Source organism: Schistocerca piceifrons, chromosome 4 (assembly GCF_021461385.2).
Source record: "Schistocerca piceifrons isolate TAMUIC-IGC-003096 chromosome 4, iqSchPice1.1, whole genome shotgun sequence".
In the NCBI taxonomy this organism is placed as follows: Eukaryota; Metazoa; Arthropoda; class Insecta; order Orthoptera; family Acrididae; genus Schistocerca; species Schistocerca piceifrons.
In genome coordinates, this window is record NC_060141.1 from 557,693,723 (window position 1) to 557,765,811 (window position 72,089).

Genomic DNA, 72,089 nt, shown 5'->3' on the forward strand with positions numbered 1-72,089 from the left:
CTCCCTGCTTAAACTTGATTGTCCCGAACGAAAAATATATCGATGCCGACCCAGTGGTCGTATATCACTATCCCTACTCCAAACAACTTATAACATGGGGGGTTCCATTGCCTCTCAGCCACAAAATCTCTCGAGGTCACTGATGTATGTGCCCCTTTACCAGACTAAAAGCTATGCTACCTATCACCTATTACACCCATTGCGGCACATTCTGCATCAGCATTTCTTATAACTGCATTTATTTTTACTATGAATGGCTTTCAGCGGGTCTTGTGTCAACTCTTTAAGTTTAATGGTTGCTTATTACCACCCAGATCATGCCTAACATTACTCCTATACCGCTGCTACTGACCCATACTATCACTATTACAGTAGAACCTCTCTAATCCGACCTTGGATGGTCCGTCACTCCGGTTAGTCCGACCACGTTCAGGCTCGCGACCCTGTGCCGACTTGTCACTGACTGGATGCCTGTCGGGCCATTGTTGCGGTATCTATCGCTGTGCATATTGTTATACTATACGTTATTGTGCTGTGTGTACAGTTGTCTGTTTTTCGACATGTCTGGATTCAAACGTAAACACTTAACTCTTTCATTACATGAAAAATTAGCAGTGCTGCAAAGACTGGACGAAGCAGAATCGCTCCAAAAAATTGCAAAGGGACTGAATGTAGGTGCTACGACAATTAACGATTGGAGGAAGAATCGGAAAGACATTGAATTCTATACAGTTACGACTGATGGTGAAAACACTCTGAAGAATCGCAAAACATTAAAAAAGCCTAAACTTGAACTGTTTGATAACGCATTGTGGATGTGGTTTTGTCAAGAAAGAAGGAAATGAGCTCCAATATCCGGGCCAATTCTCAAAGAAAAGGTGATAGTTTTGCACAAAAAACTGGAAGCCGAAAGTAAATTTGCTGCCAGTAAAGGCTGGATTGATCGTTGGAAAACTCGTCACGGTGTCTGATTTGTTTCTATTTCCGGTGAAAAACAATCTGCCGATGCCGCAGGTGCTAAGGAGTTTTCTGTTAAGTTTCAAGAAATTGTAGAAGAAAATGAACTGTTACCCTGCCAAGTGAATAGCATCGACGAAACAGGGCTGAACTTTAAAATGTTGCCAACAAAAACTCTCGCAGCTTCAAATAAATCCGTGGTAGGAACGAAACTTATAAAAGACAGAATAACAGTCATCCCTTGTAGCAACGCCGATGGTACCCACAAGCTCCCCTTGTTCGTCATTGGCAAATCTAAGAAGCCAAGGGCATTCAAAAATAAAACTTATCTTCCTTGCCGGTTTATTACCGCAATCAAAAATCTGCTTGGACGGACTGCAATCTTTTTAAATCCTGATTTTTCGACGAGTTTGCGCCATCGGTCGAAAAAGACTTGAAGCAAAAAAAATCAGCCTGTTCGTGCTCTACTGCTGTTGGATAACGTACCATCACATCCATCTGAGGAATATTTGGTGAAATGGGACATAAAAGCTCTCTTTCTACCTCCTAATGTGACCTCACTCATCAAACCAATGGATCAGGGCGTTATCCGATGGTTAAAAAGGCTATATCGCAGAAAGTCTGAAAGAGGTCATAACTTATTTGAGGCAATGAAATACCTGAACATCAAAGATGCTATCTACACAATCGCTGCAGCATGGGATGAACTGAAACCTGACACACTGCGGAAATCGTGGAGTAAGTTTTGGCCACAAGTTATGGCTGAAAATGAGCATACCAAAGATGAGAAAAACAACGACGCACTGGAAATCGTTAAAGATCTACAAACTCTGGAGCCGAACGTTCCTGCCAATGAAGTTGAAGAGTGGATCAACAAATGTGACAAAGACTGTGACACTTTTGAAGAGCTCAATGACGACCTGTTTGTTGCCACTGTTAGCCAGGAAAGTGTGAATGAGGACTCGGACGCCGAAGATGAACCCCCCACGCGGATTTCACACAACGATGCAAAAAACCGTTTTGACATCGAGCAGAATCCAACTTCAACTCCAATTGACGTTTTGTGGATTAAAAAAATGAAGGGACACTGCAGGTAAATCTAGAATAACATCTGCTAAACAAAAATGTATCACTGACTTTTTTTCATGTAATTTGTTTTCGTTTTTACTGTAAAAACAATGCATACAGTATAATCATTTCTTAGTTTATACGTACAGTAGTTTATTTCTTTGTAAAAAAAATTTTTGTTATATACAGTGCTATAAACATTTTTTAGTTTACAGTATATATCGTTTATACGTTATGAAGTACAGCACAATACTGTAATTTGTTTGTCGTTTTTCCTTATAAAACCAATACATATTATAGTGTGTGTAGACGTTTTTTCGTTAGTATATTGTTTAACACTGTGTAAAAAACATCTTTTTATATTACCATAGACGTCTTTTAGTTCTTAAATCGTTTAATTTTTTGTACTAAATGTCTTTTTATATTTTTTGCAATAAATATTAGATTTTTCGGATAATCCGACCTTTTTTTCGTTCCAACCATGGTCCCGGTCCCGAAGGTGACGAATTAGAGGGGCTCTACTGTACTATTTCCACTAACTGCTGGTAGTTCATACGATCCCTATTACTCCACGACTGATGGCATTGCCTCTGCACATGCCCTATATGCCCACAATTAAAACATCTTACACTTGATGCAAACAAATTTCTCTGATCCCATACTTCAATGCCAACCTAACTGCTGCATGCAGGATCCTCCTGGACGTCTCTGGTGCTAAATCCTTGAGGAGAGCATCAGGTGCCCATTGCTTCACTTCCTGTAGCAACACTTTATTCACCTCATCATTACTGTTAACTCATACATATGCACATCAAGTTTCCTAATCTTATCAATGAATTTCTCCGTAGCTTCATTATGCCCTTTCAAAATTATGCTTAACTGGTCACGGAAAAACCATGCACTGTTTTGCTTCCTATATGTCTTTTCTAACCCTTTCCCAAGTTGTTCAAAAATCTCCACCTTCTGTAGTGCTTCTGTGTACTGTACAAATGACTACCTCTTCTAATAGACTCAACCTTGCTATATGTAATAACTGTTTATCTGACCAACCCTCTATGTCAGCCAATGACAAGAATTCTCTATAAATGCCAATACATCCTCAAACGATCTACCAGAAAACGTAGAAACAAGGTTTCCAGGCGGTGGATCCACTCCTGGAATCTGCAACTTCAGTAATTCTATTTCCTCATCCTTCTCTGCTGGCTCATTATTCACCAACGTATTCTCTGTCCTCAACAGAGCTACCTGATTAACCAATGATTGGGCAGCTTGTCTCTGATTTTGGTATTGCATCGCCCTTGCTCATTTTCATTAACCTAGAACTAACAGTTCAACAATCGCACAGATAGAACACTCCATAGGTACTTCTGCTACCACATTCACTTCTTCTGTCCATTGGTGAGTCACCTCGACTCGCTACATTGCCTCGCCATGCGGCCAAAACGATTGCATTTAAAACAAGCCGGCCGTAGTAGCCGAGAGGTTCTAGGCGCTTCAGTTCTGAACCGCGTGGCTGTTACGGTCGCAGGTTCGAATTCTGCCTCAGGCATGGATGTGTGTGATGTCCTTAGGTTAGTTAGGTTTAAGTAGTTCTAAGTTTAGGGGACTGATGACCTCAACTGTTAAGTCCCATAGTGCTTAGAGCCATTTGAACCATTTTTTTTAAACAAACAACAGCCATAGATTTGACAAAAGGAGCAAAATGCCCAAGTAAATTGTACAGTGTACATCGTGCAGGCTCTAGCCATTCATCCCTAGAATTACCTTCAAACTTAGAGATATCCACCAGCTCTTCTGATCTCTCAAATGTATCTCTACATTTATTATTAATGGTGGTGACAATAGGCTGGAAGGCCAGTGGAAACACTGCTGACCAAAAGAAAGGCGTTTATTCGCCTTTAATTACACATTGCATCATTAGCTCAGTGAGGTAAACACAGCTCATTCTGTTTACCTTGGCCAGTGCTGGTTCATGCCTGGCTGCTTCCACTCAGTGCTGATGACAGGCCAGAGGATGGCTAGCAGCTTCAGTAGGCCATGATCATGGCATTAGCAGCACTGCATGTTGTGCTATGATGGCATTCCATCAGGGAACAGCCTCTTCTTGTGACTCGGCATTGCATATGCTCACCATGGCAGTGCATGATGACTGCCGAGGGCAGAACATGACCTGCTGTTCTTCGACAGGAGTCATATGGTGGCTGGTGTTGAGGCATAAAATTCTGCAAGGAACTCAGTGCTGGTGTTGGCTGGTGTGGGCATGCGTCAACAGTGCTGTGGTACCAGGTCCCAGAAGGAACTCATTGCTGGCAGTGACTGACCCAACCTGGACTCAAATTCATGACTGTTATTGATGATGTCCAGTCGTCCCTTTGTCTAGGGTGGTCCTGGTGTCATGGCAGTGCTGCTGGACTCTAAAGAGGTAGTTCTGCATCAAAACTCCGAGCAATGTATAAGGGGCTTTCAAATGGAACCCAGTCACTAGTGTAAAGTAACGGTAACGATTTCGTTAACTGAAAAATGAAATTATACACAATACACATACTCACCACATAGTCTCAAAACGGTTGGCACATTTATCCCATTGCGAGACTTGCTGGTCGATTCCACCCTTGCAGAAGCTAGCAGGCTGCTGTCGGACCCAGACCTGGATCCAGTCATACACTTCATCATTCGTTGCAAATCGATATCCATGAATAGTTTGTTTTAGATGTCCAAACACTGATGGATCTCGTCCACATTGATTCTGCAGTTGTCCATGACTAAAGCATTCACTTCCACAACCATTTCTGGTGTGATGACACGATGAGCCTATTCAGGACAAGCATCATCTTCCAGTGACTTGCGCCCCTCAAGGAATCGTTTGCGCCTTTCCACAACACTTGAGCTACTCTGACTGTACTCACCACATGCAGCCTTCATCCATCGATACATTTCACGGCCTCCGACTCCCTCTGTCACCAAAAATCGATTAACTCCTCGTTGTTCCCGCTTACTCGCCTGCTTGTTCAGTAGTGGATGATAACTTGTGTGACCTCCTTCTCTTCGCCGTGAAACCACACTGGCGCTATAGAACATCAAACGGTGTGCACACTTCAGTCTCTCTACCAATAGATGAAGCCACCATACCTGCAGTTACGTGGTGCTACCTTAAATGCAAGGCAAAGGTAGATGCACTGACCAGGTTTCATTTGAATGATATACGGCTCTGGCATGCATTTGTTACACCAAAACCTAGCACTTAGTCACTTAGCCCACAATAAGAGTCTTGCCCTGGTGTGGTGACATCAGCCTACCTATCATGGCTATTACCTCTGTGCTTTGGAGTTTTCTTCTGAGTGCAGCTACCCCTTCTTGTAATCTGTCTGCATACATGTTATTCTGACCCACATTCACCACACTGCGTTGTCAGCCCACACCCACTACTGCAATACTCTAAAGTGGCTTTCTTACCACTTCTTATTAATTATACTAAAACTGGTTAGTGGCACTACATGTTGAAAATTTTCTACATCTGCTTCTGATATGTGATAGGGAGTTGGTGTCTAGTGGTAGAACACTTGGTCATAATTTTTTTAAGAAATTTAGTAAAAACAAAAGATCTATAATTCTCAGAAACTACGACCAGAATTTAATTTACTTGTGACGTTTTTCTTTTGGAAGCAAGGCAACTTGTGGTAGAACTTATAAAACCTCTAAAATAACATTTCAGTAAAAATTTTAATAAAAGGATCTTACTTGACATTAACTCCAAGCCTTAACACAGATGTTTAATAACATCAATAATGTGACATTTAACGAGACATTCTAAATTTAAGCTTTAGAAACCTACAGAAATGATCCAAATCCACTGGAAAGTAAAATGGATCACATGTAATTAGCAAAAACGAGCAACCCAAGTAAATAGGCTGATGACAAGTTCTCATAAAATACAATAAGCTGGCCATGCAGGCAAGGTGCCCATGAAGGGCCAAAACAACTTCTTCCTTTTGTTTATGAAAACTCTACACCTAGTTGGCCAGCTGAGATTTTAGACTCTCGCTTTATTACAGTTAGCAGAGAGAGCAACCACTTAAGGATTAACCATTTCTTTTACCCAAGACCCTTTTAGCGGAAATCACAATAATACCACATGTACACTAAAGCTATCCTGTAACACATAAATTATTAGATAACAATTTTAGAAAAAATTATGACGTCAAAAGACACTGGAGAAAATTTGGAAAAAGTGAGCCATGCACTGAAATCACATTATCTACTGTTTAATTTAGATAAGGGCAGTTAGCACAGCCAAACCCAGACAAGACTCTTCCACACTGTCCTTTTAATAGTCCAAAATACACAGTAAAGTGACTTGAATGTGATTACTTCAAATGTTCACAAGAACTGCTTTACAGACGACGATTGATAACCACAATGGCAAGTAAGAGAGTAGCCTTTTCACACATAAACTACAATGGTAGTGACCGTAATTGAATACTCACCATAAATTCCAGGAAGTATGAATATAAGTCAACAGTCAACAACTGCCCGATCAATGGCTGCAATCAATTGACCATATCCACCAGCCGCACTCGCATTTAAAAAAAAAAAAAAAAAAAGAAAAGATTGGAACTGGCTGAGAGGAAACCAAACCAGCTCCACAGTGCACACAGGTTTCTTCTAAGTGATCCAAATCCAAGTACAGATAAGTGCATGAGCAACACACCGACACAACTTCTACATATGGCAGTCTCCACTGATACGGTCAACACAGGACATCACGTAACCCACTCTGACTGACATCCCAAATGCAGCAGCAAGTCAATGGTCTTCTCACCCGTGACGTCACGGCGCTTACTACCCACCATCGCCACAAAACAGCTAGAAACCTGATCACTGAGAGAGCAACCGTCCTCGCTGTTGCGCTTAAATCGACCTCGTCTCCACTTCCCTCTGGCGGCGGAAAATCGCTCCAACTCTGCCACCGCCAGTGATGCTGCAAACCAGATGGCTCTAGCTATATTTAACTACGCCACGATGTACCCGCACGAAACAGCTTTGTATTCTGTGAATGACTGAAATATTTCGTTCCTGACTTTTTGTAAATGTATTATCACATGTCTAGACTAATCATCAATGAGTGTGACAACATATTTCGCTCCACGACGTGATTGTGGGCCAGAGATACGCATTGCATCACTGTGTACCAAACGTAACAGTTCATTTGTTCTGTTTTCAGTCTGTTTGGTGAAAGGACTTGCTTTCATCTTGCCTTCAGTGCACACACTACACAGCTGATTTATCCAGTCATCTAACACTTCGAGAGTTATTTCACTATTGACCTGTTTCTTAGCTTTATTAATGTCAATGTGGCCTAGCCTTTGGAGCTATAAATCCACTTCCCGACTAGTGGTAAGATACATGACAGGGTCACGTACTCGCATTGAAATAGTGGAGTTCTCTTCAATAACATAGTACAAACTGCCTTTCTTTGAAGCTTTCGCTATTATTTCCCCACTTCATTTGATGATTCTAGCTTCAGTTTTTGTTAAAGATAGCATCACTCTTTCGCTGGTAACATGAGAGACTGGTATCAAATTACACATGATGTCTGGAATGTACGACGTGTTGTGCGAGTCGACTGTTTGCCTTCCACAGTCTTCTGTTACGTGTGTGAGCACAGTTCCAAAACCAGTACTTTGCAAATATTCGCCACCAGTTACTTTTGCTGACGCTTCGTGTTCAGTGACGACTTTTCACGCTGGGAAGTCATATAGTCTGATGCTCGACTGCCCTACCCGGAACTCACACGTCTTTCCTTTCGTTTTCTCAGAAAGTAGTGAATGTCACATGTGAATGTGCAACAGTGCCCAAAATGGACTACATTCATTTTCAAGGTGACATTTTATGTCACTGTGTTTGGGGGTGTTAACCGGAATGAGTTCGTTGTCAGAGCAAACTAAGGGTACTGATATGTTCCTTCGACTCTTAGAACAACGTGTCAACAACGATTTAGATCTTGTAAAATTAGCAGGTATTACAGCTGATGAAGCGCCCTCTATTATAGGAATTAATTCTGGACTGGTATCGTTATTCAAACAGCATTGAGGACCGTACAGAGTTGATTTGATACTGTTGTAATGTATAATCCGTCAGGAGATTTCATGCCCAAGGAAACTAAGTTTTGAGTAAATCATTAAAGTTATGATTTCAAGAATCAGTTTCATAAAATTTCACGGCTTGAATCATCGACAATTCAACAACTTTCTTGAAGATATTGACAGCAAATAGGCTGATTTGATTTTTTACACAGAAATAATGTGAGTAAGCCACAGTAAAATGTTAGAGCGCATCAGCAATGCGTAATAATTACATATAGTAGCAACTACATATCACGGTAACTTAAAGAAATATCAACTGAACTGTTGCGGGGATAAAGGCAGCGGACTTGAATATGGAGGCTGGCGACTTAAAATTCTGAATGGTCATCCAGGCTCAGATATCGATAAACCACTTCAAGGAAACTCTGGGGTGGTTGCGTTCAATACGCCACGATCGATTTCCTTTCGGATCGTCCTAGCTGATGACCGTACGTCGACGGAACAAATACTAATACTGAAATGCTTCGCATTGGAACACGAAATAAACAGTCAAACAGGTATACAAGTCGCCGGTTACCAGCCAACGAAATGTTATTGGCACCCTTATCGCTGCAGTTTCCCAAGCATAAAATCAAAAATCTCGCTGTCAGCTCCTGAAATTTGCGTACAAAAAGTCGCCGCCACTTCGAATTTCTCGTACCTCAGTTACTGAGACGCTTTTTCCCCTACTGTCACCTTCGTCCTTCGTGTTTTCTTTTTCTGTCTCCGTTTCTTCGCAATAAACACAGCACAAACTCCCGAGCAAAGGGAGCACACAGCTACTACTTGCCCAATGAGGGTAACGTGTGCTTAGGCTTGTATTCTCGTGCGTCTGCGATTGCACCCGAGGACGGGGGTATCGTATGGAAATACCTTTACGCCATAAAGAAATGAGGAATGTCACTCTAAAGAAAAGAATTTGTTTTTTGAATATCCTTAATATCTGTGTCACCTTTAGTCTAACGATTTCTAAGAAAAAGACAGTAAGGAAAAGAAGGGAGCATCAACAGTGTCGAGTAAAAATTAATTTTCGCCCTCTCATTCAAATGAAATAGATGTTTTAAGAAATGAAAGCGCGATCTGGTTTGGACGACAATAACAAAAAGCAATGCGCTTATATTAATACCGAAAATGTGTTACCCGTTCTCCATTGTTGAAAGTGGTAACAGCGTGAAAATTTGGTTTTAAATTTCGCCTTTTTTTTAAAAAAAATCAAATACTTCTCCACTAATGATACTTCGAAAATGTTTATACAACTCTCGTCCTAATACAGCAAAGTGAATCTGCTAAATTTGGTACCCCCTAGCTGTGATAAAACAATGCGATAAGTAGCGAGTTGCTGGTACAGAGGCACTGACGCGGGTAAGGTGCGTGGGAGGAATGTAAACAGCGGTATAAGTGGAAGGTCAACGCACTCTGATAGGTGATGGCTTTTAACGCAACTGTTGTGATGTGACGAAGAGAGGGCAGACTTCCAAGGAAGTAAGTCTAGGTCGTTTTTACTTTTTTCCAGTTATGATAAACAGATAGGAATTGTTATTGCCGATTTCGTCATAAATGGTGCTGGTTTTTCTGTAGTCGTACAGATTTCCTTTACTTATACTCCAGCCTTTCTCACACTTAAAGATCTTGATTCATTAGCATGTATTCACATATCGCTTTCTTTACACCGTGACATGAGCCGTTAAATGTTCTGTTTAACACGCACACGTCACGCCCACTTCAGTACAGAAAAATTAAACAGCTGGACCTTACTGATAATACGTTTTCATAATATCTTTGTGTACAGATAGCGTGATGTCAACGGCATCTTCGTGGTGTTTGTGGAGAGTAAAGAAGTGGAAGTTTTCCGGCCGGCATGCAGAGATATTTAAGGGTTGCATACCACCTGCGCGCGAATACATTACTACAGTGAGATTACCAAGGCCAAGGATAAGCAGATTTTGCCCCGCACGGAAGATTCACAAAAGAATTATGGGACCACATGATAGTGCAAAGCAAGCGGCAGCCTTTAAAGCAGTGGATGAATACGTGAAAGTAAGTGATACTTTCTCCTGTAAATATTTATCCATGTAAAGCTATATGCTTACAACCCAGACGATAGGTTAAGTTTAAGGTGCTCATGACGACGCATTTCGGCTGTAGCCAAGACAAAGGGTATGTTTCTTTTATGTGTTGTTACTAAATGACATACTAACACAACGTCTGTGCCTTGTACGTGTGGTACCAAATCGCATCTCTAATTTTGAAATTTGCATCACGGGAAATGTTGATATGGTTAACCGTCTTATAATGTAGCAACTTCTTCTCATGTTAAACATCCAAAGTTAAAGTGAGCCATAATGTAATGATATTTAAAACCAGATAGCGCTTTTTTATGTATTCATGTTATTCATGTATACACTAAGAAATTTAGCAAAACGGGTTCCAAATATTAACAGAGAGTCGTTTTTGACGAGCAGCCAAATTGTTTCATCCTCCCAGCACGCAAAATAAATGAAGCAAAAAACCGTACAGATTGGTAGTGTCAAAATATTGAGAAAAATCAGAATGTACTATTTACTTGTGGAATGTAGAATTAGTTTTCTGTGGGTGAAGAGGAGGGGGGTGTTTCCTCGACTGCAATAAAATTACTCCCCCCCCACCAATCCTCCTCATTCTTAATACATATAGGTAGATTGACTTAAATATTTTGTTTGTATTGTGCTTAATGTATCTTAGCATTTTCAACAAATACAACATTTAGATCTTAATGTTAAGTTCAAGAATGTGTAGTATTTGGAAACAGTGCAATTAACAAAATGAAAAAGGTATAATATCAATGAATCACAGTTGGAATTGACAACTCATACAAATACCTGGGAGTAACACTTCGCAAGGATATGAAATTGAATACCAAGTGAGGTGGCACAGGGGTTAGCACACTGGACTTGCATTTTGGAGGGCAACGGTTCAAATCCGCATCCAGCCTTCCTGATTTGGGTTTTCTGTAATTTTCCTAAATCACTTCAGCCAAATGCCAGGATGGTTCCTTTGAAAGGACATAGTTGATATCCTTCCCCGTCCTTCCCTAATCCAAACTCGTGCTCCATCTTTAATGACCTCGTTGTTGACAGGATGTTAAAACACTAATCGTACTAAACTTGCTAATGAAATGGAATGATCACATAGCTCCTGTTGTGGGTAAAGCAGGGGATGGACTTCGGTTTATTGGCAGCATACTATGGAAGTGCAATCAGTCTACAGAGGAGATTGATTACAAATCACTTGTATGACTCATCCTAGAATGTTGCTCAGGTGTGATGGACCCATACCAGATAGCACTAAAGGGGGATGTGGAACGTATACAGAGAAGCATAGCGTGAATGCTCACTGATTTGTTTGACCTATGGGAGAGAGTTACATTGATGCTGGAGAAACTGAACTGGCAGACTGTAAAAGATGGATGTAAACTATCCCAAGAAAGCCTGCTAACAAAGTGTCATGGACTGGTTGTAAATGATGATTCTAGGAATATAATACAACCAGTATGTATCGCACACACAGGGATCACGAGGACAAGATCAGAATAATTACAGCATGCACACAGGCATTCCGTCAATCATTTTATCATGCTCCATAAATAAATGACTGGTACAACAGTTCATACCCCCGTCATGCACTTTGCGGTGGTTTGCAGAGTATGGATGTAGATGTAGGAAAAATACATATATTCATTGCCATTTATATCATTTTCCCTTTGTCATCTTCTTCAATTTTAATATAATTGTCATGAATTATATTATCGTGCTCTTCCACTGAGGTAAACAGAAATTAGCCCAAAGAAATCTTCCAGCACAATTTTGGATCATTTGTAGTTTTCTTAATGACAATTTCAGTGGAATTTGTTTACAGGATGATTCAAGAGGCCACAGACTTTTTATTCGCACCCATATGTAGCCATAAGACTGCAGTAGTTTTGTACAATTGTGATACATTTCTTACGTAAGAGAGTGTGGGCTTCCACAGCTATTGTCATCTTCAGTAGCCTAAAGTATTTCTGTGCAGGTACATACATTGTCATGTTTATAGAACCAATGTTTTTGTTGCTGTTGCAAGTGGCGTTTATCACCTAAAGCTACTCTCTAGTCTGTAGCATAGCCTGAAGTCATAGGTTGGAAAGGGACAATTGGCAAAAGCGGTGAATATAAATTGGAAATAAGAGATTGATTTGCAGTGTAGCCTAATATATATATTTGTACCGTATTTCAGTGGCTTTTCTTATATAAAACAAAAAACTAGGTCAGTTCAGAAAAGACACATTACATAATAGCAAAATCCCTGGTGTGTATTTTAATATAGATTATGTACTTATATTGGACATGAAGTATGAAAAATGCAACATGGACCCTTTACGCAGCTTTTTCTGTGAATAGTACTTAAACAGTGATTAGTGATTTGTAAACTGTTCAGAGATTAAAGAAAATGTAATCTATTTATAGGTACTGTCATCGTGTGTTATCTTTCTTAAATACTTACTAAATATGTATGAGTTTCCAGCTTAAGGTGATGTTAATAGAGCACTTTTTATAATAAACTGACTCAATCTGTTTCCAAAATGACTTATTTAAGAAATCAAAAGCTGAGCATTGAAGTTGTTTTGGGACTTACCGCACTTGATGCAAAGTAGGACTTTGGAGGGTATTATAACCAATAACTTTCTTCCCTATTCCACAGCTCCTGAACAACTCTCACTTTGTTACATCAAATATGTTGGGCTAATTTCATTTATCAAGGTGGTGTGTCCTGGTTCTTACAATGAAACACAGTTGTTCAGGTAAATTTTCGGACTACTGATGGTTTTGCGAATCACATTCTATTACAAGCATACATCCAGTTTTGGAAGAAAATAAAAATTCCATATGCATAGCAATGTTATTGGTGAACACAACTCGGTGCGTGCTGGAGGTCAATTTCATTCATGTATTCATTGGAGAATAAGATGCTTTTTGCTCCAGTGCATTTTTGCAGTTCATAGACATAATCTTGTGCATTTAGTATGTGCAGTTACCCACAGGCACTCTTTGTACAGCTTTATCAGTTGGCTGATTGTCTGTCAACACATCAGAATTTCACTTTACTGCATTCAGTCAGTCATGTAGAGCAAGGCTAATCATGAATTAATCAGCACCCAGTTTTGAATCTGCATTGGACAATGTGCAACATAATTTCCTGTTGCCACAAAGTTACCACTCTCTGCTTTCTTCCCTTCCAGGTCCACAAATGCACCTGCATCAATCTTTGTATATCCACAGTACTGCATTTTGGGGTCGACCGAAGCGTCCGATCCCACGCGTCGGCTTTGACCCGTGACGTAAGGCTGTTGTGGTGTGTGACGTCACGACGGCGCGGAATTTAGTTTGTGAGAGTGGCGTATTTGTAGGTGTCGTTTTGATGCGATTGGTGGTGCTCTCTTGTGGTGTGTTAGGTGATGTTTTTGGTTTAGTTTGCGAGTGTGGCATGGTGTGTGAATTTCGGTAAATTGCTTTTTTCATGTCTTTGGTAGGTATGGATATGGCTGACAGGGTCAACAGTTTTCGGTTGTCGGCTATGATGAGGGACAGTGCGTTGTCTCTAATAAAATTTCTTCAACTATTCGGATTTTTGGATGAAGTCGTGAAGTGTTCAGTATGTCGTGAAGAAATGAGGCTTGCTTAAAGTTCCGGCGTCTTGGACCATGGACGGCTGTATGTTGAGATGTCGTAAGGATAACAGGTCAAGGGAAGTGTTCGATCCCAATGTGTGGCTGTGAATGTTGGTATTGGTATCAGGAGATGTTTTTGAGCTATATAGGTCAAGGGAAGTGTTAGGTCCTAATTTATGGGATCGAGAGCTACTGTTGAGCTATATAGGTCAAGGGAAGTGTCGGATTCCAGATGATATTGTGTTTAGTGGTATTTTGGGAGTTTGTGATGTCGGTTTTTTTCGTCGTTTTGTATGGGGATGGGTGTCTAAATTTGTTTATATTTATATAATAGAGGGAAACATTCCACGTGGGAAAAATATATCTAAAAAGAAAGATGATGAAACTTACCAAACAAAAGCGCTGGCAGGTCGATGTGTGTCTATCGACCTGCCAGCGCTTTTGTTTGGTAAGTTTCATCATCTTTCTTTTTAGATATTTGTTTATATTTAGTTTTTCCTCCACCCAAAGACCCCCTATTTCCCGCGGTTGTCCCGTTAGTGTCATTAGGCTTTTTGTGGAATGTGTGTATGTTTGTTTTTCGATGTATTTTCGTCCTCATAATGTGTACATAACGACTTTATATGCGCCATATTGGAATCGTGGTTTATGGTCGTTTCTGCCATATTTGTGACGTCATGGGTCAAAGCAGACGGGCGGGATCGGACGCTTCCGTATTTCCGCATTTTGCTATATAAAGCATCTCTTGACTGTAAAAAGAGAGAAATTTTCTTTCTTGTAGATTGATTTTTGAAAAGTACCATGAATATTCCATGCTGTTCTTGAGAGACAACATGCGTAATTTAAATATTGTAGTTCTCCCTCATTTCAGCCATAATAAACTGGCTTTTGAGCTAAGTTTCCATATATTTATGAGTGGCTGCTTAATTTCTAAGAGTTTAAATTTTCAGCTCGGTGTACCAGTGTTGCTTTGCTGGTAACATCACGTTTAGCTTACAAGAACTCACAACTAAATGTAGATGTTGTTCTTTAAGTGGTATAAATAATTCTCATCGCTGCTGAGTAGGACCTGCCAATCTGAAAGTTTTAATAATGTTGGCCAACAACTTTTTTTTACACTTTGGTAACCCCGGGACTTATTCAGAGTGATACTGGATGTTGGCTTCATACCTTGACACATTGATTTTGAGACATGCAATATAATACACGTGCAAACAGGAAAAGAACAGAACACTGGCAGTTTTATTTACTTATTTTTAAAGTAGGTTTTACTTATATCTGGATCGGCTGTGTAGCTTGATGTGTAGATTAGGTTGTGAGATGGCAATATGATTTTGAGTTGGCAACGCCAACCAATGTGAATACAGAATCTTATTTGTAGTGACATACTGATCTGCAGCATAGCACAAGCCTATGATTAATTGAAAGGTGACTGGTAATGAAATGGTGAATATATCAAAGGTTTCAGTTAATGCTTTCTGTCAATAGAACCCATGGTATGCCAAAACGTCAATAGTTTGTGTTGATTCATAGCAGAGATCTTTTGCTAATAATTTCAAAATTACAACTATTCAGCTTTGACATGCACTTACTTATTGCTACAAATGAAGCTCCCATCTCTCATATTTCTGCTATATAATGGAAGAAAAAGTATTGAAAACAGTAAAGGCTACAAAAAATTGAAACTGTGAATTTTTAACTTTCAATTTTACTAGGACATGCTGGGGAAATATATGTGGATAATGGCAGTCCCATATAAAAACAAAAAAAAGTTAAATGCTCAAGACTATCATGGGTTACAGCTTCAGATCTATACACATGTACCACTGAAATTTTGTGATTGTAATGTGCATCTGATGATATTCTGCACCCAACTGGTCCAATGGAAACAGATAAGCTCAAAGATGTTTATATTATTGCAGGATAAATCAGTTATTGGAGTTGGAAGTGGATCTACTATAGTGTATGCAGTTGAAAGGCTAGGTAAGTTACATAAAATTTTACTATATTACTTTGATGAAACATCTAAAGCTCCTGTGACCTTCTATACAGGGTTATTACAAATGACTGAAGCAATTTCACAGCTCTACAATAACTTTATTATTTGAGATATTTTCACAATGCTTTGCACACACATACAAAAACTCAAAAAGTTTTTTTAGGCCTTCACAAATGTTCGATATGTGCCCCTTTAGTGAGTCGGCAGACATCAAGCCGATAATCAAGTTCCTCCCACACTCGGCGCAGCATGTCCCCATCAATGATTTCGAAAGCATCATTGATGCGAGCTCGCAGTTCTAGCACGTTTCTTGGTAGAGGAGGTTTAAACACTGAATCTTTCACATAACCCCACAAAAAGAAATCGCATGGGGTTAAGTCGGGAGAGCGTGGAGGCCATGACATGAATTGCTGATCATGATCTCCACCACGACCGATCCATCGGTTTTCCGATCTCCTGTTTAAGAAATGCCGAACATCATGATGGAAGTGCGGTGGAGCACCATCCTGTTGAAAGATGAAGTCGGCACTGTCGGTCTCCAGTTTTTTTTGCAGAAGAAAAAGGGGCCGTAAACTTTAAACCGTGAGATTGCACAAAACACGTTAACTTTTGGTGAATTGCGAATTTGCTGCACGAATGCGTGAGGATTCTCTACCGCCCAGATTCGCACATTGTGTCTGTTCACTTCACCATTAAGAAAAAATGTTGCTTCATCACTGAAAACAAGTTTCGCACTGAACGCATCCTCTTCCATGAGCTGTTGCAACCGCGCCGAAAATTCAAAGCGTTTGACTTTGTCATCGGGTGTCAGGGCTTGTAGCAATTGTAAACGATAAGGCTTCTGCTTTAGCCTTTTCCGTAAGATTTTCCAAACCGTTGGCTGTGGTACGTTTAGCTCCCTGCTTGCTTTATTCGTCGACTTCCACGGGCTACGCGTGAAACTTGCCCGCACGCGTTCAACCGTTTCTTCGCTCACTGCAGGCCGACCCGTTGATTTCCCCTTACAGAAGCACCCAGAAGCTTTAAACTGCGCATACCATCGCCGAATGGAGTTAGCAGTTGGTGGATCTTTGTTGAACTTCGTCCTGAAGTGTCGTTGCACTGTTATGACTGACTGATGTGAGTGCATTTCAAGCACGACATACGCTTTCTCGCCTCCTGTCGCCATTTTGTCTCACTGCGCTCTTGAGCGCTCTGGCGGCAGATACCTGAAGTGCGGCTTCAGCCGAACAAAACTTTGAGTTTTTCTGCGTATCTGTAGTGTGTTGTGACCATATGTCAATGAATGGAGCTACAGTGAATTTATGAAATCGCATCAATCGTTTGTAATAGCCCTGTAGCTATTGTATAGATGTTGCTAACTCCTGAGATTGGATAATTTGATCACATCATTAATGTTGAAGAAAATGCTTTTCTTCTTTTTCAATCAATTGTGATGAAGATACAGAGTTTAGTGTAATGGAGTGGCCCTGTGTCATTTTTCACATGTGCTATCCTGTCTTGTAAGTACATATGATGTGAGAGAGTGATTTTTAACATGACTCTGTCATACCTAGAGATGTATCCCAGCATGAAAGGCACTTTGTTTCTTAGACTTAGACTGTAATTGTGCAAAATCTGTTTCTTGTTGCAAAACAAGTTTCCTCAAAAACTGCAGTAATGCAAAAAGTAAAGTTACTGTCTCAATTGTCGTCTTGCATATTTTGAGGTATCTGCACAAAGAAAAAGTACGAATTCTGGCATATAAAATGCATTTCAGAAAATAAATGCTATAATACACTTAGATTCCAAAATATCAGAATATGACTCTGGACAAGTTCTGATAAAATTTGTATTTGAACCTAAGAATCTGTTACATAAAATCCTGCAAAGACAAGACTGAAAATAAACCTTCATCACTTGTACGTATGTTAACTAGACTTCCTCTGAGCTGGTAGATAGTTTGCATTTTCTTAGTATCTACTGATCTTGGACTTTCTTAAAGTGAGTCATCTATGGTATCCCAAATGGGATTATTAAAATCTCATCCAAATACATCGTTAAACCCTTGATTAATATGATTAACAAGTCCATCACAGAAGGAATGAAGGACTATATCCAGAGAATTTAAAAATTGCTTGGGAAGTGCCATTGTACAAAAGGTGACTTACAAAACCCAAAAATTACAGACCTGTTAGTGTTATGCCAGTAGTGTTGAAAATCTTTGAACACATTCTGTAAAATAGATTAATAAGCTATCCTAACCAGAAAGCAACTTGGATCCCCCCCCCCCCCCCCCCCCCCCGAAGGCCTGTGGTATCCCTACCTGTCATAAGAGGCGACTAAAAGGAGTCTCACACCTTTTGGCCTTTATGTGATGGTCCCCTGTAGGGTTTGACCTCCATTTTTCACTATTTTCCCGAAAAACGAGCCGACTGGGGAAGGGCGCCTTACATGGTGCATCGTGTCCATCATGCATTGAGATCTTTAGCCCACTTTCTCATTGTGGCATTGCAGTCGCGCTCATCCTCAATCTCTTGGGTGAGGACAACTTCCTGGGTGCATTTTCTTCTACCCACTATGCAGTGTCATTTTCTGCACCGAAGATAAACGTGGAATTCTTTGCACATCATATCCAGCATGGTAGCCAGTCGGTTGTGGTGGGGCCGCTATGTACCCTGTTGGTTGTAGCCCCCTGACTACACAGGGATCACTCTGCTGATGGCTGCGCCCTAAATTCCCCACGTATACCATGGAGTAGATTCCCGTCAACCTGGATATCGGGACTCCCAACTATGGCCATCCTGCCAGGTGACCTTTGCTGTGGCTGGGCGGCGCCCATAGGGAAGGCCCCTGGTTGGAGTGGGTGGCATCATGGTGGATGATGTGCGATGAAGTGTACCACGTCATCACTTGCAGGTGATCAAACGCCAGCAGTCTCTAAGTGTTCAAAGTCTCAGTACAATGCAAGGAAGTATGATCCTAAATCATTCCCCTCCCTGGCCACACCGTGGGAGGAACACCAGGCTAAGGATGGCAGCGAACCTTATTCGCCCCAGTACCTTGTGTATGTACGAGAGCTGATGGGGACTCCTTTGTCTCGACAAAGCCTCAGTATTTTGTAAACCATTTAGAGGACAAGTTTGGGGAGGTGGAGGGCTTGTCCAGAATGCGGTCAGGGTCAGTCTTGATAAAAATGGCATCCTCTGCCCAGTCACAGGCATTACTCACTTGTGACAAGCTGGGAGCTGTTTCTGTTACCATCGTGCCTCATAAGAGCTTAAATATGTTCCAGGGTATTATATTCCACATGGACCTTCTTTTGCAGTCTGACGATGAGCTGCACACCAACTTAGAGTGGCGAGTAGTTTATTTCATCTGGCTTGTCCATTGGGGTCCGAGGGATAATCAGGTTGCCACCGGTGCCTTTATCTCGACCTTTGAGGATGACACATTACCCGAGAAGGTCAAGGTGATGGTCTACCACTGTGATGTCAGGTCATATATCCCTCCCCGAATGTGGTACTTTAAGTGCTGGAAGTTTGGCCGTATGTCTTCCCGCTGTACATCCAGCATCACACGTCCATCCTATCCCAATACTCCATGTGCCTTGCCTCCCATCTGTGTCAACTGCAGAGAGCCTCATTCCCCTTGCTCACCAGACTGCAGGATTTTACAATGAGAAAGGAAAATGATGGAATACAAGACCCTGGACAGACTGATCTGCACTGAGGCTGAGAGGAAATTCGAGCACCTACATCCTGTGGCTGTGACCCCTTATGCTGCTGCTACAAAAACAGTTGTAGCCCCATCAGTTCCGCGAATTCCCGTCGGCTCTCAGAGCCGGAAGACTATGCCTGCCCCCTTGATGGTGGGGGGCACTTCCCTCCCTGTTGCTCCCGCACTACCTACTTCGGGAGCACTGTTCCCCCAACCATCGGGGGCACCAGTCACCACTTCTCAGGTGGAGAAGCGTCAGTCTTCTTTGGCTCCTCTTGCTATGAAGGGCTCTTCTGGGTCACTCCCTTCCCAGGTTTCTGCTAATGGGAAAGATGACACCCGCCATTGGCTGAAGTGCCCAAAAGCAGCTGGTCGTAGGGCTTCACGATCATCCTCCGTCCCAGAGATGGAATCAGTGAAGCCTCCCAGCCAGAGAAACCCAGGAATCAGTGAGACAAATCCAGAAAGAAGACCCCCAAAACCAAGGGAATTGCAGTGGCACCCACACCATTGCTGCCTACAAGCTCTGCGTCTGAGGATGAGGTGAAGAGTCTGACGTCTGCTGAGGACCTAGATCTTGCCAGACCTTCAGACACTATGGATATAGCCTGTTCAGAATATAAGTCGGTGGCAGCAGGTGACCCTGAGGTGTAGACTGCCTCATTGAGTGTTTCATGCCTTCCCAGTCTCACGATCATGTCATCCTACAGTGGAATTGCGGCAGTTTTTTCCACCAAGTGGCTGAGCTACGGCAACTGTTAAGTTTTACACCTGCTATCTGCATTGCCCACCAGAAAACCTGGTTCTCAGGAATGCAGGCCACTGCCCTTTGGAGCTACAGGGGATATTACAAGAACCATAGCGAATATAGTAGTGTGTCAGATGGAGTTTGCGTCTTATGTCCTGAACTCAGTATGTAGTGAACCTGTGCCCCTTCAAACTCCTCTTGAAGCTATGGCCATCAGGATATGAACGATGCAGGAAATAACTGTCTGCAATTTGTATCACCCTCCAGATGGTGCGGTACCCCTGAATGTATTGTGGTGTAGCACCATGCTCACTGGCCATGGCAGAGATGTCGAAAATTTACTGTTCCAATTCGGACCTCTGCCTCTTAAATACTGGGGCTGCCACACATTTCAGTATGGTAGTTACTTAGCCATTGATTTATCAATTTGCAGCCCGGGACTTCTCCCATCTATCCACTGGAGAGCACATGATGACCTGTGTGGTAGTGACCACTTCCCCATCTTCCCGTCACTCCCCCGGCATCGTGCCCACGAGCACCTAGCAGATGGACTTTAAACGAGGCTACTGGGTAGCCTTGACCTCTGCTGTCACCGTTGAATCTCCCCCACATGGTGCCATCAATGTTGTGATTGAGCAGGTCACTACAGTGATCATTTCTGCGGCAGAAAACGTGATCCCTCGTTCTCTGGGGTTCCCCCAGCGAAAGACAGTTCCTTGGTGGTCGCCAGAAGTAGCTGAGGCAATTAAAGAGCATGGGTGAGCTCTACAGCGACATAAGTGGCACCCTCCTTAGAGCACCTAATAGCCTTTAAGTGGCTCTGTGCCTGCTTTCACCTACTTATAAAACAATGGAAACAGGAGTGTTGGGAGATGTACTTGTTGAGCATTGGGTGCCATATACCACCTTCCCAAGTTTGGACAAAGATCAGACGTCTTTTTGGGTACCAGATGTCCTTGGCGTTAACATCGATGGTGTGCTCTCTACCGGTGCAGACGTGACTGCCGAGCACTTTGCTGAGCACTATGCTTGAGCTTCTGCGTCAGAGAACTACCCCGCAGCCGTTGCACCTTCAAATGGTGGATGGAAAGGAAAGTCCTCTCATTCACTACAAGCCACAGTGAACTCTATAATGCCCCCTTTACAGAGTGGGAGCTCCTCAGGGCCCTTGCACATTGCCCCGACACAGCTACTGGGCTGGACTGGATCTCCAGTTAGATTATTAAACATCTCTCGTCTGACTACAAGCAATATCTCCTTGTCATCTTCAACCAGATGTGGTGCGATGGCGTCTTTCCATCGCAATGGCAGAAGAGCACCATCATTCCAGTGGTAAAACCCGCCAAAAATCCGCTCTATGTGGATAGCTATTGGCCCATCAGTCTCACCATCATTCTCTGTAAGCTGCTGGAATGTATGGCGTGTCGGCGATTGGGTTGGGTTGGGTTGGGTCCTGGAGTCACGCAGCCTACTGGTTCTGTGCCAGGGTGGCTTCCGCCAGGGTCACTCTGCCACTGATAATCTTGTGTCCATCAAATCTGCCATCTGAGCAACCTTTTCCAGTCGCCAACACCTGGTTGCCATATTTTTTGACTTACGTAAAGCATACGGCACGACCTGGTGACATTATATCCTTGCCACATCGTTTGAATGGGGTCTCTGGGACCTGCTCCCGATTTTCATCCAAAACTTCTTGTTGCTCCGTACTTTCCATGTCCAACTTGGTGCCTCCCATAGCTCCCCCAGTATTCAGGAGAATTGTTAGTGGCCATTAATGGCTTATTAGCAGCTGTAGGACCGTCGGTCTCCCCTTCTCTGTATGCAGATGACTTCTGCATTTTGTATTGCTCCTCCAGTAATGGTGTTGCTGAGTGGTGCCTACAGGGAGCCATTCACAAGGCACAGTCATGGGCTCTAGCCCATGGCTTCCAGTTTTCAACTGCGAAATCATGTGTTATGCATTTCTGTCGGCGTCATACCATTCATCTGGAACCAGAACTTTACCTTAATGACGATCCACTCACTGTAGTGGAGATATATCGATTCTTAGGACTGATTTTCGGTGCCCGATTGACTTGGCCACCTCACCTTCTTCAGCTTAAGCAGAATTGCTGGCAGCACCTCAATGCCCTCTGCTGCCTGAGCAAGACCAACTGGGATGCAGATTGCTCTACGCTGCTGCAGCTCTACAGAGCCCTTGTTCAATCCCACCTCGACTATGGGAGTCTCATTTACAGTTCGGCGGCACCCTCAGTGTTGCGTTTACTTGACCCAGTGCACCACTGTGGCGTTCACCTAGCAACAGGAGCTTTTAGAATGAGTCCGGTGACCAGTGTCCTGGTGGAGGCTGGAGCCCCTCTATTGTGAATCCAATGTGCACAAATGCTCGCCAGTTATTTTGCACATATTCTCGCATTGCCGGCCCAGGTCAGGGTTCACAATTGTGGTTCATGTGTGATCATGTCTTTCCCGTTACCACTTCTACTTGTGGTCCATTCACATACACCTCCTCGGCCACAGCTTTGACTGCATGGCCATAAGGACTCCTTTAACCCCACCGCTCTCCGCTGCGTCTTCCTCTCGATTCTTGATGTTTTCCGGGGCTCTGGAGTTGTTTACACTGACAGCTCGATGGCTGATGGTAATGTTGGCTTCACCTATGTCCACAGAGGCCATATTGAATAGCATTCCTTACCTGCTGGCTGCAGTGTATTAGCTGCAGAGCTTGTGGCCATATCTCGTGTACTTCAGTACATCCGTTCCTGTTCTGGTGAGTCGTTTCTTCTCTGTTCTGACTCCCTGAGCAGCCTATAAGCTATCGACCGGTGCTGCCCTCGCCATCTTTTGGTAGCGAACATCCAGAAGTCCATCTCGACCCTTGAATGGTCCAGTTGTTCAGTGGTGTTTGTGTGGACCCCAAGACATGTCGGAATCCCAGACAATGAATTTGCTGATGGACTGGCCAAACAGGCTACACAGAAACTGCTTCTGGAGATAGGCATCTCTGAAACTAACCTGAATTCTGTCTTACACTGCAGGGATTTTTGGCTTTGGGAGACGGAGTGGCATAACAGTATGCATAGCAAATTGCATGTCATTGAGACTGTGAATGTATGGAGGTCTTCCCTGCGGGCTTCTCATGAGGAATCAGTTGTCCTTTGTCACCTCCACATTTGCCACACATTTCACACACGTGGTTATCCCCTCCATCGCGAGGACCTACTTCAGTGTTGCTGTGGCTCCCAATGACAGTCTTCCACCTCTTGCTGGACTGCCTGCTTTTAACCACTCTGCAGCAGACTTTTAACTTTCCCAGCACCCTCCTACAGTGTTGGGTGACAATGCCTCAACAGCAGCTTTAATTTTATGTTTTATTCGTGAGGGTGGGTTTTATCATTTGATCTGAGTTTTAGAGCATGTCCTTTGTCCCTCTGTGTCCTCCGATCTAGGACTTTTAGGGTGGAGGTTTTAATGTGTTGCATAGTGGCTGGCTTCTCCCTTTTATTCTCATGGTGAGCCAGCCGAGGTAATCTGCTTTCTTGTTTTTAATCTCTTCTCCCTGTTTCTTGCGATTCTCAGTGGTTTTCTTGTTGTGTTTTGTCCGTTGTAGTTTTTGTTGTCCTTCTGTTCCTTCCTTTCTCTTGTTATTGTTCCATACGTCTTCTTTGTTTTCTTCTTTCCCTTGACTAATTGTTCTACTGGGAACAAGGGTCCGATGACCTCGCAGTTTGGTCCCTCCCCCCATTTTAAACCAACCAACCAAACTTGGATTCCAAAAAAATAAATACACTGCTTTAGCAACACGTGAACTTGTGGACAATGTGCTACAAACACTTGACAAGGAAGAATCAATAATTGGGATAGTATGTGACCTATCAAAAGCTTTTGATTTACTTGATCACAAGGTTCTAAAATTCTATGGAGTGAGAGGTATTGCATTCAAAGTAATAAAATCTTACATAATGAACAGATACTAAAAAGTAGAAGTATTAGATGAAGAGAGAAATAAATACTACTCAGACATGGGGAAGATCCTAACTGGTGCGTCTCGGGGAAGTGTGTAGGGCCACTGCTGTTTTTGGTATATATTAATGGCCTTTCTCATTAAATAAAACAGAAATCCATACTGTTTAGTGGATGACACAAATGTTTTAATTAAGAGGGTGGATCTAGAACAAGCTGCACTTGGAGCTGAAAGTGTTACATAGACTCAATAACTGGTTTAGAAACAATAAACTGATATAGATTTTTTTTAAAAAAAAATCATAAGCTTTAAAAACAATTGACCAAAAAATAATGAGTTAATGCTAAAAATCAAGGAGAACAAACTTGATCAAGTACCTTGGGTAAAATTTCTGGGTCTTCTCTTGATGATAGATTAACATGGACAGAGCACATCAAGAGCATAAACAGTAAATTAAATTTGTACTGCTGTGCACAACAGAAGTTAGCCAAACTGTTAGTATTTAAGTCATTGGAATGATTTACTTTTCTCACTTTTAATCCAGAATGTCATATGGTATTGAACTGTGGGAAAGCTCAGTAAATAAGTAGTAGTTCATCATACAGAAAAGGGCCATACACCGGCCAAAATTTAAACTAATAAATGTTCTAACAGTAACGTGTGTGTTGTGTGTGTGTGTGTGTGTGTGTGAGTGAGTGAGTGAAACACTAGTACATACTAAGAACAATATTAAATAATTTTAAGAGAAATGCAGAGGTTCATCAATATGAAACAAGAAACTGTTGAAAACTGAGAAAATCCAACACAGGACAAGTCATTGTGAGAAAAGTGTAACATACATGGGAATGGACCTATTCAATTGCCTTCTAAACAATATCAATCAAAGTAAAGAATATTGATGCTTTCAATCACACAGTCAAAGAAATACCAGAGAAAAATCTATTGTGTTCCTTAACTGAATTTTCTGATTATTACAAGGACAATCTAGGAATATGCCACAAGCAAAAGCAAGAAAACGGAAGTGATTCAGGGGAAATATCACGTAATTCTACATGTGAAAATAAACAAAAAAAAGGCCTATGCACACATGTCTGATTTTTTTATCATTACGGAACTGGAGCAGGTTGAAGACTACACACATCCATGAATGATTATGAAGACAAGCATGAATGTTACTTATTGAAATGCTGTATATGCACTGTGGTGAACAGAAGAATGGTGGGGCAGATGACTGATCCATCCTACAAGATGTGTTCAAAAGGTCCCCCACCCACCTCAGCGCACTTGTCAACATATAGGAGAGTGTGCTGTGTTGCATATGGAACATCACCTCTACAGGCAACAGCATTGCGGATGCAGGTGACAAGTTCTTCATATGTATCAACCTTTGTAACGTACACATCCCCCTTTAAAGCCCCCAGTAAACAGAAGTCTAATGGTGTTAGGTGGGGTGATCTGGCAGGCCGGTTAATGGGTCTGCCACTGCCAATCCACTGTTGAGCATATGTGTTATTCAGATACTGGAATACTCGTCTAGTACGGTGTATCAGTGATCCATCATGTTGCAGGTACATTTGCCATCAGTGCTCTAATGTCACGTCTTCCAAAAGTGCAGGTAGGTCTTCTATCGGGAAATGTATGTATGCTGCTGCTGTCATGTGATTTGGCAGCAGCACAGGCCTTTTCACCAGGTCATCAGTCTTACGACATCAGACATTCACTGACAACCTGACATGGATTCTTGTTTCCCTAGTGTCATGTAGAGTCTCTATCGCCCATGTGTGATAATTGTGTGTTCATGATACTACTTTGTGTACATGTAACCTCATCTGTAAATGAACTGTATTGCTTAACTTTTCTGTGTACAGCCAACCATTCACAGAACTGTTGTCTGCTTATTGAGAAACCTGTGTGCAGCAGTTGCGTGGGTTGCACATGGAATGGGTGCAAACCCTCAAGAGTATAACTTACGCAACATTCGCATTTGTGGAATATTGAGCGGAGGACGGCTAATGCGCCGTGTACTGATGGTGAGACTCCATTGTACCTTTGCAGTAATATCTTCCCTTTCCTCAACTGACTGGACAGCCTCTCACTGTGATAGTGCACTGGCACAGGGGGTTTGTTGAGCAGGGAAATGTCTCTGGTACTCTGTCATAGCCACCCGGACACTGCTGTTGCAGTACCTGTACACAAACAACATATCTCCTTATTCTGGAAGGATGAATGTATGTGGCATGTTGTCATTCACAGACACAATGGACTTGTTGAATGAAACAACACTCAAGCACGACACATACATGGCCTCATGACTGCTGACTGATCCAACCCATGATTGTGCATTGGGTACACTTGTAGCTGTTGCCTCGATGCTATGTCACAGTGCTGCCATCTGTTGGAGAACCCTCATATCTCTTTTAGGATGGGTCAGTCATCTGTCCCACCATTATTCTGTCCACCACACTGCCCATGCAGCATTTTGGTAAGTAACATTCACACTGGTCTTCACATTCATTTGTGGATGAGTGTAGTCTTAACCCACTCCAGATCAAAAACTGGACACATGTTCATAGGACCTTTTTGGTTTATTTTCATCTGTAGAATCACTTCACAAATTGTGACATTACTCCTGTGTGTGTGTGTGTGTGTGTGTGTGTGTGTGTGTGTGTGTGTGTGTGTGTGTAAATTTAAACATACTGGAATCAGTCATACACTGTAAGGAAGAACTAAATAAGGTGTAAAGCTATGTATTATGCTCTAATCTATGCTATAGATGCAGTAAATTGTAATTGTTGTCATTGTATGATCATAAGGTCAAGGCCTATATATAATGATGTGTGTATCAACTGAATACATCAAATGGTTGAATAAGTAAATAAATTAAGACCTTCGGATGAGCTTTTCCTGTCACGCTGCAAAATCACAAAACCTTAATAAAGTAACAGATTAAAATTTTGAAAAGAACCCTTTACAACCAGTAAAACGGGTTATTGTGAACAGTTAGTGAAATGTGTGTGGGAAACCGTTTCTGTCATGACGTTTACAGTCACTGTCTGTTAAGAGAAATGCACTTATTAATTTAGTCTTCTCATGGCACAGTATTATGTCTTTATTATTTTATGTTACTTGTTGATTCACTTCTGTTCTTGTGATAAGCATAAATGTTTATTTTAGCTGAGAGAGTTCGCAGTGAAAAACTGGAAGTCACATGTGTACCAACATCATTCCAAGCAAGGCAGTTGATATTGGAAAATCAGCTGCGACTTGGAGATCTAGAAACTCATCCCAAAGTAAGTGCCTTTTATGCCAGAGCTAATGTATTGGCTATTAATAGAAAAGAAGACAATTATACCTTTGCTACTATTTATTTGGTTTCAAAATATTCTTTGGGAAATATAGTTTAAAAAAATTATTGAAATCCGTGTGCACAATTACCTCAATTTTGAGATTTTGTATGTCCTCATGGACATGATGGCTAAAATATTTGTCAATTCAAATCTTGAGTTAGATCCCTGTTTTCTCTGTATTCAATAAACTTTCCAAATTGCTGAATAAAAAATGAGGGTGTTAGCAATCTGACAATCAGAAAGCTCGGTATGTATAAAACAGACCAGTACTTATTGTCAGGAGACAAAATGTATAGTACTGTCAATAAACTCAAACAAAAGTAAAAGTTACACACTATCTATATTTTTGAACAGAGGTTGAAAATACCACTTCAGTTGTAAGGTTATTTTTATTTTTCAGCTGTTAAAACACAGTCAGTTTTGGGCTCTTACATGCTCATCATCAGGTGAAAACAGACAAGAGACCAAAGCTAATAATATTTTTTTCATGCAATTGTGCAAGCAAACAAAAAACGAGTGCCATATAACATTTTAGAAAGTAGTGGTTGAGCTAGGTGCGGTGAAACCTAAGTCAATGGCCAAGTGACACCGGACAGTACTACAGATGACTGCCTGGATAAAGAAATACGCAATGAACACTGGGACACTTACACTCTGTGCTGTGACCCCAAGCACCACAATGGACGTGTACATGATGCAATGTATCACCAGTGAGAGCAGAGTATAGAGTTACATACACGAAGGGGAAAGCAAACTGGTAAACCAGAGTGGCAAAAGTACTGCCATCTGATTGTCGACAGGAAAAACAAAATGGGGCCAACTAGCCCAGCCTGTTCACAATTTGAATTAGTGATTTATATTCAAAATGAAAAACGAAAAACCCATCACATAGAAAGTTACATGAAAAGCATTAAAGTACATTATGAGTGGTAAAGGAACATATTGAACAGGGCAGTACTGTAGTAAAACTAACAGGAAGCCAGTGACATAAAATTTATGTATAAATTGTAAAACACATAGAATAACATGCCACAGACCTGAGTTAAAAGAAGATACGTATATGCCACTCCTATTAAAAAGCACCTTGCTGCTGAACAAAAGTGGAAGGTCACATCAAATTACAGGCATGGAAAGGGAAAAATTTTCTTTGTGCTTGATGATTTATACATAAAATTTATGTTGCTGGCTCTCAGTTATTTTTACTACAGTTCTGTACTGCCATTTTCAATGTGTTTCTTTACCACTCATAATGTACTTTTAACACTTTCGGTGTAATGTTGTATGTAAATTTTTTTCCTTCCGTTTTGAATGTAAATCACTAATTCAAATTGTGAACAGCCGGGCTAGTTGGTCCTGCATTGTTCTTCTGGTCAACAGAAGGCAGTACTTTTGCCACTCTAGTTTACCAGTTTGCTTCCCTCTTTGTGTATGCTACACCATGCTCTGCCCTTGGTGGTGATACATTGTGTCCTGTACTCATTCTCCACAGCTCTCAGGGTCACAGCACAAAGTCTAAGTGTCATGGTGTTCACTGCACATTTATTTACCCAGGCAGTCATCCGTAGTATTTTCGGGTGTCGCTTTGCCATTAACTTAAGTTTTAATGCACCTAGCCCGACCGCTGTTTTCTAAAATGTTGTATGGAACTTTTGTTTTGCTTTTTTACGTATGTTATTGTGTGTGAAAGCTAGTATTAGCTCTGGTCTCTCGTTTATTTTCAGTATAACACCTGATGATGGGCATGTAAGAGCCCAAAACCAGTCACATATTAACGGCTGAAAAATAAAAAGAATCTTACAACTGAAGCAGTATTTTCAACTTTTGCTATAAAGCTCATTTGTGGATGTTCCTCTGGCAGGATTTCTTTTATATATTTTTGAACTAATAGTTCCTTTGTCAGGGAGGAGAGAGGGATAGGAAAGGCAGGTTACTTGGACCCCAGGATGAGAGAGACCCCTTGTTGTGGGAACAAGGCTAGACAAAGAGGTGTCAGGAGGAGTTTAAAGATGTGATGCGTTGGTAAGAACTGTACAAGCTTCAGTCTAAAAGATGATAATGACAGAGTAAGAAGTAAAGGTTAGATTATGGGGAGAAGAGATGAACAGTGCAAATAAGAAATATGACAAGAAAAGTAAATCTGTCTCATATTTGGTAGTTTCCTTAACTGAATTTTTCTTTGGTACAAGTGAGTATATAAACACTCTCATCATGTTGAGTTTAATGGTAAGTAGTGGTATCTTACCTTTGTGTGAAACAATGAATTTTGAATATTATTATTCTGGTATTTATTGAAGGTAAGTATTGCTTCCAATGCCAAACTACCATTTGATAATACCATAACTATGGATAATATGTCAATATGTTGCAAAACATTTATATCTTTCAGTTGGACTGTGCTATTGATGGAGCTGATGAAGTGGACGCTGACTTGGTTCTTATCAAAGGTGGAGGGGGTTGCTTAACGCAGGAAAAAATTGTAGCTTCCTGCGCCCAAAAATTCATTGTTATAGCAGATTACACGTGAGTAATGTTAGAAAATGTGTGTTTCCTCTTACTATGCCAATAATGTAAATTATGATTTAAGAACATATAAGATCTTAACATTAAAGCAAAATAGTGAGTGGGAAACATCAGTCACATAAGGACTCAAGGTGAAAAGTTCTCAGCTTTCACATAGGTAGAACTGATACCCAAGGAATATTCATTTATTGTAATGATGGTTCATGTTGCACAGCAATGCAAGTAAAGTGTCAACTTGGTCTATGAAGTAGTTCAAAGGGATGAACAAAGGATACTGTAATATTGTAAAATTAATTTTTTTGGATTGCCATTGCAGTGCAAATTCAAACAAACATCATGAAGGTTTACAAGGAACCTGCTCCTTCATGTTCAACAATTATGGAATGGATAGTTAATTAAAACATAGTCATACGTCTCTTGAAGATGATCTACATAAAGGATATGAGAGTGAATTATCGATAAAGTGCACAATAAGAATCCTGAGGACTGGCAGTTGAAGATGCATCTCGAAAGAAATATATGATGTCATCGGGTGGAATACTTGTAAGAGATATACGACAGTGCACCTACTCACAAAAGTGCTTTTCTAACAGGAATCTTAGGGATTTAAAATATGAAATGTTGAAGCTGCCACCTTAATCAGACTGTTTGGCACCCATCCACCTTCTCTAAAGAAATTTCTGTCTGGAATATATTTTGGATCCAGTGAGTAGCTTGTGGTAGCTGTAGATATGTATTTTGCTGAACTTCCAGAATAGCATTCCAGGATGGATTCTGTTCACTGCAGAAACATTGAATACAGCATATTAAACCAGATGAAGAGTGCATCAGGAAGGTAATGGATTTCTTTTTATCCAAAACGAGCCTTTGACTATCAGTCCTAGAACTTATCACCTTGCTCCCAAAAAAAGTGGTGAGATTGTATGTTCAACATTAATTTTACTTCAGAGAAGAAGCAGAGTTTACAGTGTAGTTACATATACCTGTATACACGTGCAAAAAATCTTTCCTTCCCCACTCCCTTCTACTCGCCATACACACTGTGAAGGCCAATGTAGGTTTCAAAGGCTATGTGTCTGTCTAACAAAATGTATTTCTTAAAAGTAAGTGGCAGCCTTTTCTCTCAGTCACTTACATTCCATTATATATATATATATATATATATATATATATATATATATATATATGGTTATAATAGAGGGAAACATTCCACGTAGGAAAAATATATCTAAAAACAAAGATGATGTGACTTACCAAATGAAAGTGCTGGCAGGTCGACAGACACACAAGCGAACACAAACATACACACAAAATTCAAGCTTTCGCAACAAACTGTTGCCTCATCAGGAAAGAGGGAAGGAGAGGGAAAGACAAAAGGATGTGGGTTTTAAGGGAGAGGGTAAGGAGTCATTCCAATCCCGGGAGCGGAAAGACTTACCTTAGGGGGAAAAAAGGACGGATATACACTCGCACACACACACATATCCATCCACACATATACAGACACAAGCAGACATATTTAAAGACCAATATGTCTGTTTGTGTCTGTATATGTGTGGATGGATATGTGTGTGTGTGCGAGTGTATACCCGTCCGCTCCCGGGATTGGAATGACTCCTTACCCTCTCCCTTAAAACCCACATCCTTTTGTCTTTCCCTCTCCTTCCCTCTTTCCTGATGAGGCAACAGTTTGTTGCGAAAGCTTGAATTTTGTGTGTGTGTTTGTGTTCCCCATAACAATTTACAATATGGTCTTCTGAGTTTCTTTTCATCACTGCCTGTCTAAAGTGAAAATTTCATAAGGTATGGGAAAGTGTGTGAAAGAAAAGGAAATAGTTGTAATGAATCAAGTCCACTGAACTTTAAATTTAGTTTAGATGTTAAAGTTTTTCCAAGTCATTTGTAAGGACTAAGTGGGATTAAAATAAATTGTCTTTCAGCAAAGACTCCAGTAACTTGGGAGACCAGTATCATAAAGGAATACCAATTGAAGTTATTCCCATGGCCTATGTTCCTATCCAAAAAAAGATAGTTGAACTTTATGGCGGTCCCACAGAATTGAGAATGGCAAAGGCAAAAGCTGTAAGTAAAATAAAAATTATATGTATCATTCTTACAAAAAATGTATTTCATTATGTTTGGAAACACATTTAATGCTCTCTCTCTCTCTCTCTCTCTCTCTCTCCCTCCCTCCCTCCCTCCCTCCCTCCCTCCCCCTCCTCCCTCCCCCTCCCCCTTTTTTTAAACCATGTGGGGCTACTAACTTAACAACGAACCACTTTCTTTTATTATGTGTTTAAGACATGTTGTGATGCCAGCTAATGATTTACAGCAGTCATTGTTCTCCCTTCCTCCTTACACTCCCCCCACCCCAATTTCCATATCTCATTCCTTGTGGTATTATGAAGAGGCTTTCTTTTGTTGAACCATTTCATTTCTATAGGTAAACATGTCCCTTCATCACTTGGGAAACAACGGAAGTGGCAGAAATACCGGACTGTTTTTATTTATGCACATTATGGCAGTCACATGGAGGGGGCTGGAGGGGAACATAGCATAATCCAGGTTACTTGAGGCAGTCTCAGTTGCCCTGGAGCAGTGATCCAGTGAGCATCACGTGTTCTGTTGTCACACAACATCAGTTTCGCAGACATTTTCATGTGAGTATTAGGGGCAAATTCCATCCCGTAACACGGTTAAATTGTGGGTCAAGAACTTCAGATCAACTAGTTCAACAGTAAAACAAAAGCCTAAAGGATGTTCGAGGTCAATCAGAACACCAGACAACATTGAGCGTGTGAGGCAAGCCATGCCGACTAGCCCGCATTGACCTCTGCGTAGACAAGTTGCTGCTCTTTCAGTGTCTGACCAAATACTGCATGAGGAACTACACCTTCACCTGTGTAAAACTGCAATTGTTCAAAAGCTTAAACCTCATGACTACACTAATCGTCAGAGATTTTCGGAACAAATTAGTGATCTGATGGATGATGACAAAATTCTTGTAAAGCGTGATAAGGCTCATTTCCATCTTGACGGATATGTTAACAAACAAAATTTTCACTATTGGTCAGACACAAAACCACAAGAGTTACATGAACAACCCATGCATTGTTCAAAAGTAACAGTGTGGTGTGTGGGTTTACAAATAAATGTGTTACTAGGCCATACTTTTTGTGGAAGGAGGGCGAACAGATCCAGTAAACCAAGAATGTTACTTGAGAACGTTGGACACTTTCTTAATTCCTGAACTAAAAAGAAAACATCATGGTATGAAAAGATTTTGTCCCAACAAGTTGGAAAAACTGCCCACACAGCAAACGATGTGATGGGCTATTGGAGGAGGATGTTTCGTGGCCACTTCATCTCTCATAACGGTGACGTTGCTTGAAACTCTCCCTACAGCAAAGCCTTTGTTCTTGTAACTCCCCTGGCCACAACCTATGCTAGCCCCTGTCCTCCACTTACCTGTCCCCTTCCACACTCCCACTCCAGCACTATACACACCCCCTATTCCGCCAATGAACTCACAGTCTCTCTCATTCTCTACTTCTCTCTTCTCCTTCTCCTTCCTCTATTTTCCAACCCCCACTCCCACCCCCCTCCCCAGCACAGCCTCCAGACTGCATCTGATGGCCCTATCATGTCCCCTTCGTGTCCTTGCACACTATGGGCAACACATCATCTTTCTCAGACACCTATCCTGCCCTACACCACTTCCTTACTCCCATCACCCTCATTGGATTACTGCTCACATCAGTTGCAGTCTGCACTTAGGCCACACTGGCTGGAGACTCTCTCTCTCTCTCTCTCTCTCTCTCTCTCTCTCTCAATATTGTTGATATTCTGTCCTGGACTTTCCATTGTTCAGTTTGCTATTTTATCACTTGTGCATTAAGAAATTTAAAAAAAAATCCCAGAGTTGAGGATTGTTGAGGATTGTGAAGTATCATACCATGTTCACCTATTTAAAAATATGCAAACCTTTTTTGAGTATTCAACACCATTGCATGGAAAATTTCAGCTGAGCACCAGCAGCTGTTTTCAAGGACAATGAAGGATAGATACCAGAGTAATAATTAATGCTCATGTCAGGTTGCCTGTGACAGAGATTTCTTGATATGATATTATAAATGTCTAGTTTTTTAAAATACAGACTGAGGCTGTAACAGGTTATATAGGGAGTTGGCAATATACCGTGGTACAACATGCATGGTGTAAACTAAGATTCTGGGAACACTCCTAGGCTGCACAGTATTGAGGCAGCTGAGCAGCAGCAGGTACAAAACTGTCTTTGATTTTGAGCAGGGAGTGGGGGGGGGGGGGGGGGCGAAGGCGGTAAATAGAATGTCCAGCTATGAAACTAGCATAACCAAAAATTAAACGTATCCATTCTTCTCATGTATCATGGTGAACTTCAGATTCATATGGATGGAGCTTAGATGTTTTAGAAATTTGATCAATTTCTTCTCATGACTAAACTGTCATTGTATATCCAAAACACCATCTGTTTCAAAACTGCCAAGTTCACCACTTTCACCTGTCTTCCATAAAAAGTTAAACCATCAGACAACTACACTAGTAGCATTAGTGACTGCTCAAGATAGTTTCTCAATTCAACTGTATTCATTAGCAGGCTAAAAACACTTTGATTAGATTCAGTTTTTTAGTGACGCCAACAAGGAAACATTAAAGTGAAATACAGGGTGATTCAAAAAGAATACCACAACTTTAGGAATTTAAAACTCTGCAACGACAAAAGGTTGAGCTAAGCACTATCTGTCGGCGAATTAAGGGAGCTATAAAGTTTCATTTAGTTGTACATTTGTTCGCTTGAGGCGCTGTTGCAGCTGATAAGATTAAAAGAATCAATTTCTGTGATTTTATCCTTGCTCAAATGGAAACAGATGAATCTTTCGTTTCAAAGATTGTGTTTAGTGATGAAGCAACTTTCCACACTAACAGGAAAGTCAACCGTCACAATGTCTGTATATGGGGCACTGAGAATCTGCGGGAAACAAGTCAGTATGAACGTGACTCGCCTAAGGTGAACGTTTTCTGTGCCATTTCAGCCAATAAAGTTTTTGGTCCCTTTTTCTTCGAAGGTGCTACTGTATCTGGAGATGTTAGAGAATTGGCTGTTCCCTCAGCTCGAACAAGAAGCACAACAATTCATATTTCAGCAGGATGGAGCGCCACCACATTGGCACTTATCTGTCCGTAACTACCTGAACGTCAACTACCCGAGGCGATGGATCGGCCGCCAGACAGCACTTCATCACTGGCCTCCAAGAAGCCCTGATCTTACCCCCTGCGATTTTTTCTTATGGGGGTATGTTAAGGATATGGTGTTTCGGCCACCTCTCCCAGCCACCATTCATGATTTGAAACGAGAAATAACAGCAGCTATCCAAACTGTTACGCGTGATATACTACAGAGAGTGTGGAACGAGTTGGAGTATCGGGTTGATATTGCTCGAGTGTCTGGAGGGGGCCATATTGAACATCTCTGAACTTGTTTTTGAGTGAAAAAAAACCTTTTTAAATACTCTTTGTAATGATGTATAACAGAAGGTTATATTATGTTTCTTTCATTAAATACACATTTTTAAAGTTGTGGTATTCTTTTTGAATCACCCTGTATTTCATCACACTTTGTCAACTTGATTCATATTCACTTTTTACTCAAGCACCTCTTGTTAATTCCTTAACATTGATGACAAGCAAGTTCAAGTCACACACAGCGTGATTACTTGAATCATGTGCTAACTTTTACTTTTTTGGTTTGTAAAGAACTGTATTATTGTTGAGCATTGTATTAATTTCAGTGACATGTGGTCCACAATTCCTGCCCACAACCACACCTTTTCAGATTTTGATGGTTAATAAAGTGATGGAAATAAAATTGTCAGATAATTTAATTAGCTTGGATAACCATTTTCATTCAGATATTATATGGAATTCTTATATTATAGTCACTGTGAAGCTTCCAGCTTTCCATTGAAGCAACATTTTTCTTCATTGAATGTGTGATCTGTTTGATGCCTTAATTGCTTGTAATACATTTTACCAGATTCAAGTAGAATGGTACTGATGTATTTACATTTGTTTACAAGGGTCCTGTGGTCACAGACAATGGAAATTTTATTCTTGACTGGAAGTTTGAAAAGGGAAAATACGATTGGGCTTCCATCAACTCAACTCTGAAAATGATTCCAGGTAAGATGTATTTTGTTTTTTTTCAGTCTGATTACAGATTATGGATTGTGTTCAGTTTTTCTCCTGTAGCTCCTGCCTGATCAGACATTTTGCTTCCATCTGTCAATCAAGTCACTAAGTTTTATGTTCTTTATTGTAAGGTTCGAGGCGAATAATTGATAATTCATGAGTGATGATTCCTAGGTACTATATCAGTACTCTTTATTACAGAACCACAGAATTAAGTATCATTCAACTTGATGCATATTTAGAAATACACCACTAAAAGATCATCCTGATCAGATACAAGTAAAAAACAATCAAAAGTCTGTAGTGATGCTGGTCGCAACAGTCACTGCTAAGCACAAGTACCACTAGTTAAATTCCATCCCTGCTGGCTGCTGGAGCAGTATCACGATGTGGTGCAGATGCAATCCCCAGGCTGCATGTCGACTGACAGAGCTGTTAAGGTTGAAGAAGTGGGATTGCAGGAATAGGTTGGCGTGGGCTTATTGGGAGCCCAACATGAAGCTGCAGCATGAATGCAGCTGGTGCCCAGTGTGAACTCGATAGAAGCTTGGCATGAGTCCAGTGGGAACTTGGCAAGAACTCTAACGTATGGACCACCGGAAGTAAAGCCCAGAGCTGCGAACAACCGCATGCTAAATGTCTGGCGGTGACTTACATATGCAACAGCCAGATGAATGTCTGCGAACTCGTGACAGGCATGTGACTCGCAGATGAAAACTAGTCCCTTCAATTGCAGTGTCACCATTGCTGAAGCGTGCACTGCACATGAGCGATGATGGCGCACCTGGTAGTGCCTGGTAGCGATCATGGTCTCAGCAGATTGTTTGTCAGCAGTGGAGTGTCCTTAACATGTGATGCACTTACAATTCTTGTAAACAGACTTTAGAAGGAGAAGTGTCTGTACCACTGAAAACATGCTACTCACAGGTTGAAGACGTAGTGCCGAAAACTAACATAGCCAGCAAACAGCATGGTGACAAAGTAAAAGTTAATTCTCAGCTAGCGAACACTACAACACTACATTTTTCAATCGTTTCTTTTTTCTACTTTCAGTGGCTGGCCAATGTAAAATACAATCAATCTTCGATATATACGAGGGTTGGAACTTTAATAGTGGCAACTATTTATTTAAATCTCGTACAAAATTTACATGTTTCAAGGTTTTACTGACCTTCAGAGTAGTCACCAGCATTCCGGGTTGTACGGCCGTGGTCCATGGAATTCCTCTATCCCTGACGTTTCGTCTAAAGCTACGTTGGACATCTTCGGAAGTGCTCCTGGTTGTGCTGAGTCTTGCCGAGTCGGAAAGACTCAGCACAACCAGGAGCACCTCCTAAGATGTCTAACGTAGCTTCAGACGAAACATCAGGGATAGAAGAGTTCCATGGACCACAGCCATACAACCTGGAAGAATTCTCGACACCTGCAGAAAGTGTCGTCACTTCTGTCTGTATGCTGTTCATTTTTGGAACACAACCTATGACCAGCTTAGAGACAGAAGTGATGACACTTTCTGCAGGACTTGACCATCATTTTGCAGGACAATGCTGAAGCACGTAGTGCAAGCTGTTACTGATTTGTGACTGGTAGGGCTGCTAAGTGCTGTACCAATTACTGCACTCCCCCGACTTAAGACCTCGTGAGTTCAACTCACTTTCTAAACTGAAGGAAACACCTCACGGCATTCACTTCAGAACTGCTACAAATTTGTCAGGCAATAGACCATGGTGCTCCAACTGTCAGCACAACTTGCACTGCTACAGTATCCTAAGACTTCCACATCGCTGGCAATGGGTTATACGCAATGCTGGTGACTACTTTGAAGGTCAGTAAAACTTTGAAGTACGTATCTATTTTGTACGAGCTTAAAAAAAAAGTTGCCACTATTAAAGTTCCAACCCTTGTATTTTGCATGGATGAGTCTTTCCTGTACTGAGATTTGGAACTGTTTGGCTGGCAGTTCTAATGTTATATTCCTTCTCAGGCTATATTTTCAGTTTTGTTCAAAATAACAGTGTTTCACAGAGGAATACTCCAAATGTAATTGCCTGATATCACTATAAGTAAAATAAAAATAAGACCCAAACACATGTTAACAATATTTGTGTCTGTTAGAACAGACCTAAAAATTTAAGTAATTCTGTCTCAATATGAAGCTGACCTGGGTGGTAAGCATGCTACCAGAAGCTCCATTTGAGAGCAGAAAAATCATGTAGAAGCGGAATCTGGTGTGGTTAATAATGTATCTATGGGGGCCAGGTGTGCATTTTGTGGGAATGAAGAAATAATTGATTTCTGGAAGTGGTTTTCCTTGGTAAAAGGTAGGTACTTAAGGGTACGAGTTGTCAGTATTGCTCAAAGGCTGGAAGCCAGCAGTGATAGAAAACCAAAGTTGTGTATTGGGATGCAAGTAGATAGACATGTGTGACCTGTCAAAGCTTACTTTGGCTCTGCTCAGTTTCTGCAAGATGTTTAGTAATGTTGATTAGATCATCAGTACTTTTGAAATAAGGCAGTAAAATTTATCAAATAACTCTCTGAAGTTATTCAAAATATACCTGAGAAACAATGTAACACTGTTGCACATTTGGAAATGAGGAGAGATCTTGAAAGTATTTTGTTTCAAGAGGTGTGCATGCTGAACTTGCCCACATTATTTGTTGCACTTTGTTAATTGAATCTGTACTATTCAGAAATCCATAAAAACAGAACGGCTGACACTAAAATCCCAGAAGCAGATAGTTTTAAAACCCTTAGATGCTAGAACTTGGAAGACCACAGTTGATGATTTGTAAGCAAAGGAGGAAGAGAGTGGGAATATAAATATTGATGATACAAAGATGGACTATGAAAAAGAAACAGTAAACTGTAGAACCACTACTTGCAAGAGTATTTAATGTGAAAATGAAATTGCAAGAGGGAGCAGTGTTAAAAGAAATTGGGGTGAATGGGGGAGGGAGAGGAGAGGAGGAGGGGGCAGGGGGCTTTTAGGAGTCAAAATAAAGTGAACAGGAGAAGATATATCAGGAAAAGCCAGACAGGTGAGAGAAACAAGCACATGCTGTCAACTATTTTCTCACTTCTGAGAAACTGAGGCTTTGGTGCTGGAAGGAGAAGTCCAAATTTCTCAGTTGATGAAGCTACCACCAAGGCCAAGATTATTAAGCTGCAAGGTGTGTGCTTGATGCAGTGTTGTACGATATTTGTATGGGCTCTCTCTGTCTCCGTTCATTCCTAATGGCAGTTTTGTGGTTGTTATTTTTTGACATATACCAACTGACATGGTACTAACTTATCTCTGCACACTTTCCTCTTTGCTATTTGATATATTTTTTCCCTGCTTCATATGTAGACTACCATACTTTTCTTTGCTTTTCGTTGTGCTCTAGAATCATCATTCAATGCAATCTTTTCTTGTAGTATTGTTGTTGCAGTGTTTCCAGATTACATGTGACTTCTTTTGACATTTTAAACTTCTATTTTTTCAAAACCACGTATTTTAGTGATTAAAAAACAAGTTTTTCAGTAGTAAGTTTTATATTCCAGAAAAGGGGGCTCTGTTTCTCATGCTGTGGTTAAAACTGTGACATGGCTCGGTTTCCTGTGCTATGATTAAAATGTGACATCAGTTCCTAGTTTGTGAAGACGTGGTCAGATTCTCTTGTGCTAGTCATAAAATGCTACTTTTGGGAATTATGTTATATGGGCTCAGACAGAAGTGTTTAATTAAACTATTTTTCTGTTCTAGGTGTTGTCGAGACTGGCTTATTTGTGAATATGGCAACCAAGGTATATTTTGGAATGGCTGATGGGAGTGTGAAAGAACGTGTACCTGCTCAGTAGGGTATGATGACTCGTCACCAGTAGCTTGCCATATTATGAAGACTGACAAAATGAGTGACTCTGTGAATCTCATAAAAGGACTGCAGAGCATTCTGACAATTTTAAGAGTAATTTTTTATATATATTTTTTTAAGAGTGGTTGACAGTTGTGTTAGTGGGAAAAATGTTCAGAGCCTTATGGATGATACTGCAGGATATATTGACTTTGCCAGTACAATTTTTTAAAACTACTTAAAAGTTCTATGTCAAATCAAAATAAAATGTTATCATTCCTTTCATTTTCAAATGTCCACACATTTTCACTTTCATTAATGTCATTGATAATTTTTTTACATATTTCGTGACTTTTTATTGTTCATGTGGTAAGTATTCAGTTTCCTTTAGTGTATAGCAATGTTAGGTATGGCTGAAAGTTAACGTATCCAACGACTGTTCATGATCTCAGTTCATGCAAGGGTAAAACACTTTGTGAAGTTCATAGCAGTGAATAACAGAGCTAGGAACAGGTACATAAATAATTTGTTTCATGTCTGGCAGATTATATATTCTTATTCAGATAACATGTTTAGGTACCTTTCCTTCTCTTACGTGCCCAGGGGTTAAAAAAACAGATTAGTACCAGAAAAAGAATAAAAATAAAAACTGTTAGTGATAAATACAAGCAAATAATATGGCAACAATGAGCAACAAGTTGCACAAAAGAAATTTAATTTCTTTACTGGTTTTGGTCACTTAGTAACCTTCTTCACAAGGTTATGCCTATCGCATTATTTGTGAGTGTCGGCGATAACATGCATACAGAATAATGCCATGGTCAAGTAGTTCAGTGTCTGCATAACACTAGTACAAAGAAGTGAAGCAAAAAGTACAGACATCATGCCAGATGGCATAAACATCTGAGGAAGGGCACTGAAGTGCCTGAGACCAACAAAAAAAATTAAATTTCTTTTATGCAACTGGTTGATTATTATTTCATTATATATGACTATAGTTGCTGGAGGTGGATAAAATACTAAGCTAATAATAAGTAAATAAACATTTCTGTGAGATGTTATTGGTATTGTCCTCAGGACAACAGCAAATCATACCTTGATATTACATTTAAAATGTGAAAATACATTGTCCTCTTGCATGTTATATGTATATCAAGATAGATAATTATTTATAACAATATAAGGGTACTAAATAGGGAACACACACAGGAAGGACAAAGAGTTGCATAACAGTCTAATAGCACAAGCCTCGAGAGCTTTCATACTTTTGTGTAGCATGTTGTGTGGCTAAGTTAGAAGGACAAAGAGTTGCATAACAGTCTAATAGCACAAGTCTTGAGAGCTTTCATATATATATATATATATATATATATATATATATATATATATATATATATATATATATATATATATATATATATATATATATAAACAAAGATGAGGTGACTTACCGAACAAAAGCGCTGGCAGGTCGATAGACACACAAACAAACACAAACATACACACAAAATTCAAGCTTTCGCAACAAACTGTTGCCTCATCAGGAAAGAGGGAAGGAGAGGGGAAGACGAAAGGAAGTGGGTATTTAAATATGTCTGCTTGTGTCTGTATGTGTGGATGGATATGTGCGTGTGTGCGAGTGTATACCTGTCCTTTTTTCCCCCTAAGGTAAGTCTTTCCGCTCCCGGGATTGGAATGACTCCTTACCCTCTCCCTTAAAACCCACTTCCTTTCGTCTTCCCCTCTCCTTCCCTCTTTCCTGATGAGGCAACAGTTTGTTGCGAAAGCTTGAATTTTGTGTGTATGTTTGTGTTTGTTTGTGTGTCTATCGACCTGCCAGCGCTTTTGTTCGGTAAGTCACCTCATCTTTGTTTTTATATATAATTTTTCCCACGTGGAATGTTTCCTTCCATTATATATATATATATATATATATATATATATATATATATATATAAATAAAAAGAAAGATGATGAAACTTACCAAACAAAAGCGCTGGCAGGTCGATAGACACACAAACAAACACAAACATACACACAAAATTCTAGCTTTCGCAACCAATGGTTGACTCGTCAGGAAAGAGGGAAGGAGAAGGAAAGACCAACCTTCCCTCTTTCCTGACGAGTCAACCATTGGTTGCGAAAGCTAGAATTTTGTGTGTATGTTTGTGTTTGTTTGTGTGTCTATCGACCTGCCAGCGCTTTTGTTTGGTAAGTTTCATCATCTTTCTTTTTAGATATATTTTTCCTACGTGGAATGTTTCCCTCTATTTTTTTATATATATATATATATATATATATATATAAAAAAAATAGAGGGAAACATTCCACGTAGGAAAAATATATCTAAAAACAAAGATGATGTGACTTACCAAATGAAAGTGCTGGCAGGTCGACAGACACAAAAACATACACACAAAATTCAAGCTTTCGCAACAAACTGTTGCCTCATCAGGAAAGAGGGAAGGAGAGGGAAAGACGAAAGGATGTGGGTTTTAAGGGAGAGGGTAAGGAGTCATTCCAATCCCAGGAGCGGAAAGACTTACCTTAGGGGGAAAAAAGGACAGGTATACACTCGCGCTCGCGCGCGCGCGCGCGCGCTCGCACACACACACACACACACACACACACACACATCCATCCGCACATACACAGACACAAGCAGACATTTGTAAAGGCAAAGAGTTTGGGCATTTTTTTTAAATCTGACTGCACTAGTATAGCTTATTTATTGGAGTTTCCTAAGTATAACATGTAATGATATTGCATGGTTGGGGCCGTCAATGCTTTACCGTATTTACTCGAATCTAAGCCGCACCTGAAATTTGAGACTCGAAGTTCAAGGGGAGAGAAAAGTTTTAGGCCGCATCTCCAAGTCAAAACAAAGTTGGTCCATTTTAATATGAGAGACAATTTAGGTCGAATGAATGACGATATAGCTACAGTAGTTTGGTTCGAGTCGTATGTTTAGCAGTGTAGCTTTACCAGGTAGCCATTGCGATGCGTCAGGCGCTCCGTCCGTATTTATATGGCTACCCTTCCTTTTTCACGTGCTTCGTCTGGTTTGAATTGATTGCTTATTTTTCTTTGATCTGATAAGCGCCGTTTTCTTTGTTATAGGTGTTTATGTCACTCTAAGCTGAAAATTCATTACTGTACTGTGTCATGCATTGTTTGTCGCATTCTGATAGTGCGTGTTTACGGCCTGTCGCCGCTCATGGCATGGCTTGCTTTTGTGCGCGCTGTCGCCGCTTACAATTTTTTTTTCTTTAAAAAAAAAAAAAGAGGAATTGTCTCATTAGCGAAACAATGGCAAGAGACTGCTATTTGTTGTTACTTACACTGCTGCTTTCTTCGATAATGACCAACAAGAACCAAATAATAGACTGCGTATGATAGAAGATGTTCTGAACGAGAGTTAAGCGAAAATTTTTCTCCGTTTGAAAATCTTTGCAGGCACCTCTTTAGTACATTACATTCTGCACAGAAATTAGAATCATCTTAGATTTAAAAATCTAGTCAATTGCTATGCTTCATTTCTGACTGTATCACTATCAGGCTTAAGAATAATACGAATATAAACATGACATGATATGTATATTCTTCCGCGTTTGCTGTTGTCTCACTCTAGTTTCGTAGTTTATTAGGCAGACAGGATTTAAATGAGATAGCAGCAAACACGAAACAATACATGGCAAAATGTTTATATCCGTATTATTCTTATGATGAAGAGAGTACTGCATGTGATTCACAGTTCATAAAAGTTCCTATTAGCAACCATCTCTTCTCACAGGTGGGAAAAAATTCAGAACGTAGAGTTGGCCATATTGCCAAGTAGAGTTGGCCATATTGACAAACATCCCAAACAGTCATGCCAGTCGGATTTTCATAGTACATTGAAATGCTGCTACATTCGAAGATGAACAATACGGAATTTGTATTTACTTCGTTGGATAATGTATGAAAATGCAGTGGTCGAAACTCGGGGCAGAGAAGAAAAGCTTGTCTTCCACCTTTTTTAAAATTTATTTACTGATGCAGAGGATTTGGTGCCAGTATTTATCTTTGGGCCTACAAAGCATGCCTGTGTAGCGCTACATATATTCGACGGCAGAAGTTAGTTGTGGCGGCTCCCACCAACATTTTTCTGAACTTCCGCTTACTTTGCACTTGATTCTAAGCCGCAGGCGGTTTTTTGGATTACAAAAACCGGAAAAAAAATGCGGCTTAGATTCGAGTAAATACGGTATTTGGACAAGCAGTTTTAGGCTTATCTCCCCAATCAGTCACTGCTGTGATCGGCCTGAATATTGCATGTGCTGATGATGTCGAGCCGGCCGGTGTGGTCGAGCAGTTCTAGGCGCCTCAGTCTGGAACCGCGCGACCGCCACGGTCGCAGGTTCGAATCCTGCCTCGGGCATGGATGTGTGTGATGTCCTTAGGTTAGTCAGGTTTAAGTAGTTCTAAGTTCTAGGGGACTGATGACCTCAGATGTTAAGTCCCATTGTGCTCAGAGCCATTTTTGATGATGTCGATTTGCCTTTAATGGAGTGAGGAGTAAATTCAAAATTTGGCGGATAGTGGCAATTGTGCACACTGTGTGCGTAATAGGTGTGGGGAGTCATCCCTTGTTTAGAATGGGTTTTGTCGTATGCAATGAAGAGCACAGAGCACGGTCAAATGCAGGATGTAGCTTGTCAGGGTCAACAGTGTGTCACTTCTGATCAGAAGCAGTTCTTTCTTGTTCCTAGAAGCTATCTGAGTTGATAAAGATTGCCAAGCTCGCAAGGCAAAGGCAGAGCTCGCCATTCACAGCATCATTGATAGGATTTGCTTTGAACCTCTGCCACAGGGTAGAGAACAGTGGAGGATCTAAATCATAGGCTCAGACATTTCTTCAACAGTATAGGCTACAGATTCTTCACATTGGAGGCTCAAGATGTGTTAAGTTCCACTATGTACATCAGAAGCCCACTACACTTGGGATATGGCTATATGTGAGGCCAAGGCTTTGTGTGTATTGGGGGGGGGGGGGGGGGAGGACTGAGCAGTGGGGGGCTGTGTTTTAGTACCTTGTGAAAACTGAAACAATGTTATAAATTGAAAGGGATCAAATTAAATGCTAGGTAAGAACAGACCAGCCATGTATGGAAGTGAAACATGGACGGTAAATAGTTTGGACAAGAAGAGAATAGAAGCGTTCGAAATGTGGTGCTACAGAAGAATGCTGAAGATTAGATGGGTAGATCACATAACTAATGAGGAGGTACTGAATAGGATTGGGGAGAAGAGGAGTTTGTGGCACAACTTGACCAGAAGAAGGGATCGGTTGGTAGGACATGTTCTGAGGCATCAAGGGATCACCAATTTAGTATTGGAGGGCAGCGTGGAGGGTAAAAATCGTAGGGGGAGACCAAGAGATGAATACACTAAGCAGATTCAGAAGGATGTAGGTTGCAGTAGGTACTGGGAGATGAAGAAGTTTGCACAGGATAGAGTAGCATGGAGAGCTGCATCAAACCAGTCTCAGGACTGAAGACCACAACAACAACAACAACAACAACAAGAACAGACCAAGAAAAAAAACATAGTTGTTCATTGTTGTAGCCATATTGTGAAAGAGCTTCAAAATCTCAAAGATAATACACAAAAAAACAAAGGTAATGAAACTGGCTGAAGCTGGAGATAAGGCAAGCCAAAAGTTTTACTAGGGTTTCATTACTGAGAGGAAGTGTGTGCGTGTGCGCGTGCTTGCATGCGTTTTAAAGTGAAGTGGAAGTAAGTCATTGCTGTACACCCAGTATTGGAAGTAAATTAACTGTTGGTTCTTTCTACTGTTCCACTGACTCAGATGATATTCACAAAAACACTCAAAGGCAAACTCAAGTCTGATTCATATAGGTACGGGTCATACAATTATGCTTGGAGGAGATTTCAGTCTTACCAGGATATATTGATGAAAATAAATCTTTAAAAGCAGTCACAGGAATAAAAGATTTGTGTAATTCTACTAAATGCCTTCTCTGAAAGAAGCCATAAATAATCCGTAGCAAGTCAAGAGCATCATTATAAAGTGAAATAAAAGGGTTCTTGTTATTGATTGTAACAATCCTGGGTCTGTGACATTTCCGAAATGGTGCAAGCATTCGAGATAGCATGTCAAAAAAATTTTAAAAATTAATTTTTCAAAAATATGTTCATTTTCTAGTGCACATCTTTCTGGGGAGTTCGATATATAAAACATGTCATTTGGTATTAAATGTGCTACAGTGCAGTGCCATGCCTCTTCACACAGCATTCTTCTATCGCACGTCTCTATAATTCACTGTGTGGAATTCAAACGTGTACATTTTATAATGGAAGCCATTAAACCTATATTCAGGATAGTGGAAATTAAAAGTCCTGTGGTGCCTCTCCTGCTCCCAGTTGGCTGGCTGGTTTGACATCCAAACCCCCTTTTAAAAAACTCACAATTAATATTGGGTGGAATTATTTGTGACTGGTAGAATAAGAGCTCTTCAGAAAATTTCCACTCTTCATTGTCTATTAGCTAATAACTTTCTCTTTTGTGTGACATAAAATTAAGTATAGGAAACGTAAAAGCAGTAAAGACAAGAGACAAGCAAGATAGTACAAATTTCTTAAATCCTTAGGTCCCAGCATTTTTTTCTCTCTAATCTTGCTACTGCTTTACACAGTGTGCTTTCCTTTCTATGAATGAATCTATTACCTCAACAAAGTTTGTAAAACATTTTGCTATATGAAAAATCAAAATGTCATTGACTAATACTAAAAAGTTATTCATAAGAATAGTACCCAGGACTGATGTGGTTCCTCGATGTGATTACATCTGTATTGTCATTGTCTGCTAAATAAAATGAAACAGGCCTTTCTAATATTGCAGCAATTGTAACAAAGTCCAAATACGCTTGACTGTTTTGCACAAGTGGTCATTTTTATTTACATAAATAACATGACAGAATATAATTCACGAAGTACCATTACCAAACACTTAAGGCCTACTACAATCAAAAAGTTTTATGTTAGGAAATGGTTTCTGTTGTGACTCGCAGATCTTTCAAAGTGCCGCCGCGCAGTTACGCGCACCCTCCACATGCGGCGCAATCTGCCAGCCACGCAGCAGTAGCGCCACCTAAGTGGCCAGCCAGCCAGTGGCCACTAAACTTGCACTCAGTTATGATTTGACTGTTAAAGTGTACACACGTCTTACTGTTTACTTGATCTGTGACTTTCATGTATTGCGTCTTCCTTGAAATATATTTGTTCAACTTGAAGTTATTACAATTGGCGACGAGGGTGGGATTTTTCTTTTCCATCGTTGACCCACATGTTTCCATGGCTACTTTAGAGCAACTATTGCAAGGTCTCATAGAACAGCAAACACTTCTCACAAATGCGATTCGTGATTTCGTCGCAGCATCAAATGCGGGGTGTCTCTCGTCATTGTCTCTACCTACTTTTCCTCCTTATGGTGAGACGGCGGAAGACTGGTCTGATTACGAAAAACGTCTTCGACAGCACTTCTTGGCATTTCGTGTCACGGACAAACAAACATGTAAGTGTCTGTTCCTTTCATGGATTTCACGTCAAATGTATCGGTTGTTGTCGCAATTGGCTCCTTTGAAAGATCCTGTGTCTTTGTCCTTTGCTGAAATGTGCTCACTTCTATCCGTCTATTTTCAAAAGCAAACGAGTGTGGTAGCCTCTCGTGTTGCCTTTTATCATTGTCGAAAACAACCGAATCAATCGTGTCACGCTTGGGCTGCTGAACTTCATGGCCTCAGTAGAAAGTGTCAATTTGTTACTGAAGTTCACAAAGAATCCTACAACGATTCCATGGTACGGGATGCTATTATCCGATCGGCACCCGACAAAGAAGTTAGGCAACGTGCCCTTCAGTTGGCAAATCCGACTCTAGATGAAGTCCTATCCATCGCTCAGTCTTTCGAAATTTCTCGCGCTGCTGGAGCGCAAATAGAGGCATGGGGCGGCGTCGGGGAAATACAACCTCTGTGCAATGTTGACGAAGCGTGTGGCTTGTCCCCGCCAGCTGACATGGCTGCAGTACGCTCCCAAGCGCAGCCTCGGCCTAACCGTAAACAAACCTCTAAGAAACTGCAGCAAAACCCACGGCAACTTCCTTCATGTCCGCGGTGTTTTACGAAACATTCACAAGAAGATTGTCCACAATGTTGGGCCATGTGTCACAAATGCAAAAAAAAAAAGGGTCAAGTGTCATCCGTTTGCAAATCTGACCGCAAACATTATGTTCATGAACATTACGCTGATTCTGATTCTGTGTTGTCTGTCAATTGTAATTCTTCCCTTTCAGGGAAGTTATTCCTCACTGTCCAAATACTTGGTTGAGATGTTTGCATGCAGGTGCATACTGGTTCTCCTGCCACGATCATCAATTCTCAGGCGTATCTTCAGTTGGGTTCTCCAATCCTGTCACCTGTCACTAGGCAATTACAGACTTACAATAAACAGATTTCTCTCTTGGTACAATTTGCTGAGGTATCTTGCGAATCTGTCGTTTGCACTGTTCCCCTGTTTGTGGTCGACCATAGTAACGTAGAGAATCTTTTTGGTTTCGGTGCCTTTCGCATTTTTGGGTTCTCCATAGATGACTGTGTCAATATCGTCTCTGATGCTATTCCTTGTCGACGACATTTTCGTCCCTTTTTTCTCCTGGGTTAGGCCATGCAAACGACTTTGAAGCTCATATCACTCTCAAACCCACTGCTCGGCCTAAGTTTTTTCGGGCTTGGCCCATTCCTGTAGCCCTTTGTGATCAGGCCAAACGGGAGCTGGATCGTCTCACTGCTTCAGCGGTCTTGCTTCCTGTCACTTCGAGTGGGTGGTCCTCTCCTGTCGTTGTCGTTGCTAAGCCAAATGGTGATATTCATCTCTGTGGCGATTTCAAAGCCACTGTAAATGCTCAATGCCTTATCGACACTTACCCTATGCATCGATCCGAAGAATTGTTCACTAAACTTGCTGGAGGCCAGTATTTTTCTAAACTTGACCTGTCAGAAGCTTATCATCAACTTCCTCTCGATGCTACTTCCTGGCAGTTTCTGGTCCTTAACATGCCTTTCGGCCTCTATCAATACCAACAATTGCCATTCGGAGTTGCCAGCGCCCCTGCTCTCTTTCAGCGATTCTTGGAACAATTATTGCTCCCTGTCCCTGGGTGTATAAATTACATGGACGACATTGTTGTCACTGGCTCCACCACTGACGAACATCTTCAAAATCTCTGCACAATTTTTCATGTCTTACAGACTGCCGGTCTTAAGTGTAATCTTCAAAAATCAAAATTTTTTTCAGGCATCTATCACGTACTTGGGGTTTCAACTCTCTCGGGATGGTATTCGTCTGCTTCAGCAAACTGTCGCTGCGATCGATGCCCTTCCTCGCCCTACATCTGTTAAGGGACTGCAGGTCTTCTTGGGGAAAATAGCATACTATCACAAGTTTTTACCGTCTGCTGCTTCGGTGGCTCAGCCGTTGCATCGCCTGTTGCATAAAAACGTGCCTTTTCACTGGTCCGCGTCATGCAATGCGGCTTTCCAGAAATTGAAGGCTATGCTGAAACATGCCCCGTGCCTGGCTACTTATCGATCTGGCCAAAATCTTGTTCTTGCCCATATGGGGTCGGTGCAGTCCTTGCGCACCATTTTTCTGATGGTTCTGAATAACCCATTGCTTATGCCTCCAAAACGCTCATGGATGCCCAGCAAAAGTATTCTCAAATTGAAAAAGAAGCTTTGGCCATTATTTATGCTCTTCGTAAGTTTGGTGTTTTTCTCTATGGATCCAAATTTCATCTTGTTATGGATCACAAACCACTTGTTTCCTTGTTTCATCCATCAACGTCACTTCCCGGCAAGGCTGCACACCGCCTCCAGCATTGGGCTGTTTACTTGTCTCATTTCAATTATGAGATTCATTTCCGGCCAACGGTGAGGCTGAACAACTGGTCCGCACATTTAAGGCTCAGATGAGGAAACTCCTGACTTCTTCTGATGATGATGTGCTTCTCCAATTTCTGGCTTCTTACTGTTTCACCCCCATGGGCGACCACAGCCCGGCTGAGCTCTTACATGGCCGACAGCCCCGCACGCTACTTCATTTTCTGCGGCCTTCCACCTCACGGCCATGGGTGCCTTCGTGTGGCCGGTTCACCACCGACGACCTTGTATGGGTACGGGGATATGGCAGGCGGCCAAAATGGAGTCCTGACCACATCTTACGACACCATGGCCAACGCCCGTATGAAATCCAGACCGACACGGTTGTTGCAGTGCGTCATTCCCACCAGCTTCAGCCTCATGTGCCGGCAACACCTGTTCCGGATGCCGCTGCACCACCTTCGGCTCTACCTGACACTAGGGATACTGGAATCTCTTGTTACACACAGCGCAGTCCTCTCACCATCATATCGGTGCCAGCACAAGAGCTGACGCTACCAGGAGACGTGCCCATGCAGGAACCAGATGACCATCATCTGTCGGAGCAATTCTACTCGCCTCCTTCTCCTACAGACGTGGGCACATCGCCCATATCTCCTGTTACAACAACCGGACTTGCCGCAACGGGCAGATTGGTGCACGGGGCCCCAGCAGATTCGACCCCCACGTCTCCTGTCATCTCAACCCGTTATCATCGGGGACACTTCTGTCCGTACGGGAAGCCTCCTCCTCGAGGCTTTACGGCCAGTCAGACAACACCTATGGAGCTTTCTGGCAGATTAAAACTGTGTGCCGGACCGAGACTCTACATCTACATCCATACTCCGCAAGCCACCTGACGGTGTGTGGCGGAGGGTACCTTGAGTACCTCTATCGGTTCTCCCTTCTATTTCAGTCTCGTATTGTTCGTGGAAAGGAGGATTGTCGGTATGCTTCTGTGTGGGCTCTAATCTCTCCGATTTTATCCTCATGGTCTCTTCACGAGATATACGTAGGAGGGAGCAATATACTGCTTGACTCTTCGGTGAAGGTATGTTCTCGAAACTTTAACAAAAGCCCGTACCGAGCTACTGAGTGTCTCTCCTGCAGAGTCTTCCACTAGAGTTTATCTATTATCTCCGTAACGCTTTCGCAATTACTAAATGATCCTGTAATGAAGCGCGCTGCTCTCCGTTGGATCTTCTCTATCTCTTGTATCAACCCTATCTGGTACGGATCCCACACCGCTGAGCGGTATTCAAGCAGTGGGCGAACAAGCATACTGTAACCTACTTCCTTTGTTTTCGGATTGCATTTCCTTAGGATTCTTCAAATGAATCTCAGTCTGGCATCTGCTTTATCAATGATCAACTTTATATGATCATTCCATTTTAAATCACTCCTAATGCGTACTCCCAGATAATTTATGGAATTAACTGCTTCCAGTTGCTGACCTGCTATTTTGTAGCTAAATGATAAGGGATCTATCTTTCTATGTATTCGCAGCACATTACACTTGTGTACATTGAGATTGAATTGCCATTCCCTGCACCATGCGTCAATTCGCTGCAGATCCTCCTGCATTTCAGTACAATTTTCCATTGTTACAACCTCTCGATACACCACAGCATCATCTGCAAAAAGCCTCAGTGACCTTCCGATGTCATCCACAAAGTCATTTGTGTATATTGTGAATAGCTGTATATTGTGATAGACTCGAACTCGGGACCTTTGCCCGGAATTTGAACTGAGGGCAACTGTGAACTTGAACAATTTAGACTCCAAGGTAAGCAGTCTTCAGAGTTTCTCAATTCTCTGCCGAAATGTACAGTCCATGAGAAATTTAGTGCAACAATTATAGAAATGGAACTGCAGACTATTGATAGCATACATGTTGCACAACAGAACATCAGTGTAAGGATCTGAAATAAGACATGTAACTCTAAACTCTTATAATCTAACAAGCTATTATAGTAGAACCACTATGAGAGTTGGTGGATCATGCATATAATGTGGCACAGAAAATGGTAGGAGTGGGAAGTGGCTGGAGGTTGTGTGGACATAAATTCTTAACAATATTTTAACATATTTATTAAACAATTTAAACAATTCCAAGTGCATATACCAGATGCAGAACGTAATATCTAACAGAATAGAACAGATAATAAAACTTCCCTCATTGAACTTCGTTATGTTCGCAATAAAGGGGACAAGAAATTTTATACCAAAAATTGGAACACACTAGTAAAAGGAAACAAGAAACCACATTAATGAATCTTAGCCCACTAACCAACACTAAACAAGCAAGTTACAAGAAAGTGAAAAATCAGCAGTAGAATAAACCAGCCCAAGTTACCCTTGCTGGACACAGTAAATGATAACAAGACATTGAATTCCAGGAACAGGCAGAGATAAAAATTTCACTGAACACTTTGACAATAAAATACAATTTTCCAAATTTAGTACATTAGGCTGTGTAGTGACTTCACCATACTTGAACACTGTGATATCTTGGTAACTTAATTTGACCAACCCACACACACTTGTCTGCACTACAAGACTGAAGACTGTACTGATTATAACCAGCACAGTTTCTTTTAATCATCGTAGCCAAAACACAACTCAGCTAACAACTCTAGACTCCTAGCTGCACTGCATTCCTTGGATCCACGAAGTCAAGGACTGCCTGCTGCTCCAGACCAGAATGATGCCCAGGGCTGACAGCAAGCTACTACCAGCCTCAGCGGCAAGTCCACCGGGCTGCCACACTGCTTTGCAGTGACATCCTGCTTCAACACGTCCATCTGACTGCTCTCTTCACATTGCTAGCTGAGTTGCCTCCTAGCTGACATGGTTGATACTGCCTCGTGTAGCTGATGACTACAGTGGTAGCCTCGTCCTCCATCTAGATGGAGTTATACTTGCTAGCAATCCCTGGGCCAGTCATGCTGGTACTTACACACCCTGCGTGGGTCGGTACCAAATCTGAAGACTTATCTGCCGCTGTCCACAGCCCCCACGGGTGCTGGCACCAAGTTTATGCCACCAGTTCACTCCCGAACACCAGACTGGACCTTACTGTAATGCCTTGACATCTCACCACGGTTCTGCAAGCTAATGCATGACACAGTGTAAAGAAAGAGAGTGTGTATAAATTAGAAATAACTTTCTTTCATTAAATGAAGAAATCGTGGATTGATGTGCATTATAGAGCTAAGAAAGCCAGATACGTTCCGAAGACTGACTGTACGATATATTTACCATTCTCCCATTGGCAACATTGATACTTTCATTGCAAAATTAAACCAAGTATTGTACACAGTCTCTAATTCAAAGGCCAAATTCTCTCTTGGTTGCCACAAAAGCAGAAAACCAAATTTAACACTCCAAAAGTGAGAGATGAGCTGACAGAATGAGTATCAAGAAAAAAATTTCAAGGGATGTGTGGCCTGAGCAAATGACTGTCCTCTGGAGACAAATGGCATCAGCATGCTACCTGCTTAGAACAATAAATTCAGGGTTTAGTAATACAGGCACTAGAATAACGTAGTCATATTTTGCGTATGTTTGTTGTATAATTGGTTATGAGACAACTTTCAGGATGAGAAATGAGCAGAATGTAATTGGATAGATAAAAAAAAGTATGAGGGCTGATCAGCAAAGATTGAGACTGATTTTTTTCTCTGCAGCTTCCATGATAATTTTCTATTTGTAACTTGAAAAAGAGTGGATTTTTATGTGTAATAACCATGGGGGGGGGGGGGGGGGGCAGCACTGTTATTGGTAGGATGGTAGTAATGCCCTATTTTGTAGATGCTCTTTGTATTTCCCATAACAAACAATGGAGGTGTGTGAGGAGCAGCACACTGCAATAAAAATCTGTGTGTGAGCCATACAGTCACTGACACTTATGAAGCTGCAGCAAGTGTGCAGCGAAGGTACGCTACCTCATGCAACAGTATTTAACTGGTTCAAGGAGTTCAAAGAAGGCTGACTTGTGTATGTTAAGCAAAGTGAGTCTGGTAGTTTGGCTTCTGCTGTGACTGTAGTCAACATCAATACATCTGCTTTGATTGTCTGTGATGATCAGTCCATAACATTATATAGCTATAGCGAAGTGCTGAGAATTTCATATTGCAGTGTATTTACGATCATGCATGATCATCTCCATATGATCCCTGTTTGTGCTTGCCACATTTGTTGACTCCTGAACAACAGGCTGTGTGACTAGAGACAAATGATGAACTGCTGTCTCTCTTTGCTGACAGAAGGGACGTGTTTCTGGAATCAGTTATCACCTGTGATGAGTCGTGGCTGTCTCATTATGATCCTGCAGAAAAATGAACCAGCACAGTGTGGAAATTGCCAGGCTTTGCAACATCAAAAAAGGGGAAAGTTGTACCATCTGCAGGGAAAGGGATGGTGATCACAATTTTTTACTGTCATGGAACGATATTGCAGCATGTGATTCCCCTCACACTACTGTTACAACAGCTTACTACATATCAATATCATCTAAACTGAGGTAGCATATTGCAAGGGAATGAGCAGGCCTATCTCAGTCTTTTTTTCATCTCTACAGGCAAAGAATTGGTGCGTTCAGTTTGAGAACTCCGAAGCAGTGCTCTAGAAAAGTGAGGCAGTTCTCAAGGATCTGATGAGGAATGGCCTGCACTGTGTGTTTGGGGACTGACAGAGATACTATAAAAATTGCATTCAAGTAGGATGGGAGTACTTTGAGAAAGACATTGTAACAATGAAATTAAAAAAAAATAAACGTCTGTGGGGGGGGGGGGGGGGGGGGGGGGCTCAGTCTTTGTTAATGGGCCCACATATAAAGTTTAAGAATACACTATGTGATCAAAAGTATCTGGTAACCACCAAAAACATATGTTTCTCATATTACTGACAGGTACTCCGTATCGGAGGCCTCAGTAGTTATTAGACATCGAGAGAGAGCATATGGGGGCGCTCTGTGGAACTCGTGAATTTCGAACGTCGTCAGGTGATTGGGTGCCACTTGCGCCACACGTCTGTACATGAGATTTCCACACTCCTAAACATCCCTTGGTCCACTGTTTCCAATGTGATAGTGAAGTGGAAACGTGAAGGGACACATACAGCACGAAAGCATACAGGCCAACCTCGTCTGTTGACTGACAGAGACCGCCGACAGTTGAAGAGGGTCGTAATGTGTAGTAGGCAGTCATCTATCCAGACCATCACACAAGAATTCCTAACTGCAGCAGGATCCACTGCAAGTACTAGGGCAGTAAGGCGGTAGGTGAGAAAACTTGGATTTCATGGTCGAGCGGCTGCTCATAAACTAACCCATCACGCCAGGAAATGCCAAATGACGCCTCGCTTGGTGTATGGAGCATGAACATTGGATGATTGAACAGTGGAAAAATGTTGTTTGAAGTGACGAATCATGGTACACAATGTGGCGATCCAATGGCAGGGTGTGGGTATGGCGAATGCCCAGTGAATGTCATCTGTGAGCGTGTGTGGTGCCAACAGTAAAATTCGTAGGTGATGATGTCATAGCGTGGTCATGTTTTTCATGTAGGGGCCTGCACTCTTTGTTGTTCTGCATGGCACTATCACAGCACAGGCCTACTTCGATGTTTTAAGCACCTTCTTGCTTCCCACTGTTGAAGAGCAGTTCGGGGATGATTGAGTACCAGAGTGAATCGTTTGTCCCCCCAGAGCCTTTTTAAGGGGACCAAAAATGGCATAGTCACAGGGAGAGAGGTCCAGGCTGTATGGAGAGTGGCCAAGAACCTCCCATTTGAATTTCTGTAGGAGTACCGCTACTGTGTTGGCCGTATGAGGCTTTGCATTGTCGTGGAGCAGAATGACCCCACGGGCGAGATTGCCTGGTCGTTTTGATTAATCGTTCAGCAAAGGGTGGCCAAGGTTTGCGAGTAACGCTAGGCATTCACTGTTGTCACATGCTGCAGGAAGTGAATCAGAAGGGGGCCATCTTGGTCAAAGAACATCATCATCTCTGAGGGGGCATACGATTCACCTCAGACGATAACGTCCAGCTGTAGGTGCGGAACTGGTTAACATTGCAGCCCCGGGAATTTTATGAGACAGCCACTCACCACCTTGTGTCACATTGGGACAAGTGTCTCTACAGTCAGGGTCAATACTTCTAACATACTGGAACTGGTTTCTGTAATTATGCCTCAGGCTTGTTTCTTTTTGAATGCCTCTTATACAGAACTTTTACTATGCACTTGTAGGTCCAATTGGTTTTTTCTTGATTTATTGTAAAAAGACATACTACCAGATCCCTATGCATCCAGACAATATTGCTAAAATGGCCATTGTCAAGCCATTAGCCTTATTCAAGTTTCTGGTTGTGCCGTATGGCTTCAGTTATGTGGTGCATACCTGACAATGTTTCATCAACAGGGTATTATTTAAACTGGACTGCTGCTATGCTTCTTCAGATGACATTCTAATTTTTCCCCATGATCATCGGAATCACGGAGTTCACCTCAAATGCGTCCTCACTGCCCTCCACCACACAGGGGTGACCATAAATGAGGACAACTCACAATTATGTAAAAAGTGAGGTCACATTTCTCAGACTCAATGTGGAGGAAATAAAGTCCACACAGGATCACACTTAATTGGTTTGACAATTGCTGCTTCCTTGCCCATATCAGGACCTTCAACAATTCTTGGGAATCCTTAATTTTTATAGAGGACACCTCCCACATGCTGCACAGGATCAAGCACCACTGGCGAACACCCTTGCAGGCCCTCACATGCAAGGAAAGTGTAAACTAGTTTGGACACCAAGGAGCATTTGCTCACATGAAGGAGTGCCTAGCAGGTGCAGTTGCTCTGGCACACCTGGTACCAGATGCACAGCTTACAGTTATGAAGCACATAAAAGACACAGTCATAGGTGCCTTCCTCTAGCAGGAAGTAGCAGATGATACACGAGTTCCAGGATTTTTCTCCAGAAACCTTACAGCCTCACAGACAAAATGGTTGGCTTTTGACCACAAACTTACTCATGGTTTACAGCATGCTATTTTCATAAGGATATTGAGGGGATTCACATGATTATCTATACTGTTCATAAACCTCCAGCAGACACCATTTGACACGTGTCATCTATGGTCAACCCAAAACAACTTTGATTTCATAAGGAATGTTATGCACAGTGACCATAGACTGTAAGGAAGGAGAGGCACACAGCAGTCAGTTACAATCCCATTAATTTTTATTACTCTTGCATATCTAGATACCGGCTATAAATAGCATCTTCAGTGCTAAAATACGAGGAAGTTACAGAATCAGAATTAATTTACTTTACATAGAACAATTAGTAAAACATCATGCTATCCAATAACAGCTATCCATTCTGGTCAACATACCATTTGAATTATAATCCAACAAACATATCACAGTACACGTTACTAAATGATCATAATAGTGCAGAAGCAGTAGAAAACTGAGGCAGTTGTTTACAGCACGTACCGCAGCCTTAGTATGCATCTTGTAGAGCAAGTAATGCCCTCAGTGTTATAAATTAACTAACAGAGTTTCATTTCAGTACAGTAGTTTAAAACCCCCCTTTTTTTAATATCTAAAATCAACAAGCATATTTGCATATCACTTTAAAATATTCGAAAAATGCCAACTTACAGTGTCCTTGCTTAGTGGAGAAGCGATTCACCAAAACGTATGCAGAGGATCATTAGTAGATTCATAGAACTGGCTTATATAAATCTGTTGCATCACTTTAGAAATAAAAATTAAAAAGATTTTGTTGAAGAGCATCTTGATAAAATCCAGTTGAATACCAACTTGAAATTTGCAAAAGCTAAAACCTCGTGTAGTCACTCATATCGTAGTGGTTAAGTGATCCACTGAATATCTGATATAAAATATAAAAAATATAAGTATAAAAACAGTTTTTATGAAGATCTGTTAACGTCGTAGTAGTAGAGAAGATCAACATGACAAGGCCGAATTAATGAGGTACATTTAATAAAACATACAAATGCCCTCTATTGACGTATAATTTCAGACAAAAACATATGCTGTAGCTCCAGCAGCATTACACAGTGTGCATAAAGATGATTAAACAAACTGCCATTACATCTTCTAGCCTATAAGGCTAAAAATTGAAAAGTGATTTACTTGTTTGGTGGTGAAATAAATATAGCTTTGGATAGCACCAACAAAGTGGAAGATAAATGATCCACTGGCTCCAGTTGCCAGAGGCTGGTCGTGTGTGTGTGTGAGTTGCACAATAATAATAAGTTATGTTCTCACATACTACTATGCCAAGTGTTGTTCTTTTAAAGGCAGGTCGAAATTCCCATATTACATGCTATGCAAATGTGACGTGGACTTTCGCTCCTCCCTCCTTTTATGTCTGTCTCCAGATCCTCGAACACCATGTGCTCCACCTACTCTTTCAAATGCACTGATCCATCCACTTGCATCCTCTGCCAACTTATAAGATTTTTCTCCCTCCTATTCCAAATATTCTACATTACCCACAAACTCGACGCTACCCACCCTTTAGTTTCCCCCCTGCTCACTGCTCCTGGCACTCTGCTGTACCTTTACCACCACATTCCCACAGTGCTACACCTCCACACTCTCCACATCTTCAAATGATACTTTAATCGTCTTCCCTTACCTGACCATGAAATTTGCCCTGATATGTACCCGTCCTTCCCAATATAAAAGAACACATCCCACCTCCCCCAGTCAGAGCTCCCTTCCTCTCGGCTCTTTTCCACTCACATCCTAAGCCTTGGCCCATAAAGGCATCCCTTGTCACTCTCCAGAATTCCTCCTCTATCCATCTGCCCACACAGGCACCCTCTTAAGCATTACCCCAACTGCTACATCCCCATGATACCTCTCTTCCTGTCAATCCAGGCACCCCCACTACTTCACTGACTGTTTACTTCCTTTATCTTATGATCCTATCCCTCTGTCTTTTATCTTTAGTGAAACATTCTGTTACCATTTCATATGTGTCAATCTTTTAATTAATCCACTAATCTGCTTTTTATACTATAAATTAAGTAAATGAATCTATGACTTTTTTATTATGTAAAACATTTGTTTTGTCAACTGCCATGTCCAGTCCTACACTATATTTTAAACTTTTGCCCTTATATTGTTGAAGAGAGGTGACTTGTATCCACTGACAGCCCTCCCATACGGGGAAAGGGAACGAAATGATAATAATTTTTAAAAAATCCTATATTAAAGCTCTCCTGGTTTGTGAGATCTCTTGCCCTGAAGCAGGAGATCGTCAAAGAGCTGCTCTTCAACAACACCTGCGCATTGAGCAGGTGAAAGCCAGATGACCTCAGATGGCAGTATATCTCAATCTCTTCCAGGAGGCCCATGAACCTATCTTTCTCTGCCTTACGCAACAACTTGACACCCAACCCCAGAGAGAGAAGGGTATGTCCACTCAACCAGGTGGCTAGCGAAGTTTGATCTCTCAACTATACCCCACCTACCCAAAGCTACATGCTCACCAAACCTGATCTCAAGTCTTCTACCTGTCTATCCCACATCAGAAAAAAGAAAAAAAAAGTGTAAGAGAAATGGAAGGTAGCAACAAAATGGAAGATACAGATACCGAATGCATATGCTTGCCATACTATGGCACCTTTAGCACAAAAACAGCATCGGTATTCAAAAAACAAACCGTAAAGGTTTCCTTCTAAACTACAAACACTCTTGGGCATATTTTGGCTAATGGGGTTGATAAAAGAAAAACGTGCCACAAATTGGGTGTGTACAGAATGGAATGCCCAGACTGTGATGTCTGTTACATGGAGCAGACAGGTAGAAGACTTGAGTTCAGACTTGGTGATCATGTAACTTTGGGTAGGTGCCAATAGCTGAGAGATTCAACTTCGCTGCCCACCTGGTTGGAAGTGCACACATCTTTTCCTCTCTGGTGTCAGGTATCAAGTTATTGCACAAGGTGCAGAAATGCAGATTCATGGATCTCCTGGAGGAGATGGAAATATAGTCGGTTTTGAGAGCTTTTTGACGATCTCCTGCTTCAGGACAAGAGACAGCATGACCCAGGAGGGATCTAATATAGGAATTTTGGCCTGCCTTTAAAATAGACACTCGGTATGGCAGTATGTGAAAACATAGTTTATTATTATTAGTGAATCATTTATCTTTCATTTTGTTGGTACTATCCAATACTATATTTATTTTACCACAAAACAAGTAAATCACTTTTAAATTTTTAGCCATAAAGGCTAGGTATAACAGCAGCTGTTTTATTGTGTTTCTGCAAACAGTGTAATGTAGTTGGAGCTGCAATATATGATTATCTCTGAAATTTTACATCTATAGAGGGCGTTTGTGTGTTTTATGAAATTTGCCCGGTTAAATCAGTCTTATGATGTTGATCTTCACTATTTATCTATGATGTTAACAGATCTTCATAAAAATTGTTTGTAAGGACTTCAATATATTTTTTTATATTAAATATTTAGTGGATCACATAACTGCTATGGTATAAGTGCCTACACTAGATTTTAACTTTTGACAAATTCAAATTGGTATTTAATTGTATTTTATCAAGACAATCTTCAACATAAAATTTTTAATTTTTATTTCTAAAGTGATTTAAAAGTTTTGCAAAGACAGTTATCTGAATCCGTCAATGATCCTATGCATAGGTTTTGGTGGATTGCTTCCCTACTAAGATATGAGCAAGCACATTGTAAGTTGGCATTTCTTGAATATTTCAAAGTGATATGCAAGCTTGTTGATTTTAGATATTAAAAAAGGGGTTTTAAACTACCGTGTTGAAATGAAACTCTGTTAGTTAATTTGTAACATAGAGGCATTACTTGTTCTGCATGACACAAGGTAAGGCTGTTGCACTTGCTGTAAACAACTTCCTCAGTTCCATTCTACCTCTGCAGCAGTAAGATCTTATGGTGATATGTACTACCATGAGTTTGTTGAATTGTAACTCAAATAGCAGTTGACTAGAATGGACAGCTGTTATTGGATAACAGGGTGTTGTACTTATTGTTATATATAAACTGAATTAAGTCTGGTTCTGTAATTTCCTTGTATTTTAGTACTGAAGATGAGTATTTATAGTCGAAATTTAAATATGCAAATTAATTGGATTGCAACTGATTGCTTTGTGCCTCTCAACCCAAAACAATTTCGACACCTTGATTGGGTTGGGTTGGGTTGGGTTGGGTTAACTTGGAGGAGGAGACCAACAGCAAGGTCATCAGTCTCATCGGATTAGGTAGGAGTAGGGAAGGAGTCAGCCATGCCCTGTCAAAGGAACCATCCCAGCATTTGCCTAAAGCAATTTAGGGAAATCATGGACAACCTAAATTGGGATGGCCAGACATGGGATTGAACCGTCATCCTCCCGAATACGAGTCCAATGTGCTAACTAGACACCATGGTCTCATTGCAAAGTATTCTACAGACGTCACCTCTGTGGGGCAGATAACATTGTTGTAGATTATTTGTCACAAGTCAGCACCATCTCCCTCACCCTCAAATTCAACAAAGTTGCAGAAGAACAGAAACGCTATCAGATAATTGGTACATTGCTCAAGGATGTGTGAACTAACCACAAGATCGAACAAGATCAACCCCACAAACAGATGCAATTGCCCTCTGTGAAATGATGCATCTACATATTTGGCCTATTATACCTTTGTCAACGAGACACATGATTTTCGACATGCTACATAATTTCGGCCACCCAGGTGTATGACAAGCGACTCAGGTGATTACTGAAGTTTTGCTTGGCCAGGTGTTAAGTGCAGTTGTCGAGAATGGAAAAGGACATGGCTAGACTCTCAATGCACGAAAGTGGACTGGCGCACACAGACTCACCCCAGCAAGTTTGAAATTCAACACTGGCAGTTCAGACATGTACCCTTCAATCTGGCAGGACCATTACCAGAATTGGAATAATATAGGTACATACTGTCGATGACCAACCACATAACCGACAGGTTGGAGGCCATCCTTATTACAGATATTACAGCAGAATCAATAGCCCACACTTTTGTGATGAACTGGACGACTTGGTTTGGCTGCTGTGACACCATTACCATCAATCAATGCTGCCAATTCAAGTCTTTACTTTTTTTTAAATTATGCAACATGTGCAGAATCACGTGCAATCATTTCATGGTTTATCACCCCCGAAGCAATGGCGCATTGGAATGATGACACCAAATAATGAAAACCCCACTCAGAGTGCCCCGGGGATGAAAGGATGGAGGTTCTCCCATGGGTGCTTCTCAGAGTCCACACGGCACACAAGGATGATTTAAAAGCATCATTAGCAGAGATTCTGTATGAAGAGACACCAAAATTGCCAGCAGAGATTGTGCTGCCTATACCTACCGCTGGCTCATCTGACCTTCTAGATGTGGTATACAGGGCCAAAAGACATACAGAACTCACATATACCAACTCCATTGGCACATACAGTATATAAGCCATTTGTTTCTAAAGGACTCACTCACTGACTGTGTCTGTATAAGGATTCAAGATCATACTGTATGGCAAGCACTGCAGCCACTTTACAATGGACCATTTCGGGTGCTGCAGCAGCAGAGCCACATGTTTGATATAAACTCAAGTGATAAGATTGCAAAAGTGTCTGTCAACAGACTAAAACCCACATGTACCATCCACTACTTGGATAACATGAGTCGTCTGCAACAAGATAACACCTTATCTGCCTATAATGCTCTGCTTGCACGACCAGCAGATATCACCATAGATGTTAGAGATTTTCAACCTGAAGAAGTAGCAGTAAAACTGATTGATGGTCTCTATAGAAGCTGCACACACATAGCTTATCTGCACTTTTCACTTGCCAAACACAGTGGACTTCACAGCGGCGTCATCATGTCGCTTGCAGACAGGCCGGCTAACAGTCTACCTGTCAACTACTGCCATGACTGTGACCTGATGTTACCCCAACAATGTAACAGCTTTTGTGCACAGCCAACATGTCATAGACTCCAACAGTCGAAGAAGTGCCATTAGCCCCCAGCACATCCCACTACGGCTGACTGTTACACTTACCACCATGGCTCACTCCCTATCAGCATAACAGCTGATGAGGCCAATCAGCACTCACATACTGCAGCATCTGTAGCACTCCAAGTCACAAGAAATGATCCAGCTGTGATTCTCAAAAATGCCAGCCATGAGCTGCAAGTACCACCTATCAGCTGCTGACAAATCATCCTTCCTTCTTCAGTGCTCCACACTTCAGGATTGGGGAAGGGGGGAGGGGCTCAGTCTGTGGGTACAGTGTCACAGAGACTACCACTGACCAGTGCTGGCATTGCTGAGTCAAGTGTCTGCACCCACAACAGTTAGTTCAGACTGAGCGACTGCGATTGTAAGACGTTTATGTACCATGCTGTCTAAAATAAATTATATATGTAGAAATTATATGTCTCGTGTATCACTGGATCATTCCTTGTCTTTGTAATGGAGAAAACTACCCATAAGCTTAATAAAGGAGTGTTCTGACCCAGATAGCATACTGATTAGCTTTCTATCAGAATATACTGATGAAATTGCTCCATTTCTAGCAATCATACATTCAAACAATGGAAGATCCAGGAGGGAATGTAACATTCAGTACAATTGGTAACTTGATGTAAGATCCATGATTAAAGACAGGAAAGTTGAATAGGTTTCAATAACATGTAAGGGATAAATAAAGTATATTTGAAAAATTATACACTGATGTCATTAATATCAGTTTCAAGTAGGAGTTTGGAACACATATCGAATGTTGAAATGAAAAAGTACAAAATGCCGTAACAACCAAACCAGATGAAATTTGCATATATTACTTGGGAATAATGTAGTAAGACATCTAGGGATGCAAATGTAGTGTTGTCACCTTCCCCTAAAAAGTTTGAGGGTGTGCCCTCAGCCGGCAAGGTCTGATACTCACTGAATAACTCAAACATGGAAAAAACTATCAGCAGTGGTGTGTACTGTGACACACACTGTTGGCTAAGCAAGTACATCAACATTGAACAGCCTGGACTCCCCATGTAGGCAGTGATTCTGCTCCATGATACCATTTGCTCATGTGTCTCAAAGGTCACACAAAGTGCAATGGCCAAGTTCAAGAGGGAGCAGCTTGAGCATCTGACCCACAGCTAAATGGAAGTGCTTCAAGTCAGATGATGAACTGAAGGACACAGTTGAGAACTAGCTCTTGCCATGGCCACAGGAATTCTGGGAACAGGGAATCCTTCGGCTCGTGAAATAGTGGGATGTTGTATTCAGCCCTCTGATGATTACGTTTCAATAAAGACTTTGATTGTAGCCACAGTATTGTTTTATACCTTTTCTTTTGAACACCCCTCAGATATTGTGTTAAATATTGAGACGCTTCTGAGAAAATAGTCAATGGATGCAAACCAGCATGGATTAATAAAATATCATTCCTGTGAAATGTAACTGGCTTTTGATTTGTGCAAAGTATTGATTTTAACCAGCACAAGATCTGACACTGATCCCATATTTCTAGATTTCCAAAAATTTTTAAACATCATTTCTCGCAAGTGGCTTCTAATTGTTTGCCTGTTGAATATTGTCTCAGTTATGAAGTTGGATTCACGATTTCCTATGCGCCAAGTTACTTCTGGTGCTCCCCGAGGAAGTGTGATAGGCCTATTGCTGTTCTTGTTTGTTGTTGTTGTTATGGTCTTCAGTCCTGAGACTGGTTTGATGCAGCTCTCCATGCTACTCTATCCTGTGCAAGCTTCATCTCCCAGTACCTACTGCAACCTACATCCTTCTGCATCTGTTTAGTGTATTCATCTCTTGGTCTCCCTCTACGATTTTTACCCTCCACGTTGCCCTCCAATACTAAATTGGTGATCCCTTGATGCCTCAGAACATGTCCTACCAACCAATCCCTTCTTCTAGTTAAGTTGTGCCACAAACTTCTCTTCCCCCCTACCCTATTCAATACCTCCTCATTAGTTATATGATCTACCCATCTAATCTTCAGCATTCTTCTGTAGCACCACATTTTGAAAGCTTCTATTCTCTTCTTGTCCAAACTATTTATCTTCCATGTTTCACTTCCATACATGGCTACACTCCAAACAAATACTTTCAGAAATGACTTCCTGACACTTGAATCTATACTCGATGTTAACAAATTTCTCTTCTTCAGAAACGATTTCCTTGCCATTGCCAGTCTACATTTTATATCCTCTCTACTTCGACCATTATCAATTATTTTGCTCCCCAAATAGCAAAACTCCTTTACTACTTTAAGTGTCTCATTTCCTAATCTAATTCCCTCAGCATCACCTGACTTAATTCGACTACATTCCATTATCCCCGTTTTGCTTTTGTTGATGTTCATCTTGTTATATATAATGATTTAAGATACAATCTGAGCAGCTCTCTTAGATTCATTGCAGACAGTGCTGCTGTTTCAGTCTAGTGAAATGAACAGAAGATCGAAACAGATTACAAAATGATGAGTGATGTAAAAAGTGACACAGCTAAAACTGGAACAATCATATATAGAAAGTGCTGTACTGAAGGTTAACAAAAGACTCCATTTTATTGGCAGTATACTTAGAAAGCACAACAAAGCCACTAAAAGTAAATACTTACATTATACCTTTGTGCCTTCTCATAGAGATATGACTGGCAGAAGACAATGAAAAAGTTAAGGACAGTTAGCTTGTCTTGTGTTGCCAGTAAATTGCTGAGAAGTTGTTGTGAATACAATTAGTAAATTATAATAGTAATCATTAAAACAAAATTGTTTTCCATAATAAAATTGAACGCCTACAATCATCTTTGTGATGTTATTTCTTATATGGCTACCAGTTTTGGTGCTTCAGTGTGCAATCTTCAAGCCTTTACTGACGCTGAGGGGTTTAACTCCAATCGTACACACAATTCATCAGTGACCAAGATCTATGAATTTATTTTTGCAGCCTACCTGTAACAATGATGTGTCTCCAACCATGGGTAGTTGATGGTTGGGGACACAACATTGTTGTCTGTGAAAACTATTTCTTAGATCTTGGCCACTGATGAATCATGAATACAGTTGGAGTTAACCCCTTCAGCATCAGTTGAGGCCTGAAGATGAGGCACTGAAGCTCTGAAACTGGTAACCATAAAATAAATAACATCGTAAGGATGGTTGTAAGTGTTTCATTTGATAATGTAAGTAAATGGCTGAAGTCCCTCAAACGTCCAATCAGAAGGATGGACATACAAAAAGTTGTTTTTATTGTGGCAAATCTTTTCATGAAATTTCAATCAACATCTATTTCCTCTGATTACCAAAATATTTTATTGCTTCTCACTATATAGTAATGAATGGTCATCAGTCACTGTTGTTAAATTAGAGTGTTGCAATATAGATAAACTGTATGTTGTTGTTGTTGTTGTGCTCTTCAGTCCAAAGAGTGGTTTGATGCAACTGTCTATGCTACTGTCCTGTGCAAGCCTCTTCACCTGCACATAACTACTACAGCCTACATCCATTTGAACCTGGTTACTATATTCAAGTCTTGGCCTCCCTCTACAATTGTTACCCCCCCCCCCCCCCTACACTCACACTTCCTTCCATTACAAAACTGACTGATCCTTGGTGCCTGCACTATGAGAATGAAGACTGTGCTGATCTCGAGTGGCACAGTTTCCCTTAATCATTATAGCCAAAACATAGCTTAACTAATAACACTAGACTCCTAGCGATACTGCATTGGATCCATGAGGCCATGCACTGTCCACTGCTACAGACTGGAATGGTGCCCCAAGTTGACAGAAAGCCACTACCATCCCCAGCTGCAAGTCCACCAGGATACCTTGCTGCTGTGCTCAATGAGCTGCTGGTTCACCAAGTCCAGCTGGCTGCTCTCTTAAAAAGTTTTTAGGTATGTTGCCTCCTAGCTGGCAGTCTTGATACTGCCTCCTGTTGCTGATTGCCTCATACTCCATATACACGGATTCACACTATCACTAGCAACTCCCTGGTCCAGTCACACTGGTACATAAGCAAGCTCACCCAACATGCCATGCATGGCCCAGCACCAAACCTGAAGACTTGTCTGCCACTGTCCATGACCCCATGGGTGCTGGCACCAAGTTGATGTTATCAGTTAAATCCTGTACATCAGACTGGTCCTAGCCATGATGGCTCCATGTTAGAGATGACTACTCCATGAAGTGAAAAATTCATGTAGAAATATCAGCTACAGAGATATGAAAGCCAGATAAGTTCTGAATACAAACTACACAATGTGTTTACCTCACTCCCATTCACAACATTGATATTTTCATTGCTAGATTAATCCAAGTATTGCAAACAGTTTCTAATTATAGGGCTAAAATTCTCATTTTGGGGTATTTAAACATCAATGCAATGAGCTCAGATACATTCTGTACTACATTCTTGAACATTATTTACAGCTGTAGAGTATTACCATTTTTTAACCCTACCACTAGGATAAGCTAGCATTGAGCATTAATCATTGACTACAGCTAAGATGTTGAGAAAGAAAGTTATCATGTTGTAGACAACTTCAGCCCTTCAGATCATTCCAGTCAGATCTTGAAATTAACACATTGACTGCCACAAGGCTACCCGTGGCCACAGCAGAGTCACACATCTGATGCCATGCCATAGGGTGAAACATCCATCACTATGTGTAAGGCAGTTAGTGTGCTGAACATAGCTGTACAAAGAAAACTAAAATGGTTGCATACACAAGTAGCTTTTCTAGCCCAAAAATAATTGAATGTGCCATGCAAATGAACAGTAAAACATGAGAAGAAACATACACAGAGTCTAGTATGAATAGGAATTTTTTTAAAATCCTATTGATATTTAAATTCACATTTGAAGTATTTCTAAAGATATTAAAATTCATTAAAGCACAAAACAAAAATAACTGGATTATCAACAAAATAAGGGAATCCTCCATAACCCTCAAGCACATCAGCAATATAAAAAACAGCCAAAATGATCCTGCATTTAAAAACGACTATAACACAAACAAAAAGACATACAGAAAAGTACTACTAGCAGCAAAATACCTCTAAATCATAAATTTATAGAAAAGGGAGAAAACAGAATCCCTGCAGCCTGGAGTATCATCAGACAGGAGACATATACAGGATAAAAGGTAAGCATACAAGCAGTGGTATTACAACAAATGAGCCAAAGAAAGTTTCAAGCTCTGCAGGTCAGTATTTACACAATATAACTACTAATGTACAACAAAAATTTAACAAAAAGCAGCCTGTACAAGCACTGAAATGTGTACTAAACACTATGATGCTGCAAAGCATCACTGTGGAAGAGCCAAGGAAAGTTGAGTGCAACCTAAAATATAAAACATTAGCAGGTATAGATGAAGTGCATGATGAAGGATTGTATAGAAGTATCAAAGACCTTTTAGTGCACATCATAAATGAATCTTTCACAACAGGTTGCTTTCTGGAAAGCATGCAGGAGTCCTACCTCTACATTTGACTTGTGACCCCTAAAATATGGAAAATTATAGGCCCATCTCTTTACTCATGTTGTTTTGAAAAGTAACAGGAATGATAATGAAAAATAGATTCATGAGTCCCTAATGAAGTACAGTCTTCTGTGTAAAGAACAGTTTGGTTTCAGGATCAATGCACAAATATTGTAAACTGATTTAAACCAAAGGAGGTCATACAACAGGAATCTTTCTTGACTTTACCAAAGCTTTTGATGCAGCAGACCACACAATTCCACTAAATAAACTGGATGCAATAGGGATAAAGTGGTTAGCAAATAAATGGTTTGATTCATACTTGAAGAACAGAGTGCAGTAGGTGGAGATATTCCAAATGAACTGCAGTCATATCATAAAACACCTTTTTAACCCAGTATTCCTACAAGGAAGTGTGCAGGGACCAGGACTGTTGTTGTTATATGTCAACTATTTTCCCCAGTGTGTGAAAGAAATCAAAACAACTGTTTGCCAATGACAGTAATGTTCTAATCTGCTGAATGTTTCCTCAATCAGTTCCCACCTTATTCCAAACCAATGGTGTCCTTCCTTCTCTTCTCAATCAACTTTATACTTACCTTCAACTATTTGACCTTTGCATGGCAGACATACAAACAGATCATGAGGAGGGTCATGGGAACCAAGATGGCTCCTTCCTATACCAACCTTTTGATGGGTCATTTGGTGGGGGCTTTTCTGTGAACCAGAAGCATTTAGCCCCTCGTTTGGTTTAGATACATTAATGACATCTTTGCCCTATAGACTCATGAATGAGGCTGACCTGTTACAATTTTTGGATCTCTAAATACATTCTCCTAATTAAGTTTCACATGGTCCTATTCTGAATCTCATGCAACTTTCCTTGATGTTGACCTCACTCTCACTGACAGTCAGGTGCACATGTCTGTTGGCACTAAACCTACTGACATACAACAGTACTTACATTTTGACAGTTGCCATCCTTCCCATGTGAAACATTCACTGCCATACAGCATTGGCATCCAAGGCAAACATATTTGTTTTACAGCAATATACTACCATTCTCACCTCTGCCTTCACTGGACATAATTACTCTACTAGCCTGGTTCAAAAGAAGATTTTCCAGGCCATCACATCCGATCTAGTATTCATATACTTACCTTCAAAAAACAACTTATGAGTGCACTCATTATTATCCAGACTATGAATTCCTAAAATCATTCTGTGAACTGTGGTCCATTCTGTCCAACAGTTTTCTCACCGCACCTATAATAGCTTTTTCATTGCGCTCCCAATCTCTGCAGTATCCTTGCCAGACATATGATCCTTCAGCACCCATTTCCCTGCCCTGTGGCTCCTACCCCTGCGACTGACCATGATGTAAGACTTGCCCTACACACCTTCCTATCATCACCTATACCAGCCCTGTAAGTGAGAAAACATATACAGTACTATCAAATGGAGAGCCACAGTTAAAATGACCCGTATTGTGTACCAGCTATAGTGTAAGCACTATTTGACCTACAACATTAGCATGACTACCACAAAGTTATCAGATGGGATGAATGGACTAGGCAGAGGGTGGATACTGGCAACAAGCAATATCCTATTGCAGAGTGTGCTATACAACATGACAGACATGAAGTTATTGACTGTTTCGATAGATGTGGCATCTGGATTCTTTCCTCAGACATCAGCTTCTGAGAACTCTGCAGGTGGGAACTGGCATCACGAGATGTCCTTGGTTCTTGCCATCCGCCTTTCTTCTGTCTCAGTGTTTCTTCACTCCCTTTTAGTTTTCTGTATCTCTTATTTCTGACCTGTCTATTTTTCCCTGCCCCCACTCACCTCTGGCACATACAATATGCTTAGCTTCCCACTCTTATTAGCTTATGCACAATGTTTAGTCAGTAATCTCTGATTATTACCCTATCTTTTACCTTTAAGCTTTCAGATTTTCAAACCTCAACTGCTGCAGTCCCCAACAACCAGTCTTTGCTTCTCATCCCATCCAGTAAGTCTCCTCTCCGCTGAGGGTGTGGGTGACTTTTCTGAACTCTCCCCATATCCTAGATGTTACTAGTTCTTCTTCTTCACTCCTCTTCCTTCCCCTTCAGCCCTTGTGCCACAAGAAGGAGCCACTGGCTCCAAAACCTTGCACTATTGAATATTTTTTTATATGTGTGTTCTCCTCTCACCACTTGGTGAGGGGATTTTTTATCTATCTAATGCATCAATATGCCTTGAGTGTGTGGAGTGTACTTAGTTGCATGTTTTCTGAATTCATAGAATCTGTTAACACTAATATTCACCATCAGATTTGTGAAATCTCGATTTCATAAACAATAAGGGCACAAGAGTGTGCACAATAAAAATGTAGTGTGTAATTGTATCTACTGATGCACAGGTTGACTCCTCCTATAGAAGCGACAATAGAGATGAAAAGATACTTTGGCAGCAATTGCATGCACTTTCCTCAAATTTTCAGGTTGCTGTTGAACAAATTTGTCACATAGACTGAATTTCTGCAAATAATGCATCAGCGAAATCTTATTTTCACTAACAGAAGATAACACAAAACAGTGAGTGTGATGTTTATTACCATTTTTGATGCAGTAACTCAAGGAACATGATGGCTTTCTGAATTGTAACATAACCAAAAATGTGATATTGATGATCTGACAGACAGGGAAAGAAGCATGCATCATTGCTGTAGAAGAGCAAAGCCAGGCTGGTTCCTGGCCCTTGGAAGCTGCTGTGCACAGTCTTTTTATGTTAGGCAAAGTGTATTTATTGTTGATTGACTTTTGGGGTGCTATGCTTTCTAACTTCAGTAACTACTGTGATGGTTAGACACTGGACTCACATTCGGGAGGACGATGGTTCAATCCCATGTCCGGCCATCCTGATTTAGGTTTTTCGTGATTTCCTAAATCGCTCCAGGCAAATGGCGGGATGGTTCCTTTGAAAGGGCACAGCCGACTTCCTTCCCCGTCCTTCCCTAATCCGATGAGACCAATGACCTTGCTGTCTGGTCTCCTTCCCCAAAGAACCCAACCCAACTATTGTGATACATTACACAAATTGCATTCCAGAAATCAAAAGTGTGAGACTGTGTTATTTCCATCTACAAGAACGTTAATCCTCGTGTGGTAGCTTCAGTTCAATGATGCAATAAAGAATGTTGTTGGGAAACTTCTCCTCATATCCCTTCTCCCCAAAGTTCAGACGTTAACCATATAATTTTCATCTCTCTCTCTCTCTCTCTCTCTCTCTCTCTCTCTCTCTGTCTGTCTCTCTGCATATCGTAGCTTTCCTTGTTTGGATGAGATACTAAATTGATGACTCTGTCAATCTGTTATCATTTGGTCTGTTATCATT

At 41.1% G+C, this 72,089-nt stretch overlaps 1 protein-coding gene across 1 annotated transcript; it reads left to right on the forward strand.

The window, feature by feature from the left end:
• The first annotated feature begins 9,492 nt into the window (after positions 1-9,492).
• LOC124795229 (ribose-5-phosphate isomerase) lies at positions 9,493-40,468 on the forward strand. The gene is made up of 8 exons (XM_047259151.1): positions 9,493-9,629; positions 9,937-10,184; positions 15,753-15,813; positions 27,415-27,530; positions 29,974-30,107; positions 32,048-32,189; positions 36,224-36,326; positions 40,084-40,468. Exons 2-8 carry the CDS (start codon positions 9,945-9,947, stop codon positions 40,176-40,178), a joined length of 891 nt encoding a protein of 296 aa, XP_047115107.1. The 5' UTR covers positions 9,493-9,629; positions 9,937-9,944; the 3' UTR covers positions 40,179-40,468.
• The last annotated feature ends 31,621 nt before the right edge of the window (positions 40,469-72,089 follow it).

Bases quoted from the DNA above. Each gene is read 5' to 3' on its own strand.
- LOC124795229 (XM_047259151.1), top strand. From the start codon at position 9,945: ATGTCAACGGCATCTTCGTGGTGTTTGTGGAGAGTAAAGAAGTGGAAG. The intron at 15,814-27,414 runs GTAAGTTACATA...TGTTTATTTTAG, and splicing joins GTATGCAGTTGAAAGGCTAG to CTGAGAGAGTTCGCAGTGAA. The intron at 30,108-32,047 runs GTGAGTAATGTT...ATTGTCTTTCAG, and splicing joins ATTGTTATAGCAGATTACAC to CAAAGACTCCAGTAACTTGG.